Genomic DNA, 72,089 nt, shown 5'->3' on the forward strand with positions numbered 1-72,089 from the left:
TGAGCCTTGGAAGCAAGGAAGACAACAATATAAACAGTGCTTTATCTTTGAGCACCTGTGCCAATGTTTCTTTAAGATAAATTCTTAGAAAATTTTCTCAGCTGGAGGGAGTATTTAAATTTAATAAATATTGCCAAATCACCTTCTAATAACATACAATTTGTACCAACTAACAATATAAATGAGTATCTGCTTCCCCTCACACTAACAAACACAATTTTCAACTATTTTCTATGTGAATGATAAAAATTTCAGGTTTATTTTGCATTTTACTTAATTCAGAATGAAGGGTGAACATGTCAGGTAAGTTGGCCATTAAAATGTTTCTTAGTGGACTGTTCATGTCCTTTGTCTATTTCTACTGGTTTTCAAAAATTTTTAAAGAGTTTCTTTGTACATTAGGGTTAAGTAGTGCTTTGTCATATTTTATTCATTCAGGCATTGGGGTTAAAACAGGAAACAAGTAAATCCTTGCCCTTAAGAAAGTTAAATTCTAGTAGCGGGATATAGAAAAAAAATTTACACACACACACACACACACACACACACGCGCGCGCGTGCAGAGTTGTGATACATGCTTTGGAGAAAACAAAGCAGGGCAAAGAGGGACAGAAAGTAGCAGCAGTGTGTGTGGAAGGATGTGTGTGTATAGAATGGCCAGGGAAGACCTTTGTGGTAAGGTGGAGATTTGAGAGGACACCTAAAGGGAAGTAAGGGAATAATCCATGTGAAGATACAGGCAGAAGAAATGGTAAGCAAAAAGGCCATAAAGAGATAAACTAGCTGGAGTGTTTAGGGAGAAGCAAGGAGGTGGACAGGCTAGAGAGGAGTGAGTGAGGAAAAGCAGAGTCAGGGAAGAGGTCAGGGAATAGTGGGCTCAAACTGGTAGGGTCTCATAGGCTGTGATACGTGTTCTGTTATAAATGGAGGTGGGTGGGGAAGCATAGAGATCAGTTATGAGACCTTGAGGTAATGCAAGTGAAAGATGATGCAAATACATGTTGCAAGTAATTTTTCCTAGTTTCAGTTTATGGGTTTTTTTTTTTTTTTTGAGGCGAGAGATAGGTAGTCATATTAGATTTAGGTTTTTATCTACTATAGTAATAAATAGGAATCTTCTTGCTTTTATCTTAGCTTTATGCCACAAAGACAAAGGTTACAAAGCCATCTAGTATTTCATATTTTCATTTTCTTACATTAACATTTTGATCTATCTAAAATTGTTTTGCAGCTAAGCAGTGAAACAGGTAGGACCACTGCACGTGGCTGTGCAACTTTTTCACTGCACAAGGGCACACGGCTGACAGGGTAAGTGCAGACTGAAATCTGGGAAAGCTACAGTGCACTGGGAGGTACAGAATCCACTAGAGGATTAGAGTTCAAACTCTGATCCATTGTTTCAACACTAGTTATTGAATACCCCACCTTTTCCCATACTGATTTGAAATGTCACCTTTATCCTATTAAATTTGGCGGAATGAAGGACCTCATTAAGGTCAAAGTTGACCATATTAAGAGAAAAAATTTTAGGGGCACCTGGGTGGCTCAGTCAGTTAAGTGTCTGACTCTTGATTTCGGCTCAGGTTATGATCTCATGAGTTTGTGGGATCGAGCCCCACCTTGGTCTCTGTGCTGATGGCACAGAACCTGCTTGGGATTCTCTCTCTTCCTCTCTCTCTGCCCTTTCCCTGCTCTCTCTCAAAATAAATAAACTTAAAAACAATTTTTTAAAATACATCCTCCTCACTAGGGAAGTCTATTTTAGGAGCCAGACTGGAAGCAAATTTTGGCATGTTAGAAAGGGCTGGTACAGGGGTGCCTGGGAGGCTCAGTCAGTTGAGCCTCTGACTCTTGATTTTGGTTCAGGTCATGATTTCACGGTTCCTTAGATCAAGCCCTGTGTCCAGCTCAGTGCTGGCAGCAGGGAGCTTGCTGGAGATTTTCCCCGCCTCTCTCTGCCCCTTTCCCACACGTGCATGTTTGCTCTCTCTCTCTCTCTCTCTCTCTCTATCTCTCTCTCTCAAAATGAGTATATAAACTAAAAAAAAATTGTAATCTCCTTAATGGGATCATCGCTACTTAAGTTAATAAAGTCATCTAAAAAAAAAAAAAGAGCTGGTGCAGTTGGGAGGAAGAACTCCACCTTTCCAATGCAATGGAAAAGAAGCCTTTCTTTGGTGTCTGCTTAAAAACTTTAAACACATCAACAATAGTCATTTCAAAGAGGCTTGCGCGAACCATCTGGAAGGCTTTCTTATCTACCTTGAGGTAACAGCTCAACCAACAGTCTAAAGTCCTACTGCTATAGGAAACCTTTTAATTTCCAGATTCAGGTTTGGCATCAGTTAGAGCACTTTGACTTGGGTGGAAAGTTTCTTACTCAACTGGCACTGGAAGATGAGGGCTCTAACAGTGGTAGAAGATGAGTGGATGCACCCTTTGTGAATGGTGAGGCACTATACATTCCATGGTCTCTTTCAAAAGTAAAAACCCTATCTTTTCAGCTATTTCCCCTACCAGGTCCATTGTTAGGCTACTTCTGCCTTAGTAAGACAAGAAATAAGAACCATTTGAAGCTTCTGCCAAAACACAGGCTTCCTTCTCCAAAGACGAAAACAAGCATAAAACACAAGGGAAATGGAAATATGCCCACTTGGTGGTTGTATGCTCAGGCAAAGAAAAAACTAAGACATCACAGGTCCTAGGGCGCCTGGGTGGCTCTGTCAGTTAACCGTCCGACTTCAGCTCAGGTCATGATCTCACAGTCCGTGAGTTCAAGCCCCAAGTCAGGCTCTGCGCTGATAGCTCAGAGCCTGGAGCCTGCTTCAGATTCTTTGTCTCCCTCTCTCCCTGCCCTTGCTCCACTCATGCTCTGTCTCTCTCTTTCTCAAAAATAAATAAACATTTAAAAAAAAAAAAAAAAAGGGACATCACAGGTCCTAACTGTCTTCTTCCTTCTACAACGAAGGGTTGGGGTTGGAGGGGCTGGGGAAAGGAGGGAGAGCTGGCAAAACAGTTGCAGGTTCTCTAACAATGGAACTTCCTCAGATTCTCCTCTTTCTTCTCAGAGTGGAATTTGAAAGACAAAGCTTTATCTATAGACCAGTGGTTTTTCAGGCTTTCTGTTAAAGTTCTTAAAGAATTCACTAGATGGTAGCTATGCCTATGTTAAGAAAGAATCTAAATTTACTGTCCAGCCTCAGACTAATGATTTTAATGTGTCAAAGGGGTGGATTGAGAAATGAGGAGAGCAGAGGTGTAGAAGGGTCCAATTACACAAAAGATAAAGATACATAATTTTACATCATCAGTTGTACAAAAAGCGACCATAAAAATGAAAAGTTGTATTTTGGTTAAAAGCAAAAATTTCTAAGTTGACTATCTTTCAGATTCAAGTCATATTTCAGCGCTTTAACTATATACGCTTAAATATTTTTAGTTGAGATATACTTAGAATTTTCTGCTTTCCAGCAATCTTAGAGCAGTAACAGTGACAACTAGAGTCAAAACACACACACACACACACACACACACACACACACACACACACACAGAGAAATAATCAGGCACCATCATGGAGGGAGGCACATATGAGAATTTTGATATTCAGAAATGAAGCAGATCATTTTCATTGCCCCATTCTTCCAATTTTCCTCCCTATGCCTAAGGCCAGGTATAATTCGTGCTTCTGTTTGGGGGTCCAATACTTCATCTAGAGCTACTCTCTCCCCAATTAGTGCATGCTTCAAAGTTATCTTTTCATTCTGCCCTTCTATCTCTTCAAATCTTCCAAACGACAAAACTTGCTTCCATTCTTTCATTGAGCCCCAAGTCATTCTGCATGTCACAGAATGATTATTCCATTTCTAAAAGGCTGCTACACCCTGTTCAAAACCTTCTCTCTTCCTTTCTAACAGCCGTAATCCTAATCAAGAGACCCAAGAGCTGCAGCACCACTGGATTATATAAAACACACAAAAGGGTCTTGTGGATAAAAAATGAAAACATTAAAATAGGATCAAAACGAACAATTTTGCTGCTTGAAATTTAAGAAATTTGGCCTTACAGAAATAATTTTATCTACTTTTAAATCTAGGCCACTTAGTGGAAGGTGAGGAGCACCCGAAGGAATGGTTGGCTATTCTGTTTTATTATGATTCTATCAGCAGTTCCATGTCTAGGATATATATAAATTCCCATGGTAAAACAGCTCCTGTCTGCAAAATCAAGCCATTTGTTATCTTAGTTGGCAAAAAGTAGATGAGATGTTAGAAGCACAAATTCAACAAATACTATTTTATTACTTAAAAATACATAGCGACCATTAGGGTACATGTCACAAATTACACAAGAAAAATGTACAGGGAAAAGTAGAGACAGATGTGTTAAATGACAATAAGGTACCCATTCCTATGGAGCCCATTAAGAATAAAACAGTTCTTTGTTAGTTAGACAAGGCCAAGAATAGTGGCCTTGTAAAAAATGCGAGTTACCTAGAAATATACCTCTACTAAAAAGTAGAAATGTGTTGGTAGTGTACCTAAATGTGTTCTAAATTAAATTATAGCATACCCAGGCCCAGTGTTCCATAATACAACCATTGGTTTTAGGCAGGAATCTGTGAGAGACTTGACTGCCTATCTTGCTGAAAGAGCAAAGCCCCAGGACTGATTAACTTCCCTACCTTCCATAAAGCTTTGTTCAGGTGATTTTGGAATGCGGTGTCAAACACCCCATTCATTGCTGCTGCAAGTTCCCTCAGAACAGACACTGTGGACTCATCACTGGCATTCAGAATCCGCACAAAGAATTTATTCCACAATTCACCATCTTTTAGCCTAAAAATATATAAAACCATTTCCATCAAGATTAGGCACATAAAAGAACTCTGGATTTAAATCAGTGGTACATTTATGCACTAAATAATTTAAGGTAATAGCTACAACTCTAGGATTAGAGCGCATTCAAGTAGTCCTGTCAAAGCACAAGGTGGAAAAAAAAAAAAAGACTACTCTGGTGGGGAAAGCCAATAATACAATGCATGTAAAGAGAAAGTCTCTGATCTGAATCTATAAATTTCCTCTGTGCACTAAGATGCAGCACTGTTCTACAATAGAAGAAATTTGAGTTTTGCTTCTCTTCTCTAACTTTCCTAAAGTCTAGGTAGGTCTTACAGAGACAGCAGTTCTCCCTCTCCTCCAGCCCAGTGTTTTATTATCTTCACAATCTTCTGAGAATACTAAGCTTGACTGAAGTAACTATTGCTTAAGTCTGTGATGTTTGTAACTTTTTTAAATCAGAGAAGCTTCTATTATTGTGTAAGGCAGGGTTATTAGGAAACCCCAGCTGATGCCACCTGTTTGTATTAGACCCACCTAGGACCATAACCAACTAGAGATACCTGAATTTATCCTACAGGTCTTACATTATATTTAAAGCCTGTTTTTAAAGCATGTTTAAGAGACAAGACTGGCCAAATTCTGAATTAAATAAGAAAAAAATACATAATTCAATTTGTTGGGGGCAGGGAGAATGGAGAAGGGGTGTTAAATTCTCAACATTGTCTTTTTTTTTTTTTTTTTTAAGCCAAAGAACATACCAATAAGTGATAGATTGGGAAGCTTATTCTGGGAAATTATTAGCTATGATAAGCTAAAGTGGAACATGGGATATTTAATAAGTTTTATGAGTAGGTTTAAGGGAATACTAAGGTTCTAAGACCAAGCAGCTCTTATTAAGGGAGCATTTACTTCTCTAAGGAGATTCAGTTCTCTGCTTTGGTTCTGACCATTCATTAAATAAATAGCCTAAAATTAGTATATAATTTAGAAATTTAATTCTCTTCAAGAAATGCTTATTAACTTTGATAACAATAGCTACTGAAAAGGAGTATAAGACTAATATCAATTGGTTAGAAAACTATTCTCATGAAATGTTTCTATTAACACTTTTAGATTGAGAGGCTTCCTTATCATAGTCACAGTCTCTATGATACATCTAGGTACAGAATGATGTCCTGAAGTCTGAATAGTTTGATTCTTATTTTTAATTAGCAATTCCTTTGTCCTGCACTAGATCCTCCACTGATATTCTAATGGAAACCGGTTGAAATTAATGGAATTATGGCATTTGGAATAAGAAAACTAAGGCTGCCCAAGCAGAGGGCATCCAAGAGCAAGAGAAAATTATGTGGACAGGCAAAGACCCTGAAATCACCAATACTTACTCAGAAATATTTTGGCTAAGTTTCCAGAGGGACCCATCCCAGAAGACCTGTAGGTGTTCCTTGAACAATAGTAAATGTGCTAAATCTGCTATACCAAACAGATCTACCTGAAATCACAAAAAGCACCATCAGCTAAAATAATTCTCTGCTACGATCATGGCAACTTATTTATGTAGAAAGTTGAAAGTTATTATAATGCTTATCTTATGACATACATTTTAGTAGACTGTTCCCTACCCTTACCATAAAGGGAGAAGCTCCCCCAAAGAAGTGATCAACAGAGCTAACTCTAGGATTTAGCCTTAAGAATAAAAGATGAGAACAAAATTGTCCTGAAGAACAAAAATATCCGACTGTCCAATTCAAATTTGTAGACCTACTGAATTTGCATGGCCTCTGTGATCTAAACGTGGTTCGCATGATAGTTCAAGTTCATGCTACATATTCAATCAGCGAATGCCAAATGTTCAGAGACAAGTCAGAGGAATTTTTGTATACAATGCTAGCATATAAAACACTTTACACTTTAATACTCTTTTTATACACACTATTCCATTTAATCCTCACAACAATTTTGACATACACAGAGCAGACTGTTCTCCTTATTTCACAAAGATTACAGAAAATGTCTAATAAAAGACCACACAACAGATAAGCTTATAGAAATGGCCCTGCCATTTAGGTTACTGAGTTAGTCATGTGTCTGCACGTGTATGTGTACAGTCTTCAATGTTGTGATAGAAAAATGGTACATTTTGCTTGACTTGGTGCTATTTGAAAACTAGGTCATCTATTCCAGGCGAGACAATATCAGTAAACACTAGCTTTCATGGCTTATGTAGATAAGAAAGAGATTAAGAAACCCTTTCCATATTTGCTCAGGCTTCTTTTACACTTACCTGGTAGGGAGAAGAGCAGTTAGCCAGGATCTTTTGTCCTTCCAGGATTTGTACAGTCCGAAAGCCGCTGAGGACAAAAACATCTAGCTGCGCCCTAAGGTCAACACTGTAGGAAAAGTCCACTATCTTCAAAGCTTGATTGTTCTTATTACAATCATAAGGATCGTGGATTCTAAGCCCAGATTTAAGAGAAAGAGATAATAAAAATAGGCCATGAAAGAAGCTGCAGAGCCGGTCTTAAAAAAAAAAAAAAAAAAAAAAAAAGGAAAAGAAAAAAAATAGGTACTGCAGGTGACTCTTAGCTATGCCAACAGCTCCCTCCAGTGGTTAGCTATGAAAATGCACCTGTAAGAGCAGCAGATGTGTCCACCTTAAGTGGGGAATGTTGAGATTAGTCCAGTGACAAAAGTACATCTAAACCATAATGCATACCCACCACAGAACATTTATCATACTATGTTTATTACATAACATAAATACTGAAAGTAGAGTGCAATCCTCTGTCTTACTAGACACAGTAATACATACAAGAGCAATGTTTTACACACTGATAAGAATTATGATGGAAGAAATAAGCTTTTATAGATGTCATAGGCCTTCTTGTTCATTATATAGATTAGGTTTTCCAAGTGTTATTCAGATTCCTCTTTGTCAGAATTTAACTGAAACAACAATATAAGGCAGTTTTTTTTTGTAAAATGCCACCTCTACTGTAAACTATCCTGTTTTTATTAAACGAACACCATATTCTCTCTTACTCTTATCTGTAATTCCAACTGTTATTTACTTTTTAAAAAAAACAAAAAAGAAATAAAAAAAGACAATTTTAAACACTAAGTTCACTATTAATTATGTTTTCTTTGTTAGCCATTCCATGCAATAAAGCTACTCTCCGAATAAACAGAAGAACTATACATGTGACAGAGAAGAATGAATTATTTTCATGTGTTCCTTTTGTCTCTGCTTTTCTCAGTTCCTTCAAATCCCTGATTACTATCAGTGATAGGTGCTATATTCTTAAATATAGGCTTTGACTAATCCCATCACAGAATGATAGATTTTACTTTAAAATTTACATTCGCTCCCAATTTTCCTTGGTTCAAGATACAACATTTTTTGGCCATCATAAAACTATATATTTCTTGCTCTGTGCTCACTCCTTGAACGTGATGTCTAAACTTGGTTTTAATTTGAACACCAAGCCCTTTTTCTTGGCATAGTTTGCATTTGCACTCTGGTTTTACCCACTTCTCTTGACAATTACCTCAGTCTGGTTTGACTTAATTAAGCTTTGGTTTTGAAACCAAGAAGTGCCTCAGTTTTGCTAAAATCTTCACTAGATCTGCACTGGCCCCACTCAAAGAAAGACTATACAATCTACTTCACGTTCCTCCAAATATTCATATTTTATATCTCTTCTAGACAGTAATCATCACAATACTGAGAGGTTAATTCTTTTTTATGAATTAATATGTTTCCTCAATGTATTTTTTCTTTGAATTCTTTTAAAGTATTCCAAATGATTATTGACTTTTAGATAGCAAATAACTCTCTTAACATACTGTGTTCCTCCGTATGGCATTTATCAAAAGGCAAAAGGAATTGGAAACTAGTCATATATTTTTTTTAAACATTTATTTATGAGAGAGAGACAGAGAAAATGCGCGGATGTACGTGGGGATGGGGCTAGGGAGGGGCAGAGAGGGGGGGGATGGAGGATTTGAAGTGGGCTCTGCACTGACAGCAGAGAGCCTGATGCTGGGCTGGAACTCACAAATCATGAGATCATGACTCTAGCCAAAGCTGGCCGCTTAATCAACTGAGCCACCCAGGCGCCCCAGAAACTATCATATTTAAGAGAAAGTTGACAGAATTATAAGGGAATGAAAAGGACCAACCTGTTTCTAAGAATCAGACTCCTTGGACTCAAGTCACCATGGACTATTTCTGCTCTGTGTAGTTTCTCCACTATTGTCAAAAGGTTATAAATAACCAACACTATTATTTCATGGGTAATAAGTTCACTGTGTTGAAGAAGATCCTGGAAACAAAAGGACAGAAAATTCACATACTTCTTAAGTTGGGATGACTGTACTTAAACTTAATACCTTGCTACCTGCTGCTTTGTACTCTTCCTTGTCGTTCTCTACTAGAATTTGGACTCCTTTGTAGTTGGGTCTTTGTCCCAGTGTTAACAACATTGCTCTCCTGTGAGACTGTAAGGGTTTGATGAAATAATGGATGAAGAACATCAAGGATTAGCCGGGCCCATAATAGGTGCTCTATAAATGGTAGTTTCATTCCAACCATTTTAGAAAATTCATATTACCATCAAAATATGCAACAAAACCTTCTTAAGAACATTCCAAAGAATAGAATGATATATTGTATTTGGGTTCTAAATATAATCTAGTGGGGGATAGCATAGACAAAACAAGAGTAGCAAAAATAGACCATTCCTTATGTAAGGAGTTTGGAAGTTGCCACTCTGTCCTAACAAGTAAAAAGCTTAACAGACTGAAAAACCAACTCTTCTAGGATCTATAAGCATGGGAGGGGGTGGGGAAGGTCCCTCACACTTCTGTGAGTTTTATGTCTAGGAACTAGATCCGGTTCTCACACTAAACATTGGAGAAAAATTCTCTGTGCTTCTAGAGGGGGAGTGGAAAAGGAACCATTTTGAAACAGGCCAGAGCCCTCTGTTCTTAAAAAGCTCTGTCTCAGGAGAAACTAGTTGACCAGAGCCTAACCTGCTAGAGTATTCTCAGAGCCTACTTGACCTATGGAAGGGAAATACCCAACTGCAGCCCACTCTAGCCATCCTGTCCCACCTAAGGGAGGAGAAATATTTGTGAAGTACACAGTCCAGAGGCAAAGGCTCACTATAAAAGAACATAAATCATAGAACTATACAATGCTTTCCTTCCCCTCACACCTTATCACCACATTATTAAAGGCCTATTTATAGCAGTTCTTTTTACCCAGTACATCATGTCTGGCTATCAAGAAAAATTATAAGACATACTAAAAGGCAAAAAACACAATTTAAAGAGACAAAGCAAGCATCAAAACCAGACATGGAAAGAATATTGGAATTATCACACCAGGAATTTAAAATAAGAGTGGTCATGAGCTGATGATGATCATAGTTAGATGACTAGGTCGTTGCACAATGCTATTTTTGTCTATGTTTGAAAATTGACATAATAAAAAGTTAAAAAAATACCAAAGAAGTTCTTGGTCAAGAGAACTTGGGAAAGGAAAATGATCAATGCTTTTAATTTATAATTTTGTTGTTGTTGTTGTTGTTGTTCTGAGAGAGAGAGCACACACAAGCAGGGGTGGGGCAGAGAGAGAGGGGGGCAGAGAGAATCCTAAGCAGGCTTCACAGCCAGCATGAGCCTGACACAGGGCTCAATCTCAGGACTGTGGGCCCTTGACCTGAGCTGAAATTAAAGAGTCCAAAGCTTAACCAACCGAGGCACCCAGGCACTCTTTAATTTATAATTTAACTGATCTATTTCTAGAAGATTAACAGGAATCTTGCACTAAATTCATTTGCTAAATGGAACACAAATATGTTTATATATTACTCAAACCTGAAGAGTGAAGCAGTTTATATATTGGTGCCAAACAATACAACCATCTTGGTATTGGTAACAGCTGCACAAATGATCATACTCCTCATTCAAACGTTCCTTTAACTTGAGGTTGATATAAAAGTCCCATGGGACAGGTTGAGAGGACACCTGTAAGAAATTTTAAAAATAAGAGCTATCAGAATCTATGGTTATGGTTGGCAGATTGAAAACATTCCCTCCAGCCCTTATGATACTACAACAGAAATAACAATAAAAGAATGTTTTAAAAGTCATAAATCTATAATAAAAAAACACAGCAGCAACAAATTCTGGAAGCTGGAAGGAGAACAGTATGAGGCAATCCACTTAGCAGACCCAAGGAGAGCTGATTCTAGCAGTGGAGAAAGCTGAGAGCAACCAAATTTATGCTACAAGACCATCTCCCCACAGTGTAAAACTGATGGCACCAATCACCTACAGAAGTAAGGGTGGAGGTGGAGCCAATACAGGAGTGGATGAACTCCATTAACGTGGAAGTTAGGAGTAACTTCACGTGGAGGTTAGAAGTACAGGAGTAACTCCTGTAGCCCAGACTAACTGCCTCTCCTCCATTCTAGAAGACCAAAAGTTAACCCCTAAAGAGTATAAAACAGAAGGGCTCTGGACTAGAGGACACCAGGCATTGTTAAGAGTTGGGGGGAAGAGGAAAAAGTTTATATATCAAATGTTAAGATGCACCTTTCCACCCCTCCACTCTCCAGACTAATTTTCCCACTTAGTTTTCAGGAAGCCAGCAGCCAGGATTATATGATCAAGGCAGGATATTAGAAGTTTCCTCTGAAGGGTCTGATCAGCTTAAAAGAAAAGACCTCAAGGACTGAGGCATTTATTGAATGGCCATGTGAACTCTTCTTACAGTGAGGCCCAACAGTGTCAAGGTTCTATATCAAAGAGCTTTAAATGAGCTTTTAGAGTCCCATGCTTATATATGAATAGAAAGTCAAAGACTTGAAGAAAGCCTCTAATATGAAAGACTGAATTCAAAACAGACAAAAGGAAACAGATGATGCAGGGAGAAAAAAAATTTAAAGCATCATAAATATACTCAGAGAGAAAAGATATGTTCCACCTTTGAAATGAAGAATGTTACAAAGAAGAAAAACTCGAGAATAAAAAAGAGCTCTTACAAATCAAATGCATGACAAAAGAAAAATCCAATAAAAGTTCTGAAAATAAAGTTGACAAAACATTCCAGAAAGAAAAAAAAAAAGAGAAAAAGAGAAAAAAGATAAGATTTTTAAAGGATCTCTAAGAGACTCCATGTCCTAATAAAAAGAATTCTAGAATGAGAGAACAGAGAAGACTTAAAAGAAGAAATAATTTATTCTTTGAAGATAAATTTCTCAAAACTGAAGGAGTTTCGGGATTAAAATGGCCATCCAGTGTCTAGTGTACGGGAGAGAATAGGTTTTTAACAAAACATAATATACTTGTGGAATTTCAGGACACTGGGGACAAACATAAGATCCTACAAGGATTCCCAGAGAGGGAAAAACAGTCTCACACAAAGAATGGCAAAAGACTTTAGAAAGCAAGGCCCCAAGCCAAAAGATAATAAAGCTTATCTTCAAAATTCTAAGGAAAAAAAGTTTTGAACCTAGAATTGTAATATCCAGTCAAACTACCAATCAAGTAAAGATGTGGATTAAAGAATTTTCTGACATGAAAGATTTCAAAAAAATGTATATCACATGCATCCTTTCTCAGGAAGCTACTAAAATATGAGGCCTTAAACCAAGAAAGAAAGAAAAATGGGAGCCAGTATTACTGGGCATCCAATGTAAGAAAGAGGTAACATGAATCCCTAGGATAATGGTGAATGGAAATGTCAAGGTAATACTGTGTGAGTGTGAGCGAGTGTGAGTGAGTGAGTGAGTGAGTGTGTGTGTGTGTCAAACACAGAATGTAACTTATCCAGATTGGAGCAGGCCAGAAAATTTCAGGATATTTCCTAAAAAAGATAACATTGATAGAATACTTAGTATGTTTAGACATATTAAGAGATTTACACAATAGCCTCTCATTTTTGATATCTCATCCTGACATATAATGGTGAGTGATTTCTTGGTGTCTCACTGACTTTTCTATCAGGAAGCTGATAGACTATTCAAAGGATTTGATGGTACCATGGGGCCACAATCACTGCCTCAACCCACAGTTGTTTTGTTTTTTTTTTTTTACAAGATAATTGAAATGACAAAGAACCAGTCCCACCTTTATTATGGTTAACTCTGCAGAGTTTCTTGGTGTCACCCAGAATAATTTATAATCTTCACATATTAGGTATTCTTGTTTAATGCAATAATCCTCATGACCTGTTGAGAAGGTATGATTCCATTTAAAAATCAGTGTGAATGTATATAGCTCCTTAACTTTTACTTCCTGGTTTAAGGGCTAAAGGCACTTTGTATTTGCCAGTTAGCAGCATCGAGAATACTTTTCAAAATCATTTGTTAAAAGTTGAAAGAGGGGAAGACAGAATCTCTATTGTTACTGGGACATGAACTTATCAGTGTGTCAACTCTATAATGCTGTTTCATTTTGCTACAATGCTGTTTGTTTTTTTAAAGGATGAGTAATTTTTTTTAATTAAGTAAACTCTACCCCCAGTGTGGGGCTTGAACTCATTACCTGAGATCAAGAGTCACACGCTCTACTGACTGAGCAGGCCAGGAGCCCCTATAATGCTGTTTCTTATAATCCAAAAATATTTATTGTGCTCAAACATCAAGCTCAAGTACAAATAATCACTTACTTGTATACTGTCATACAAAAAAACCCACTTACCAATGATACTTACCTAATTCAATTTCCTTTCCTATTTCCAACCTGGGCATTGGTCTATCTTCTACAAAAAATTCTGCTGAGGCCCTCAGCTCTGATAGAGATTTTAGTAGTTGTCTGCGATACTGTGGACACCAGGGTGACTGAGTAGGGTTGTCTGGGAGAAAAAAAAGTTGACAAAGGGATCACCCCAAAACCTCAATGTGTATTATAAACAGAGGCGGAAGGGGGGGTGGGGGGGGGAGGACCCAAAACCAAGATTGCACAGTCAACACTGCTAACCTAACAGCACTCATATTTCAGGTCTTTATGCTGTTCAGGTGGTACTGATTCATTCTAGAAGTTTCATAATTTATGGTAACTTTTCTAGAGAACAAAACATAAAGATCAGTTTGCTGAGATAAATAAGTTTTCACTAGACATGAATGCAGATGTATGTTTGTTTACAAGTGGTACATATGAAGCTACCTGCAGTCTCATTAGTAAGCTCCAGTTTCTCAGGAATTTGAAGACATTTGATGGAGGAGGAACTTGTAACTGAGGCAGAAGACCCAGAGTACCCAGAGGAGTGTGTTGCTTCTCGGCTGTCTTCGATAATTGGGCTGAAAGAACCACAAATGAGTCAGTCCTCACAGGGATAATATATATTAACTCATCTTTGTTATTTTATTTAATATTCATTTTAATTCAATTTAATTTTCAAAGTCCATTATTTTCCTGAAACAGATATAGATTCATAATCAGAATCTAGGTGACTTTATCTACCTTGGCTGACAAGCAACACTCAGCATTAGATTTTCTAAATTTATGCTTTATTCACCTAATCCATACTAAATGCCTACTCTACATCTATTCTACACTACTGGGAAACATTGACTAAGATACCAACTTTCTTCTTGGTTATCCTATCTGTGGACTTTTTATTCTTCAATAAGAAAAGGTCAAGAAAGAGAAAGTGAAACCCAAATCACTCAAGATAATGCTAGCAAATGTGATAAAAAGTTTGTTAGGAAAAAAAATCTGAAAATGCAGTTTTAAAAGCATAAATTGGCAAATTAAAGAATATTCCTAAAACTAAAATTTGTTTACATTTGCCAACTTTTAAATATAGTTAGCCCACGGCTCTTTATGCCATTCCCTCAATACGATTCTTTATTCATTGCCACCTCTCCATTAAAAGATACTTTAAAAAAGTACATTTCTACTTGCTTATCTGAAGTCAGTGTATCCAGCTATTCCACTACTATTTTTTTTTAATTTTTAAATGTTTATTAATTTTTTTGAGAGAGAGACAGAGCACGAGTGGGGGAGGGGCAGAGAGAGAGGGAGACACAGAATCTGAAGCAGGCTCCAGACTCTGAGCTGTTAGCACAGAGCCTGGCATGGGGCTTGAACTCGTGAAACAGGAGAGATCATGACCTGAGCCAAAGACGGCTGCTTAACCGACTGAGCCACCCAGGTGTACCATATTCTACCATTATTTAAAACTCGATTTTAAAGGCAAAACAAAATCTCTCCCCAACAGGTACACTTTGCCAAGTTCCCCCAAAGACACCATAATCCTCCTGGGCCTCTCAGTCTCATAACCACCACAATTTACTTCTTCTGACCCTCATATTCAAATCAGTTATTAAATCCCATGGACCCTTTCTCATGGGGAGTCCTACTGTTGTGTAAAGCAAGCACTCAGCACAGTACCTGGCAGGTAGTAAGAGCTTGATAAATGATCACTATCACTGACAAACACACACAGAATAAAAGATCTACAATCACCTGAGCTTCTTGATGCTGAGACTTGGATTATAGGTGATGCCGCAAGCGGTCTGCTGGTCCTCAGAGATCTTCACATCTAGATCCTCCTCCTGCAGCAGTCTCTCAGGATCAGAAGGGAGATCTTTCAAGGACATTATCTCATGAAAAGGAGTAGACACAAATCGAGCTGCTCTGGCAAAGTCGCAAGTGTCTTCTGGGTTAGGGCATATAGTTACATTCCTGAAACCCGTGATAATAGCATCCTCACTCAAGGGCTCAATTCCTGTAAATTCATCCTGAAATAAAAACCACATAAAGTTTAGCTGAAATATTTCAATCAGCATATGGAGCACTCATTGTTTTTACTTAGCGAGACACACGTTAGATAAGTGATTTTCAACATAGGGTACAGAAGTAGCATATCACAATCTCTAGGAAAGACGATTTTAAAAACCACATCATAACATCCGAGGAAAAAGGTTTTGTATCATGAAAACAGCAAACTACGTATTACCAAAAAAATACACTGAGGATTCTCCACACAAAGCAAAAATATTGGACAATGTTTTTTCCCCAACCAATTTCACCTAAGAACTAGAGGAATAATACTTTTCTCCTGACTTTGGCCTAGAAAATGTTCTGATAATCCACTATCCTCCTACCTTTTAAGTCTTCTATGCCAAATGTTGAATTTTAATTTATTTCCTCAGGATAGTTCACGGTCATAGTAGAAAATATGGAAAACAAAGCATAAGGTATAAAAAATGGAAAATATTTAAAATATTCCTTTGCCTTTAAAAGTAATACATGTAGGGGCGCCTGGGTGGCTCAGTCGGTTAAGCGGCCGACTTCGGCTCAGGTCATGATCTCGCGGTCCGTGAGTTCGAGCCCCGCGTCGGGCTCTGTGCTGACAGCTCAGAGCCTGGAGCCTGTTTCGGATTCTGTGTCTCCCTCTCTCTGACCCTCCCCCGTTCATGCTTTGTCTCTCTGTGTCTCAAAAATAAAAACGTTAAAAAAAAAAAAAAAAAGTAATACATGTAGTGGCACCTGGATGACTCAGTCAGTTAAGCCTCCGACTCTTGGTTTGGGTTCAGGTCATGATCTCACAGTTCGTGGGGTCAAGCCCTGAGTCAGGCTTTGCGCTGTTAGTGCAGAGCCTACTTGGGATTCTCTCTCTCTCTCCCTCTGCCCCTCCCGCACTTGCTAGCTCTCAAAATAAATAAACTTTATGAATAAAAGTAATACATGTATATGGTTTAAAAAATCAACTAGTTTAAAAGGATGTATAGTGAAAAGGTCACCCTCCCTCACTTGACCCCCACACCTCCACTCCAATTACTACTCCCCAGATGCAACTGTTGTTACCATATACATCTGGTAGGTTACGTGCATAAGCATATTCTATACATTTAAAAAAGGAGTTTTACATAAGAGACTCTCAAATACAGAGAACAAACTGAGGGCTGATGGGGACAGGGGTGTGGGGGGGGGGCAGGGAAAATGGGTGATGGGGATCGAGGAGGGCACTTGTTGGGATGAGCACCGGGTGTTGTATGTAAGTGATGTTTAACGGGACTCTATTCCCAAAGCCAAAAGCACACTGTATACACTGTATGTTAGCTAACTTGACAATAAATTATATAAAACAAACAAACAAAAATAAATAAATAAATAAGGGGTTTTAGGGGCACCTGGCTGGCTCAGTTCATGGAGCATGAAACTCCTGGTCTCAGGGTCATGAGTTTGAACCCCACATTGGGCATGGAGCCTACTTAAATAAATTAAAAAGGGGTTCCATAGCAAGTGAAATTACAGCATCTATGCTAGTATATACTATTATTTCTCATTATACTTTTAGCCTATTTTCTTGCTATTAAAAAGTCTTTAAGGGGTGCCTGGGTGGCTCAGTCGGTTGAGCGTCCGACTTCGGCTCAGGTCATGATCTCGCGGTCCGTGAGTTCGAGCCCTGCGTAGGGCTCTGTGCTGACAGCTCAGAGCCTGGAGCCTGCTTCGGATTCTGTGTCTCCCTCTCTCTCTGACCCTCCCCCGTTCATGCTCTGTCTCTGTCTCAAAAATAAATAAACATTAAAAAAAAAAGTCTTTAAAAACATGAGAGTCACACTGTGGGTCTATCAGAAGTTAACTAACTTTTTTAGATTATTCCCATTTTTTACTATTATAAAAAAACTACTTTAAATATCCCTATACATTTAAATCTTTAGGAACATCTTAGTTTTCTGAGGAGTAATTCCTAAAAGTAGAATTATCAGGTCAAAAAGGCTGTAAGTAGTAAGATTCTTTACACATATTGCCAAGCTGCCTTCAGGGACACTGTATCACTTTATATAACATTTACCTGCAGTATATAAGAGTGCCTATTTCATTTAACTATGAATACTAGATATTAATTTTCTAGATCGTTATGAATTTGACATATACTTTGAATTTCTGACTCAATGTTAGTAAACAGAGGTGAGAGGTACATCTAGACGAAACAATAAATGTAGCTAAAAAATCTTAAGATCAAAGCAAGATAGAGGTCTATGGTCTAGGACTATATTTTATGCAAATACTACTTATATGCCCTATTAGTTTAGATATTTTAAATAGAAGTGTTTTCTTAGGGGAGAAATTCTGGTAGGCATCTATTTTTTTTTTCTCTAATTTAAATTTAAGTTAGTGAACATACAGTGTAGTCTAGTCTTGTTTTCAGCAGTAGAACCCAATGATTCATCTCTTACATACGACACCCAGTGCTCATCCCCAAAAGCGCCCTCCTTAACGCCCATCTCCCCTTTAGCCCATCCCCCCCCCACCTCCCGTTGGTAGGCACCTATTAACAAAATTCAAGGAAAAGGCTTAAGACAAAATAATATTAAAATTGACTCCTTTAATAATTCAGTCCATCCCTGAGCACCTGAACCTAGAACCACTGTCTCCAAATCCAGCCGACCTATTCACTGTGTTGTCTGGTGTGTTTCCAGGACACAGTACGTGATGCATCGATCTCCTACATCATTTTCTTTCCATAGCAGTCAGCAGACTAACAGAACTGTTCGGGAAAGTATTTAAAATAAACAAAAATCCCTGCTTGGGCTTTATCCCCGGAAACTCCAATTCAGTACAGATGGAAAGGGGTCTCACCACCTTTAGCCATAAGCAACTGCCTAGGCTTTTCTGGGTTGCTGGACATGTTCTGTATCTTAATCCGGGTAGAGACTGCATGGATATTCACACATGTAAAAATTCATCTAGCTGTATAATTAATATTTGTGCAGTTTATTGGATATAAAATGTACCTCAATAAGTAAGTAAATAAAAAGAAAAACATGTTTAAAAAAGAAAAACATGTTTACCCTGAGGGATTCATTCTTTAGGATATAGCGAATAATTGCTTTAAATCAGAGCTACTGAACACATCTCCCCTTAAAAGTCTTCAGAGAAAACAATCAGTTCTCTTCAACCTCAAGACAAGTTTCCAGATGCTGATTTGAAGAGAGGGATGATTTGCTTCCCTAGAACTTTAATGAAAATGTCAATGACAAAGGTTCTTTGACTTGAATTCTAAGCAGGGTCTTTGTACCCTAAGGATTATCATGTCACTAGTCCATAGTACTTAAAATAAAACATTACTAAAGAAAAATGGTCCACATAACTTCAAATGTCACAAAAAGCATCTTATATAAAAAGAACAAAGATCCTTTGCTATGTTGGTTTAAAAAAATGCTAAAGGCTTTTCAAAGACAGTGATTTTTCTCCCCACTTGAAAAAACTGAGATCTAATTTACATACCCAAAAATTCATACCCTTTAAAGTATGTATTCCATGGTATTTAATGTGTTCGCAAGGTTGTGCAACCATCACCACTATCTAACTCCAGAACACTTTCAGCACCCCAAAGAGAAGCCCCGTACCCACTGGCAGTCACTCTCCAGCCCCCTCTTTCTAACTCTCTGGAAATTCCTAACCTATTTTCTGTCTTTATGGATTTGCCCATTCTGGACATTTCATACAAATGGAATCATATAATATGTGGTCTTTGTGTTTGACTTCATTCACTGAGCAAAGTGCTTTCTTTCCTTTTTTTTTTTTTAAGTTTATTTATTTTGAGAGAGAGTGTGTGTGTGCAGGCACAGATGTGAGCAGGGAAGGGGCAGAGAGGGAAGGAGAGACAGAGAATCCCAAGCAGATTGCACACTGTCAGCCCAACTTGGGGCTTATTCCTATGAACTGTGAGATCATGACCCACAAACCATGAAGTCAAGAGTCAGATGCTTAACCAACTGAGCCATCCAGGTGACCCAGCAAAGTGTTTTCAAGGTTCATCTATATCATAAGATTTATCCATATGGCATTTCTTTTTATGGTTGAATAGTACTCCATTGTATGGATGTACATTTTGTTTATGCATTAGTTGATGGACACTGCACTGTTTGTACTTTTTGGCTACTATAAATAATGTTGCTATGAACATTCATGTACAAGTTTTTTTAATGTAAATGTGTTTTTAATTCTCTTAGATATATACCTAGGAGAGAATTGCTGGGTCATACATACGGTAACTGTTTAACATTTTGAGGAACTGCCAAGCTGTTTTCCAAAGTGGCTGTACCATTTTATATTCCTACCAGCATTGTAAGAGGGTTCTCATTCCTCCGCATCCTCACCAACACTTATTATTTTCTGTCTTTGATTATAGCCTGCATTGCTACAGATCACAGCATGTGATATAGTATCTCACTGTGGTTTTGATTTGCATTCTCCAATGACTAATGATGTTAAGTGTCTGTTCATATGCTTACATTTTAAGCCAGTGATTTTAATTTTAACCCTAGCTTTGTGAGAATTGAATGAAACAATTCACTAGTCGGTTTATATTAACTTAGGAATATTGCTCCTTACACAAACATCTGGAGGCACATCTTCATTCGAGTTGATGCTTTCTGAAGTTTTGAGAATTGCAAGGGGCCTTCGTTGGGCTAAAACCCGTGGGGGATCTGCAGGAGGACTAGAAAAAGACATTTAACAATTTAATTTACCCCATTTAACAATTAATTTTTCTGTTAAAATAGGAAGAATAACCCTCATTTGTAATAACAGAAGACTTTTAAGTGTCAAACAAAAAGCTTCAAACCTGTTATTTTTTTTTTCTGAAAGAAGAAACTCATCAAAAATGGAGAAAGGTAGACTGGGACCTAAAGAGAAAGAGAATAGATTTATACTCTTAAGAGTAAACACCTATTCTTCAAGACAACTAGGTCAATTAATATTTCGTGCTATTTGGAAGCAGAAAGGTAATCTTTTATAATGAACAATTTCAAACATATAAAAGTTGAGATCATTTAAAAACAATTATCTAAACATGGCTGATTGTGTTTCATCTTTATTCACTACCACTACCTCCTACTACTACCTCCTAAACCCAACCTCACTCTGGATTATTTTATTTTATTTAAAAAAAAAATTTTTTTTTTTAATTTTTGTTCATTTTTGAGAGAGAGAGAGAGAGAACAAGCATAAGCAGGGGAGGGGCAGAGAGAGAGAGGGAGACAAAGAGAATCTGAAGCAGCTCCAGGCTCCAAGATGTCAGCACAGAGCCCAACGTGGAGCTTGAACCCATGGACCGTGAGATCATGACCTGAGTCGAAGCCGGCCGCTCAACCGACTGAGTCACCCAGGTGCCCCTGCTCTGGATTATTTTATTTTATTATTTATTATTATTTTTTTAAACACTAGGGCTAATTAATTTATTTTTTAAAATTTTCTTAATGTTTATTTTTGAGAGAGAGTATGAGTGTCGGGGTGGGGGGGCAGAGAGCAAGGGAGACAGAGAATCCGAAGTGGGATTTGCGCTGACAGCAGAAAGCCCGATGTGGGGCTTGAACCCACGAACTGTGAGATCATGACCTGAGCTGAAGTCGGACACTTAACCGACTGAGCCACCAAGGCGCCCCTGCTCTGTATTATTTTAAAGCAAATCCAAGATATCACATCATTTCATCTGTAAATATTTCAATATATATTTCTAAAAGAGAGAGGATCTTTCAAAAGGGAATAATCTCAAAACATACCTATAGGATTAAATATTTCTGAGTGTCATATATCCAGTCAGAAGATTCACATTTTACCAAAATTGTTTAGAAAGTTGGGACTGGGAATGCAAAGTGAGATTTATATACTATGGTTGAAATGCCTGTTTTAAAATTTTTTATTTTATTTTAGAGAGAGAGGGAGAGTACTCATGAGTGGGGAGAGGGGCAAAGGGGGAGAGAGAGAATCCCAAGCAAGCAGGCTCTGCACTGTCAGTGTGGAACCCAAGGCGGGGCTCGAACTCATCAACTTTGAGATCATGACCTGAGCTGAAATCGAGTTGGATGCTCAATGAACCGAGCCACCCAGGTGCCCCTTAAATGCCTCTTAAAACACTTTGATTCTATAGGGTTTGTTGGTTGTTTTAGTAATTTTTTGTTCAACTACAATGTTTGCTCTATAATGCTCTATATATTTCGTCAATTACATCCCCTTAAGTTGTTTAACATGTTCCTCCAGGTTTTGTATTTCCTACAAACTGGTGGTTAAAATTAGGGGTTCAATCTGATTCTTTTTTTTTTTTAAACTACTCATAGGTGGATATTTATCTTTTACAACTTTTAAACTATTTTTAAGTGAAAAGAGAACAAATGTGAATATAAAATAGCTTTAGTTTTAAACTTTTTTTTCCTTTCTTCCAAAAAACTACTTTCTTGGCTGCTGGATCCTACTGATAGCTCAGTATACACTAGCTAAGGTGGAATATTATTTGGTAGTTAATACAAATTTAAATTTACATTTAAGCATTTCAAAGCATTGAGGAATCTTACCAAAACAAAAACCACTCTCTTAAATGTCTATCCTATCCTAAATCATATGCTTATAACTGAATTCCATGGTTCCCTCTGTTTTATTACAATTCCCTTTACCATAATTAAGAAAAATATATACTACATATTACATAATGTGTTTGTTATCACCAAGTTTTTCATGAGATTATCAAATACAACTCACCTTTAGAATGAGGTTGCTCTTGCCAAATGTTTTCTGCAAGTGAAGTCTCCCTGGAAAGAAACTTGTTTTAAAACATGTGCTAAGTACCCACAGAAAGAATTATCTTAAAAGTCCAAGAGGGGTTTTCATCAAATATAATCCTCACTCTACGATAGAGAAAATATTCTGATACTGTCTAGCCAAATTCTTTAAGAAGATAAAACCTTCAGTCATTAAAAATGTTATACAAGTATATTTGATAATGGATATCATAACATTAACAGTGTAAATCGATTACAAAATAGTAAACTCTTATTTTCATCAAACAAAACAAAAACAGAACACAGAAGGATATACTTATGTTAATAGCAGTAATCTCTTGGTGGTAGAAATGGGTGGTTTTATCTTTTAAAAATTATATTTGATTGTTTAAGAAACATACTATTTTTTTAATGGAAAAAAGTCTGTACCCTGTCTTCCTTCATCAGCATCAGAGCTTATGTTGTGACAAAGACTTGCAAAAGTTACGTCTTGATAGTATGAAAGACTTCAAGTCACTAGAGTCAAAGATTGGTTCTAAATGGCCTCCTATAAGCATTATCCCATCCGCCAATGCGGTCCTACCTGGCACAAGAGTTTACTGGACAAACAGAATTGGATAGAGCCATTCCTGGTATTTCCTGAGACTCTGATGCAATTTGCAGTTCAGCTGTTTCCTTCGTAGGCATCTTCTCTTCTTGCTATTTGCATTAAACACACAAAATCAATGTGTCTCTCCTACCTACAAAATTCTACCTATTTTCAAGCGTTAGCTCCGAAATTAGGTTTACCATACTCTTCCCCTAGATATCCACTAACCATATACAATATCTATACTATAAAACTTCTTTCTAATAATTTATGTTCCTAGTATAAACTGGTTCTGTTTTACTCAACTGGGCAGCGTCAAGATTTACTAAATTTCTTTGGGTAACCCCATTCAGGGGAACATGACTAGAACAAAAAGCTAAAGGTCAGAAACTACAAAATAATAGTTTAGAGTGTAACTAAGAAGTCAATAAACTGTCACTTCTAGTGACACAATTTCCATTTGCAGTCTTCATCTGTTAAATTACTTTCCTGATGGACTTAATTGCTACTAATAGCTATGAAACTACCAGAAACTGAATGGATTTGGGAGGACTTTTACCTTCTGTGCTTTTATATTGTTTAAATTTGTTTCAATAAGCATAGTTTTCTATATTAAAAAAAAAAAAAGAGAAATGACCTGATCACCCGTTCTTTCTTGCTGAGTAGTTTGAATTTCTTTTAGCTTCTTTTCCATCTCTTCAATCTGTTTCTGCATTTCTGCTCTCTTCTCTGCACTGGTCAGTAGCTCAGCTAGAAAGGGTAAGGTTGGCTGATGCATTATTCCTCATAGCAATTTATTGTCAAAAACTGTCTTCGGAGCTCATGGCCTCAACAAACATACTAATATTACAGATAATAATATAGATGGAACAAAGTCCTCTAATTGAGGTCTAGGTCTCTGTTCATTCATTTACTTAGTCAATAAAAACCAGAATATTTGTGATGTGCCAAGCACAACTCTGAGCATTTATATTTCAGTGGTGCATAATACAAAGTCCTTGGTCATGTGACACTAACATCCAACCTAAGGGGACACACACACACACACACACACACACACAAATTAACAAGAAAATCAGTGTTAAAAATAAAATGAAATAGGTGATGTGAGAATGTGTGACTGAGTAGGGGGATGGAGGTCAGGAGCTACTTAAGACCGGTAAGCAGGGAAGGGACACCTGGGTGGCTCAGTCGGTTAAGCATCAGACTTTGGCTCAGGTCCTGATCTCGCAGTTCACGAGTTCAAGCTCCATGTAGGGCTCTGTGCGGACAGCTCAGAGCCTAGAGCCTGCTTCGGATTTTGTGTCTCCCCCTCTCTCTGCTCCTCCCCGGCTTGTGCTCTCTCTTTCTCTCTCTCAAAAATAAATAAACATTAGAAAAAAAAAAAAAAAACAGTAAGCAGGGAAGATCATTTTAATATTATAAAATGCTCATCTGCTGTGAGCAAAATGGACTATGGTAAGGCCAGAATGAGCGCAGAAAGTCTAGTTGCAGTAGTCTACCCAAAAGATGGTGGTTTGGATTAATAATGAGAATGGTAAAAAAAATAAAAAAAAAATAATGAGAATGGTGATAAAGATGTGGGAATATTTTGGTGGTAAAGTTGATAGGCTTACCCATTAGATGTCGGGGAATGGTATGGAAAGAGGGATCAGAGATGACTTCTGGTTTTTTTTGGCTTTAACCATCTGGGTGCATGGTGTTGCCTTTTACTGAAATGGGGATGCCTATGGTATGTGTACACACATACTGTGTGTACACATGCTGGGATGTTGTTTGTGGCAGAAATCAATAATTCTGTTCTGGCTATGTTGAGATTAAAATGTCTATTAGAATAGCCAATAGATACAAGCAACTAAATAGGAGTCTGGAGTTCAGGTGAAATGTCAGGGATGGAGATATAAATTTGAGAGTCCATGGCTTGTAAATAGTATTTAATACATTACTTACTGATACCTGTAGAAAGAAAGGATAACTGGAATATTCCAAGACTCTATCCTGGGCCTCAAGAAGAGGTCTCTGATGAGAATAATAGCAGTAAAGGAAACTGAGAGGGAATACACACCAAGGAAAAAGCCAAGAGAAGCATTTCATAAAGAAGTAGTTCATCAACTGTGTCAAATGAAGGCAAAAGGTCAATAAATAAAGACCAAGACTGAGAAATGGCCACTGGACTTAGCAAAAAAAAAAAAAAAAAGGTTTCTGGTTACCATGATCAGAGCTGCTTCACTCGAATAGAGGGAATGCTTGAGAAAATAATGGGCAGTTAAGAAGAAATTCTTCTGTGAACTAGATTAATACACATACCTTCCCTTCGCTCTTTTAATTTCTTCCGGAAAACTTCAGCCCGGATCTCTTCAAAGGAGAACTCCCCTACTCCTGCATAAATCTTCTCCTTACAATACATCATCTTCTCTTTCTTCTCCTGAGACTCTTGCTGATGGCTTTGAACTCTTTGCAGAAGATCTCCTTCTTCCTTTCCAGGTTTTCTTGTGCTTAGAATGTGGTTTATACTGGGTTCAATTTTACATGGTGTCCTAAGGAAGCAAAATAATTATTATTCACCATACAGATCAAATGAATTATTTCTTTTATGTCTTGACAGAACATAGAAACGATGTCAGTGGCACGACTATGTATAATTGATTTCAAAAAATAAAAACAAAGAAGATTGAGGAAAAAGGCTAAAAAATAATTCACACAGGTCATCAACAATTATGTTCTGAGTAGTACAATGTTATGATGAGGCAGGAAATTAACCATAAGGGTAATCAAATAGGTTATATACCTTATAGGTGAAAATAAATGTGAATATCATATCTTAATCAAACCCAATGAATGAGGGATATCTGGGTGACTCAGTCAGTTGAGCGTCTAACTCTTGATTTCAGTTCAGGTCATGATCTCATGGTTCATGGGGCTGAGCCCCGCATCTGGCTCTGTGCACTGTGAGTGCAGAGTCTGCTTGGGATTCTCTCTCCCCCTCTCTCTCTGCCCCTTTGCTGCTAGCAGGCATGCACTCTCTCTCTCACAAAATAACTTAAAAAAAAAAAAACAAAAAAAAAAAACTTAAAATAAACTTAAAAAAAAACCCAAATGAAAGAAAGTTAACCTCTACATTACAGCCCATTTTCTACTGTTTCACACCAAAAACAGTTAGTTAGGAATACAGCATTTAGGGAATTAATAATGTGAAGTTCAAGGTTCTCAGCTGAGGGGGAGAAAATGAGAGTACTAATATAGGTTTGAAAAGAATGAAGCATAAAGTACTTCACACAAAATGGGGCAGACGTTCTCAATTCTGGCTATGGATCAGAATCACTTATATACCTTTTATTTCCTTATATGCCTTTTTACAACTAAAGATATCTGATCCCTACACCAGATCCACTAAATCAGAACCTTTAATGCTAGGGTCCAAGCATCTACATACTTAAAAGGCTTCCTCAACTTGTTCAATCTGATAAAGGACATCTACAAAAACCCCACACAAACATCATACTTAATAATGAAAGACTGAATGCTTCTCCCCTAAGATCAGGAACAAGATAAGAAGGTCCATTCTTGCCACTTCTATTCAAAACTGTACTGGAAGTTCTAGCCAGGGCAATTAGGTTAAAAAAAAAAAAAAAAAAGAAAGAAAGAAAGCAGAGAGAAAGAAAGAGAGAAAGAAAGAAAGAAAGAAAAAAGAAAGAAAGAAGGCATCCAAATGGGATAAGAAGTAAAATGGTCTCTACTTGCAGATAACATGATCTTACATATAGAAAATCCTAAGAATCTATCATAAAAATTATTAGAGCTAATAATGAGTTCACCAAAGAAGCAGAATATAAAATTAATATATAAAAATCAATTGTATTTTATACAATGAACAATCTGAAAATGAAACTAAGAGAACATTTGTATTTACAATAGCACCAAAAGAATGAAGTATTTCAGAATAATTTTTAAAAAAGAAATGTGACTAGACACCAAAAAAATATACAGATGGCAAGCAAGCACATAAAAGATGCTCAATCATATATTATCAGGGAATTACAAATTAAAACAATAACGAGATACCACAACATATCTATTAGAATGGTTAAAATCTAAAATACTGACAACACCAAATGCTGACAAGGATGTGGAGGATTAGGAACTATCATACCACTGCTGGTATGAATGAATGCAAAATGGTACAGCCACTTTGGAAGATAGTTTGGCACTTTCTTACAAAGATAAACTTAGTCTTAAAATCGAATCCAGCTATATGAGTTGAAAATTTATGTCTATATAAAACTCTGCACTCAAGTATTTATAGTAACTTTATTCATAATTGCCAAAATTGGAAGCAAGCAAGATGTCTTCCCACAAATGGATAAATATCCATACAATGGAATATCATTCAGCACTAAAAATAAATGAGCTATTATGCCACAAAAAGACATGAAGAAACCTTAAATTCTTATTACTGAGAAAAGCCAGTCTGGAAAGCTTACATACTGTTTTTTTTTTTCCAACTATAGGACTTCTGGGAAAAGGCGGAACTATAAAGACAATTTATTTTTTTAATTTTTTTTTTTAATTTTATTTTTTTAACGTTTATTTATTTTTGAGACAGAGAGAGACAGAGCATGAACGGGGGAGGGGCAGAGAGAGAGGGAGACACAGAATCTGAAGCAGGCTCCAGGCTCTGAGCCGTCAGCCCAGAGCCTGACTCGGAGCTCGAACTCAACGGACCGTGAGATCGTGACCTGAGTTGAAGTCGGATGCTTAACCTACTGAGCCACCCAGGCGCCCCTATAAAGACAATTTAAAGATCAGTGGTTGCCAGGGAGTTGAGGGAGGGATAAATGAACTACTGGAATGCAGGGACGTTTTAGGGCAGTGAAACTACTCATGTGACACTGTAATGATGGACACATGAAAAACCCATAGAACTGTAGAACACACTGGAGTGAGTACTAATAAACTATAAACTTTAGTTAATAATGTATCAATATTGGTGCGTCAATTACAACAAATGAATCACACTGATGCAAGATGTTAATAGGTAGAATTGTGTGCAGGGTTGAGGAGGAAGTACATGGGAATGCTGTACAATTTTTCTATAAACCTAAGACAGCTCAAAAAATAACACCTACTTATTTTTTTAAAAAGTGTAAAACTTTGGGGCACGTGGGTGGCTCAGTCAGTTTAGAGTCCAATTTCAGCTCAGGTCATGATCTCGCAGTTTGTGAGTTCAAGCCCCACAATTGGGCTTGCTGCTGTCAGCACAGAGCCTACTTTGGATCCTCTGTCCCCTCTCTCTGCCCCTCTCCCACGTGTGCTGTCTCAAAAATAAATAAACATTTAAAAAATAAAAAAAAATAATAAATAAAAAGTGTAAAATTTTATTCTGAAAACTATGAAACACTGTTGAAAGAAATGAAAGAAGATATAAATAAGAGATATACCATGTCCATGGGGCTGAAGATTTAATATTATTAAGATGGCAATATTCATTAAATTGATCTACAGATTCAGAGCACAATCTGTATCACAATCCCAGCTGGCTATTTTGCAGAAATTACCAAGATGATCCTAAAATTCAAATGGAATTGCAAGGGGACCAGAATGGTCAAAACAATCTTTAAAAAAAAAAAAAGAATAAGGGGGAGCCTGGGTGGCTCACTCAGTCGGTTAAGTGCTGGACTTCGGCTCAGGTCATGATCTCACAGTTCGTGGGTTTTGAGCCCCACGTCGGGCTCTGGGATGCCAGCTCAGAGCCTGGAGCCTGTTTTGGATTCTGTATCTCCCTCTCTCTCTGTCCCTCCCCCACTTGCTCTCTTATCTCTCTCTCTCTCTCTCTCTCAAAAATAAATAAATAAACATTAAAAAAAAAAAAAAAAAAAGAAGAAAGAAAACAAAATGTGTCTGGTTACTTTCATCTCCACAAAGAAGGAAATGCTCTTGGGAACCAAGATAGGTGTCCCTGCTCACTGTTAATAATTTCCACCTCAAAATGTCTGGAAATCAAACTCACATAACTGGCTGTTGTGCAGTTTCTTCAACATATGGAGTAAAACTGGGAAGCAGAGAAGGTACTGCTGTCACAGAAGCCGTACTGCCACGAGTCTGGCGATGCAGAAGAAAATGAAAATTACCATAGTGTTCCATTCTAACACAATATATACAGACCATGCCTAATTATTCAAGAGGAATTAAAAGAGATGCTGAAACTACTTCTCTACTCAAAATGTGAGGTCTGTGTTATGTGTGCAAATACACTGGATCCAAAAGTCCTTACCCTGTATTCCAAAGGCCTGCCTGTGTTCCATGGGCCTGCTTGCAGCTCGTTCTCCTTGGCCCTGGACACAGGGCGTGCTATCCACGGCTGAGCTGTAGGCTTAGACAACTCTGCTCTAGAGGCTTCATCAGCATTTTCATCAAAAATAGTAACTCTGGAATTACTTTGCATCTGTTGAGGAACTGGATTTTGGAGTCCTCTGTTCTGGTTTGCAGCTAGGAGAAAAACATTAAAACTTTAAGTAAAATCTTTAATTATCAATCTAGATGCCAGATAAAGTATACCCAATCATTCCTCAAATCAAGGCGATTACTTCTACTACCATAGAAACAAAGAGATTTTTTAAAATAATATTTTAAAACCTTAAATGAATCGAATTACTGACTTTTGAATCCATTCTGTTTGTTACTTATACTGTCCCTCCTTTCCCTCACTTCCAATCTTTTATTTATAGATATTTTAAAAAGTTCTACCTCTTCCTTCAGTCACCATTCTAACATTGTCTAGTTTTCTCAGAGATTAACCTAACCTAAATTGTCATTTTTCAATTTAAAATTTTTCTCTCAATGCAAATAAGCTGCAATGTGCTGAATCTAGAGAAGATAAATTAGCCCATTTATTAGTGGTGCTGTCTGTTATGGGGTTCTTTATTACAACCAAGCTTCAGTATGATCTGGATGAAGTATTCTTTAGGTCTATATACTCCCTATACACTAATTCTAGGATACATTTTGAATAATGGTAAGTTAATACCAGGAAAGGAGTTAGAGATTTTTCAAAATTCTGGTCTATAGGTCTAACTGCTATAAATGTAGTAAAAGCTTATTGCTCTCTATACTTTCTGCCCAATTTTGCTGTAAATCTAAAACTTCCCTAAACGTAGTGAATTTAAAAAAAAAAAAAAAAAAAAAGCCCATGGTTAATCATCTTTATGTGCACAAAGGAGAGTCTAATTTCTGGCCCCCAAAAAGCTTGAAGACCATATTAACACATTCTCTGAGGCTTTGGTTTTATGTAAGTTTAATTTGACAATACTAGCTATATTATTGAATATCTTCTTTCAACTAACAACTCAAGTTCAGAAACTCTTGATGCTTCCTATATATTAGGTCTTTCTTAATTAAGACACAAAATTGCTGACATGTTTTGGTTTTACTGCATACTGTAATCTCAGCTCTCTGAAGACTTCCTTCTTTTTGCTACCTAGTATTCAGAAAACTAGGACAGTATCCACATATATATTTATACGTTATCTCTTTACATAATTTGCCCACCACCCGAGACTAAGAGCTTCCCATAATAACACTTAACAAACTTACCCTTGAGAGCACCTCCTACACGGCTGATTGGAGCTCTAGCTGTCTTTTTCCCTTTGCTTTTTAGTTCAGCCAGTGTGCTTCGTTGTGGTACAGAAGATCCAAATACTTCCTCTTCCTCTTCTTTCTCAAGTGCCAACACAGTTTGCCGAGACACTCGAGCTTGAAATTGTCTAAAGTAAGAGAATGGACAATTAACCCTTGGGGAGATGAACACTACTCACAGAATCAAATATCTAACTTGTTAAAACAAGGGAGAAGAAATATAGAGGAATAGCCCACAGAAAATGTTTATTATGTCAGAAATAAAGAAAGCTACCTTGAAATCAGAGAGAAGGTTTGGAATAGAATGGTTTAGCCTCCCCTTTAAATGTCCAAGTTTGACCAATTAGCATACTCTGAAGCGCACCATTAGGTTGATCTGAGGATCAGAGCAGGGTGACTAAGATTAAAGAATTTATTAAAATCAGAGTTCCCCATCAACATTTTATTACAAAGCTTACACTTACAAATTATTGCAAGTGTAAATGAACACCCATATACTCCTCACCTAGATTCACCAACTGTTAACATCTTGCCACATCTATTTTGTCACTGTCTATGTCTCTTTCTCTCTCTATGCACACTCTCCCCTCTATACCATTTTTTCCTAAACCATATCAAATGAAGATGTATCCCACATGACATTTTACTTTAGCAAAGCTGGCAGAAGTTTGAAGATTAAACTTCCTGTCCTGCTGCCAAAGCCTTAAGTATTATCAAGAGTTTAAAAAGAAAAAATAAAAAAACAAAAAATATAGAATAAACTGAGGGTACTGGCCAAAATGGAGTAAGGCCATGGTAGCCTCTCTCTCACTGGGTAGAATTTAAAACTCTAAACAAACTACAAAAAAAGCAACTGAGGCTTCTGCAAAGTAAACAAAAGCAAGTGGACTGTAGAGAGGAGTCAAACTTGAAGAAACAACCCACACAGGGTTGTTTCCTGTTTTTTTTTTTTTCTTCTTCTTTTTTCTCTTGTGGTTTAAAATTGTTGCCATGATGGTGTGGGAAGCTAAAACCTCATCTTTCTGGCCAGAATACTTGGAAAAGGGGACTCTGCGGGCCAATGAATGTGGGAGAGATATTAGAGAGGATGAACTTAAGAAGGGGATCTCCTAATTCTCTACATGAATTGGCACAAGCCCTGGACTCAGTTCTGAGCTATGTATGCACAGGGCAGGCCCCAAGCAGCACAGAAAAGGCTTTGAGGACTGAACTCTGATATAAACCATGACCCAAGACCTAGACTAACTCCTGAGCAGCCTACATATGGGATAGACCCAAAGGTCTTGAAAACTGAACTAACAATGGAACCACTATCTACATAAGAAAGAACTTAGGATATCTGAAGGTTGGTTGCCTTCTAAGACAAAAGTATCAACGTTCTCCAGAGAATATCAATCAACAGAACTCAGAGTCTAATAACATAGTATCGGGATCAATGTCCAGGATATAATCCAAAATTACCTGACAGACCAAGAACCAGTAAAATGTGATCAATTCTCAAAGGAAAAGGCAAGCAACACATATCAATATCAAGATAACCTAGGTGCTGGGAATTTTCACATAGAGATTTAAAAGCAGTTATTATAACAATGCTCCATGAGATAAAGGTAAAAATATTTGAAAGGAATAAAAAAACAGAAGTTCTCAGCAGAGACACAGAAACTATAAAAAAGAATCAAAAGGAGAATTTAGACCTGAAAAACACATTATGTGAAATAAAAAAATTACTGGATGGACTCAATATCAGACTGGAGATGGCTGAGGAAAGAGTAAATGAACCTGAAGACAAATCAATAAAAACTAGCCACTCTGAAGAACAGAAAGAAAAAAGGTTAAAAAATTAAAAACTAAAACAACAAAAAAGACAGCTTCAGGGACCTATGGAACAATATCAAAAGGTCTAATATATGTGTAATTGAAGTCCCAGAAAAAGAGATATAGTAAGTACAGAAAAAACATTTTTAAAGAAGGGCTAAAAATTTTTTAAATTTTGTAAAAGGCATACATTTATAAATTCAAAAACTCAGTAAACCCCAAATGGATTAAATGCAAGGGTAATCACACCTAGACACACCATAATCAAATTTCTGAATAATAATGTTAAAAGCAAAAATCTTAAATGCACCCAGAGAAAATCAACACAATACATATAGAGAAGGAACCAATCAAATGACCACAGATTTCTCATCAGAAATCATGCAGTCCAGAAGACAGTGCAACAACATCTTTAAAATACCAAAAGAAAAGAACTGTTGACCCAGAATTCTACATCCATTGAAAATATCCTTTAAGGGGCGCCTGGGTGGCTTGGTCGGTTAAGCGTCCGACTTCGGTTCAGGTCATGATCTCACAGCCTGTGAGTTTGAGCCCCGCGTCGGGCTCTGTGCTGACAGCTCAGAGCCTGCAGCCTGTTTCAGATTCCGTGTCTCCCTCTCTCTCCGCCCCTCTCCTGTTCATGCTCTGTCTCCTCTGTCTCAAAAATAAATAAACGTTGAAAAAAAATTAAAAAAAAAAAAAAAAAAAGGAAAATATCCTTTAGGAATTAAAACGAAATGAAGACATTCTTAGATGAAGAAAAACTAAGGGAATTTATTGGCCATAGGCTCACTCTAAATGAATGGCCAAACATCTTTAGGCTAAAGAGAAATTATACTAGAGGAGAACTTGGGACTTCAGGAATGAAGAAAGAGAAATGATACATACAAAAGACCATTTTCCTCCAAAGTTCTTTAAAATATGTAAGGCTGTTGAAAGCAAAAATTATAACATTGTCTAGTGGGGTTTTCAGTGTATTTAGATGTAATAATACACATGACGAGTGTATCAAAAAAGTAGGGAAGATAAAGGGACCTATATGGTTATAAAGCTTCTATATTTTACTTGAAGTGGTAATATATTACCTCTGAGTAGACTATTAGAGGTTACGCATGTTTATAATATACCCTGGAGCAACCACTAAAAAAATAGTAACAGACAAAAAAGCCAATAAAATAAATTAAAATGAAATATTAAAAAATATTCAGACAGGGGCGCCTGGGTGGCTCAGTCGGTTGAGTGTCCGACTTCGGCTCAGGTCACAATCTAGCGGTCCATGAGTTCGAGCCCCGCGTCAGGCTCTGGGCTGATGGCTCAGAGCCTGGAGCCTGCTTCCGATTCTGTGTCTCCCTCTCTCTCTGCCCCTCCCCCGTTCATGCTCTGTCTCTCTCTGTCCCAAAAATAGACAAACGTTAAAAAAAAAATTAAAAAAAAAAATATTCAGACAATCCAAAAGAAGGCAGGAAATGGGCAATAGAGGAAGGAATAAAAGAGAACAAATTGGAAACAAATAATAAAATAATAGATCTAAATCCAAAAAAATTAATAATTAAAGTAAATGTTCTAAACACACCATTTAAAAACAGACACTGTGAGAGCTGAGAAGCAAGACTCAACTATTTGCTGTGTGTAAGAAACCCACTTTAAATAAAAAGACATAGATAAGATAAAAATTAAAGAAAATCCATACAAAAGCCTGTATCATGAATGTTTGCAGGAGTATTTCACAAAAGACAAAAAATGGAAACTATCTAAATGCTCATTAATGAATGAATGGATAAACAAAATCTGGTCTTTCCACAGAATGACATATTACTGAGCAATAAAAAGGAATAAAATAAAAAAAAAAAAAAAAAAAAAAAAAAAAAGGAATAAAATATTAATATATAATACAACTATGTTCATCAATGATGAATATACTGGGATGAACCTTCAAAAGATTAGGCCAAGTGAAAGAAGCCAGTCACAAAAGACTACATAATGCAGGATTCCATTTATGTGCAATGCCTACAATAGGCAAACCTAGAGACAGAAAGCAGGTAAGTGGTTGCCTGGAAGTGGGTGAGAGGGAATAGGGAGTGACTACAAATGAGTATGGGGTTCATGCTGGGGTGTTAAAAATGTTCTAAAATTAGATTGTGGTGATGGTCACACAACTCTAAAACTGTTAAAAAAAAAAAAAAAAAAGAAAAGAAAGAGAAATGATATATCATATAAACAAAAGAAAGCCAGAGTAGCTATATTAATATCAGACCAAGAAGACTTCAAAGTGTATATAACCAAGGATAAAGATACTGTAGTTATTATATCATGATAAAGGGATCAATTCTAAATATGTATCCTTCAGAACTTCGAAATATATAAAGCAAAAAAATGGGACTTAAAGAAGAGACAAATTCACAATAAAAGGGAATTCAAAATTCTTCTCTGAGTAACAGATAGAATAAGTAGAAAATCAGCAAGGACACAGAAGACCACAACAGACCTAAATAACATTTAAAAAACATTACATTGCCAAACAGCACAAAACACATATTTTTCAAGTGTCCATGGAATATTCACCAATGACAGACCATATTCTGGGCCATACGACAAAACTTAATAAATTTTAAAAAACTGAAAACATACAAATTATGTTCTCTAACCATAATGGAATTAAACTAGAAATCAATAACAGAGAGACATCTGAAAAATCTCTGAATATTTCTTAATTAAATTTATATACTTTTAAATAACCCACAGGTCAAAGGGACAACATAAGGGAAATCAGAAATTTTTGAGCTGAGTGAAAATAAAAATATAGTATTGTATCAAAATTTGTAGGGGATAGCTAAAGCAGTGCTTGAAAAGAAATTTTTTATATTAGAAAAGAAAGATCTATATCAGTTGATCTAACTTGTCACCTTATACTAGAAAAAGAGCAAGTTAAACTCAAAGAAAGCACAAAGAAGGAAATAATAAAGAGGAGAAATTAATAAAAATAAGAAGAGAAAGCTAATTGAGAAAAAGCAATAAAACCAAAGCTGGTTCTCTAAAAAGATCAATAAAATCGATAAACTTCTAGCCAGACTAGGAGAAAAAGGAGAAGACACAATTACCAATATCAGGAATGAAAGAGGGGAGGTCACTACATAACCTAAAGGCATTAAAAGGAAAATAAAGGAATACTATAAACAACTCTATGCTCATAAACTCATAGATGAAACGAATCAATTCCTCAAACACAAATACTACCATGGGGTGCCTGGGTGGCTCAGTCGGTTAAGCATGCCACTTCGGCTCAGGTCACAATCTCACCATTTGAGAGTTTGAGCCCCCCACATCAGGCTCTGCACTGCTCTCTGCCCCTCCCCCCCCAAAACACTTTCAAAGCTTACTCAAAGAAATCAAAGATCTAAATAAAAGGAGAACTATACCAAATTCATGCTCAATACTAATCAAAATCCCAGAAAGCGGATTCTAAAATTTGTACAGAAAGTCAAAGGAACTCTAGTTATTTATTTAAAAAAATTTTTTTTTAATGTTTGTTTATTTTTGAGAGAGAGAGAGACAGAGCATAAGCAGGGGAGGGGCAGAGAGAGAGGGAGACACAGAATCCAAAGCAGGCTCCAGGCCCTGAGCTGTCTGCACAGAGCCCGACCCAGGGCTCGAATTCACAAACCATGAGATCATGACCTGAGCCAAAGTCCTATGCTCAACCGACTGCGCCACCCAGGCGCCCCTAGGAACTCCAGCTAAAAAGAAGCTAAAAGAAGAACAAAGTTGGAGGTCTCCTGTTTTTTGATTTCTAGACTTACAAATAAAGCTACAGTAATCTAGATACTGTGATATACACTAATGAATACATAGATCAAAAGAACAAAATAGAGAAACGGAAATAACTGCACAAACATAATTTTTTGATGTCAAACATAAGTTTTTTAAATGTTTACTTATTTGAGAGAGAGCGTGCACATGCATGCACACTGGAGCACAAGCAGGGAAGGGGCAGAGGGAAAGAGAGAATCGCAAGCAGGCTCTGCACTGCCAGCGCAGAGTGCTATGTAGGGCTCCATCCCACAAACAGTGAAATCATGACCCTACCCAAAGTGGAACATTTAACCGGCTGAGCCACCCTGGCACCCCTCAAATATGATTACGACACAGGTGCAAAGTCAATTCAATGGAGAAAGTCTTTTCAACAAGGGGCACAAGAACAAATGGAGGTTCATATGCAAAAAAAGAATCTTGATCAATACCTTATACAAAAATTAACTCAAAATGGATCAGAGATCTGTATGTAAAAAGTAAAACTATAAGAATTTCAAGATGAAAATAAACTATGGGACTACATCAAAATAAAAAGCTTTTGCACAGCAAAGGAAACCATCAAAAAACAAAAAGGCAACCTATTGAATGGGAGAAGATATTTGCAAATGACATCTCCAATAAAGGGTTAATATCCAAAATATATACAAAAATTTATAGAACTCAATACCAAAAAAACAAACATTCTGATTTTAAAATGGGCATAGGACCTGAATAGACATTTTTCCAAAGATATATAGATGGCCAACAGACACATGGAAAGACGGTCAACATCACTCAGCATCAGAAAAAATGCAAATCAGGGGCGCCTGGGTGGTTCAGTTGGTTAAGCGTCTGACTTCGGCTGAGGGCATGATCTCACGGTTCGTGAGTTCGAGCCACGAGCCTGCTCTGTGCTGACAGCTCAGAGCCTGAAGCCTGCTTCAGACTCTGTCTATGTCTCTGTCTCTCTCTCTGCCCTTCCTCCGCTCACGCTGTCTCTCAAAAATAAATAGACAAAAAAAAAAAAAAAAAGAAAAATGCAAATCAAAACCACAATGAGATATCACCTGACACTTGTCAGAATGGCTAAATTCAAAAAGACAAGAAATAAAAGTGTTGATGACAATGTGGAGAAAAAGGAACCCTCCCACACTGTTGGTGGGAATGTAAATAAGTATAGCCACTGTGGAAAACAGTATGGAAGTTCCTCAAAAAATTAACCACAAAAATGCCATACAGTCCAATAATTTCACTTCTGGGTGTTTATTTACCCAAAGGAAATGAAAATATTAATTCGAAAGGATATATGCACACCTATGTTTATTGCAGCATTATTTACAATAGCCAAGATATAGAAGGCAACCTAAATGTCTATTGATAGACAAATAGATAAGGAAGATAAGGTGTATATATATATATATATATATATATATATATATATGCATAATGGATTGCACAGCCATAAAAAAGCATGATGGTGCCACTGATACAACATGGATGGACCTACAGCCTATTATGCTAAGTGATCTAAGTCAGACTGAGAAAGAGAAATACTGTATGATTCCACTCATGTGGAATCTAAAAGAAAAAAAAAAGAACAATTAAACAAATAGAATCAGGCCTATAAATACAGAGAACAAACTGAGGACTGCCAGAGGAGGGAGTTGGGGGAAAGGGGGAAATGGGCAAATGGGTGAGAGGGAGACACAGGCTTCCAGTTATGTAATGAATAAGTCATGGGAATAAAAGGTACAGCATAAGAAATACAGTCAATACTATTATAATGGCTTTGTATGGAGAGCTACGGTAACTACTTGCAGTGAGCACAGCATAAGGTATAAATCTGTCCTATGTTATACACCTGAAACTAATGTAACATTGTGTATCAACTATATTCAAATAAAAAAAAATTTTTTTTAAACTTCAAGATGAGAACTTAGGAGAAAATCTTTGCAACTTTTTGCTAAACAGAGCTCTCAGACATACCAAGAGCATGATCCATACAAAAAAAAATTTTATTTTATTTTATTTTATTTTATTTTAAATAATTGATTTTAGAATTCTCCGAAATTAAAAACTTTTGTTCTATAAAACACCGTTAAGAAAAAACATAGTCAACAGTTAATCTGGGAGAAAAGATTTACAAGTCACATATCTAACAAAAGACTGGTATTCAGACTATACATATAAAATCCATCTTTAAAGTAGAACCAATTTAATAACTGAAATGCATTATATGCTAAATGAAAGCAGACACACTCAAAAGGCCACACATACTATATGATGCAATGTATATGATATCATGGAAAAGGCAAAACTACTGGGCTGGAAAACACATCAGTGGTTACCAGGGATTGGGAGTGAGCCTAAGTGTTGAACTACAAAGGGAGAGCATAAAGAAATTCTATGGAGCAATGGAACTATCGGATATTTTGGTCACAGTAATGGTTACATGTCCCTATTCGATTGTGAAAACTATACACCAAACAAATTTTACTATATGTTAAATAAAAAATATTTAAATAGATCTTTTAAAAAATTAAATAGTAACTAAGTAAACTTGCCATGGGGAGCATTTTATTCAGATGCAAAAACAACTATTTATATTTATTAGTTTTAAAGAGTAAAGACAAGCTCCAGAGAAGTTTACCGGTGCTGTGACTGCAGTCGTTCCAGTGGCTCAGCCTTCTGTTGAATCCCTTCCTGAAATATCTTATCTGCTTTCTTAAAGTTTTCTCTAGCTTCATATTCTTCAGCCCATGAGATATAGAACTGAGCAAGTGAAACACCAATCCCTTGGTTGTGTAAGTAACTGTACATATCCAGAGGCTCATTGCATAAATGCCCCTGTAACAAATTAAAAGCATTAAGAGTTAACCAATTTCTATTCATTTACTGTCTATTATGTGCTAAAAAAATCACTGGCATTACTATATGTAGTTTCCGCATTGAAAAAATATGTATTTATTATAATATAACGTTATAAGGGCCATACTGGTAAGACCTAAAAAGTAGACAGAAGAGATTAAGTTGTAAGAAAAAGGGATGAGAAGACTTCAAGAAGGTATGACATTTGAGTGTGGCCCTCAAGGAGGAATAGACTTATATCTGGTAGAAAATGGCAATGGAAAGGCATTCCAGACAGAGAAAATAGTATAAGCAAAGACAGAGAAGACTAAAAGTTTGTGGGGATCAGACAAGACAGGAGTTTGGGAAAAAAAGGTGTGACAGGTCTTAAATGTCAAGCTAATCGATTTTAAATTTACCTGATACCCAATGCATGTGTGTTCCCGTGGGAGAACTCTAAGCAAAGGAATGATATGGTCAAATCTGCATTTTACAAGCGATCTTTTAAGACCAGCTATAATGCAGACAATTCTAGTAGTAAGAAGGTGGGGGAACATGTCAATAAAAATCCTGTACCATTAACAGTTTGACATATTTTCTTCAGTCTTTTTTTCCCTTAAGGAAAAAAAAGGAACATATATCATTTTAAATAGCATAAAAGGATTTTTATCATTTATAAAATTTTAATCATAAGGAAATTTTAATTCCACTTAGCAGTTCAGGGTTCATTTTTCCATGCTTCTGCTTACTCTTTATCACTTTCAGATGGATGAATAATGTTCTATCTAGTAATCTTCCATCATTTAACCATTCCCCTATTTTTTGGATATACAGCTTCTACTTTACCCAGATAGAAAATAATTCTATGACAAATATCTTTTTTTTAAATATTTTCTTTTAAGTCTATTTGAGAGACAGAGAGAGTGAGAGAGAGAGTGAGAGAGAGAGTGAGAGAGAGAGAGAGAGAGAGAGAGAGAGCATATGCAATTGGGAGACGGGCAGAGAGAAAGAGGGAGAGAGAGAATCCCAAGCAGGCTCTGCACTGCCAGCACAGAGCCTGATGTGGGGCCTGAACCAACAAACCATGAGACCATGACCTGAGCTGAAATTAAGAGTCAGAGGCTTAACTGACTGAGCCCCCATACCCACTGGGTACCCCTGTAACAAATATCTTCATGCACACCACCTTTCATGTTTTATATTATTCCCTTAAGATAAATATCTAGAAGTAGAACTATGTTAAAAAGTAACAAATTGCTTTCTAAAAGGGTTATACAAATTCAAAATGCTAGTAATTATTCCCAAATACTAATTTCACAGAAAATACCTATTTTAAGTTTCTAATTTCATATAAAAATGGCATTTCAGTGTTCTAATTAGGAGTTCTTACACTACTAAGGAGGCTAACATTTTCTCCTGTTTATTTACTAAATATAGTTTCTCTCATCTCTCCTGATTGTCTGGCCTAGGTTAAGTCCTCATTCTATGTATTCCCTTCTACACAACTCGATACTTCTCTCTTTCTCTTTTGTGACAATTAAATGCTTAACATCTGTCTTTCCCAATAAAGTAGGCTCCACAAAGGCACAAAACATTGCTATCCACTATATCTCCAGTTCCTAACCAGGGTCTGGTAGAAAAAGGTTGAATAAATGAAATGCTCCACTTATATCTTTGACAAAAACAATTAATATTTCATAGTTTAATTTTGTAGTAAGTCAGTAAATGGAGTTCTCTGCTTATCCCAATTAGTGATGTTTTCCCATATGTGATGGTGATTCAAAGTTATAATTCTGAATATGTTATCAGTATCAGATCTGGTCTTTGATATCTGTTACTACATAAATAAGGTTAACATTGACTGCACTTGTTAATGGCTTTCTGAATAGCTCTGGTTCAGCATAAAACAGCCAATAAAGATCAGGTTATTCCAGAGTGCTGAATGAGATCACTTAAGAAATAACATAAATAAAAGGACCACATAGTTAGATTAATATATCCAAAAGTTAAATAAATCTTTTTGGTAACCCCTAACAAGCCAACTAAAACAATTTTATACTTTAACTCAAAATCCTGGATATTTTCTAAGAACAAATTTTTCCTTAGCTAGATTGTAGTCATTCCTTATAAAAATAACTCTTGGAGTGGAGAAAGTTTTCTGCAAAGCAAAAGAAAGGAGTAGAGTGAAGAACCCAACTGTTACTCCTCTTGACCATAAGGGAAAAAATAAAAACAGCAAAATAGATTAATATGCTTGCTAACTATCTACTATGTTCCAATTATTGCTGATCATTTGAATATGAGGGGTGTCTAGACCAGTACTTCTCAAACTAGACTGCCTGTGGTAAAGGGGCCAGTTTCGGTGTGTGTGTGTTTAAAGTTTCCATTCCATTGTTGACTGGTATTTTTAAAAATTACAATAGAAATAGAAGTCACTAGAAAAATGATGATGTGTTTGGATGTTGTGGTAATGTCAAATTTGTTAACCAAACCTCTAAATGCTTATTCGGAACTTTTATCTTGAACACTCCACGGACCATTCTTTCAGTAGCACTAGTCTAGACTATGCTGTTTATGTTATGACAATGTCATTACTCTTTAGTGCCAGCACCAGGTTAGCATTTATGAACATAAAAATTATTCCAATTGTTACTTTTAATAGTTCCAAGTAAATATAATCATAGAATCCTAGGATTAAGAGTTACTTTAGAGGTTTATCTAGTCCAAACCTTTAATAAATCACACATAAGAACATTATATAAGTTAAGAGTATTATATAGGATAGAATGAAAAACAAAATCCATCAGCATGCTACCAGGGACCATAGTCCCCATGCTAACAAATCTGTTTAGCATTCTTTGGATATCATCCTTTGTCATAAATTCCTATCACTGATATTTCTAAGATAATTTCTCCAACTTGTCAATAATGATGCCAAAATATGTCAAATGTCCTACGGAAACCAAGATAGGTATGCCTTCAGGATTTACCTAATTTCCTTTATTAGTAATATTTGAAGGTTTTTTTTTTTTTTTTTTTTTCGTTTTTTTTATTTATTTTTGAGACAGAGAGAGACAGAGCATGAACGGGGGAAGGGCAGAGAGAGAGGGAGACACAGAATCGGAAGCAGGCTCCAGGCTCCAAGCCATCAGCCCAGAGCCCGATGCGGGGCTCGAACTCACGGACCGCGAGATCATGACCTGAGCTGAAGTCGGCCACTCAACCGACTGAGCCACCCAGGCGCCCCTTGAAGGTTTTTTTAAAATTTCTTTTTAGTGTTTATTTTTGAGAGGAAGAGAGAGCGCGCAAGTGGGGAGTGGCAGAGAGGGAGAGAGGAAGACACAGAATCTGAAACAGGCTTCAGGCTCTGAGCTGTCAGCACAGAGCCCAATGCAGGGCTTGAACTTGGGAAGAGCAGGTCATGACCTGAGCTGAAGTCGGATGCTTAACCAACTGAGACACCCAGGTACCCCTGAACGTTTTTTTTTTTTTTTTTTTTTTTAATGTTTATTTATTTTTGAGAGAGAGAGAGAGAGAGAGATAGAGCACAAGTGGAGGATGCTTAACCTACTGAGCCACCTAGGAGTCCCTATTTGAAGTTTAAGATAAGCTCTCAAGAGATATGTTTTAGCCAGAAATTTTATCAATTTTAAATGTCAGTATTTTATATTATAACGCTTGTTGTAAATATTCTATTATTTTGAATTATTTAGTGTTATAGAATTATCTATTTTTATAGATTTTTATTATTATTATTTTTTGTAGAGAGAATGCACAAGTGGGAGAGGGGAACAGTGAGAGAGAAAGAGAGAGAGAGGGGGAGAGAGAGAGAGAGAGAGAGAGAGAGAGAGAGAGAGAGAGAGAATCTTAAGAAGACTTCATGCTCAGCATGAAGCCTGACGTGAGGCTCGTTCCCATGACCCTAGGATCATGACCTGAGCTGAAATCAAGAGTCAGATGCTCAACTGACTGAGCCACGCCTATTTTTTATTTTTATTTATTTAAGTTTATTTATTTATTTTGAGAGAGTCCATGCACAAGAAGAGGAGGGGCAGAGAGACAGGGAGAGAGAGAATCTCAAGCAGGCCCCATGCTATCAATGCAGAGCCCCATGTGGGGCTCGAACCCACAAACCACAAGATCATGACTGAGCCAAAATCAAGAGCCAGATGCTCAACTGACTGAGCCACCCAGGTGGCCCCCTATTTTTTTATTTTTATTTTTATTTATTTATTTATTTTAATTTTTCCCTATTTTTAATTTTTAATAATTTATTTTTATAAGTATCTAATTATCCATTATCTAGTTATCTATTATCTAACATTCTAGACTAAATATTTATCACTTATTCTAATCTCTTTTAGGATAAAATCAATGAAGTAAATACCTAGGAAACCCATATCATTATTTTATTTGAAGATGTTTTCATAAAAAAATTTTCTAGATAAAAGAACTACATGTCAAATGAGACAGTACAAAGTGGTCAGGCAGATATTTTTGGATGTAGCAATATACTACATAAAAAACATTTACCTTTTTATGGTAATGATTCTCAAAAAGGAGACAAAGGAATACCAGAATCACCTACCAAAACTTGTTCCCAAACAATCATGCTACTGCCATGTGTTGGCTCCTACACACCCTCCCCGCCAGCACAGTTGCATAGCCCAATGATCACTTTTAAAGGGGTAAAAAACCCTTACATTAAAATCTATCTTTAAATAGAGCCAATTTAACAAACATTGAGTATTTACTAAATGTTTAGTATCTATTAAATGGCTTGAGTGTTGCCATTTTCTGGTGTGTACCAGACAGCTCTAGAAAAAAATCTCTTCGTTTAATATTTTATTTTTTAAAATTTCTTTTAATATTTATTCATTTTTGAGAGACAGAGAGAGACAGAGTGTGAATGGGGGCGGGGCAGAGAGAGAGAGGGAGGCACAGAATCTGAAGCAGGCTCCAGGCTCCAAGCTGTCAGCACAGAGCCTGACGCGGGGCTCGAACCCACAAACTGCGGGATCATGACCTGAGCTGAAGTAGGCTGCTTAACCGACTAAGCCACCCAGGAGCCCCTCTTGGTTTAATATTTTAAACTCAGATGGCACTTGAGGAACGACTTACCAATTTGAGCCAGAGACTAAGAAATCGAGGATCATTATAGTATCGTTTTTCTCCTTGCAGCGCTTCAACAGCTCTTTCTAATAATGTTGACATATTACTCTCTTTCCCCCCCTGAGGATAGTTCTGCTCTGTCCAATTAATATACCTGAATGGAAAGGAAAAAAATAATTTTAAAGTTTAATGTGTACTTTTGTTCTTGCACCAAGACCCATTCTTGACTTTCTTAGGCAGAAATATCTAATATATTGGAAGTATGTTTATTTAGAGGTCCTCAATGTCATGTCCTAAGTCTATATCCCTCGAGCTTTACCAAATATTGCCAACATATACCTCTGGGAAATAAAGAGGATGGGGATAAAAAGGGTGTAGCTCTCAGCTGCCTGCCACAAAGTTGAAATTTCTTCAGTCCTGAACACCTCAAGAAGAAACACTATGGTTATTCTGTCTCTCCATGTCCCCAAGACACCACTTTGTACTCTGACATACTTCTGGATACCCTAATTTGAGAAGTATGGTCATAAGGACTCATTTGTTAAGTTTCTATTGCCCTTGTTAAATAAAAAAGACCCACCTATCCCAAACATCCAGAGGATCATTTCCAGTGTAAAATCGAATTTCAGATTCAAATGCCCTGAAATTTAAACAGAAAATGTTAGCATAAGCAATAGCGATGACAGCCAAATAAATATGTCACACCTCCATTTTTATTAATTTTTTTAAGTATTTAACATCAATTCAAATAACTGCACTGGAGTTTGAGGCTTTGTTAAATAGGAAGAAAAATAGAAATCATCAAGTTTCTTCCAGATAACAAAACAGGAGGGACAAAACATGTAGAAATTAAATAAACAAATTCTAAGACAACATATCAAAAAACAGAATTACACAGCAGTTTAAAGCTCGGGAACAAGACTCCCCAGGTTCAAATGCAGCTCCACTCATCGCTAGCAGAGTGACATTAAACAAGCTGTTTAAATTCTATTTTCAGTCTCTTCATCTGTAAAATGGGGATAATAATACAGAAACCCCCCCCTTTCTGTGTAGGGGGATACTTTCCAAGACACCCAATGGATGCCTGAAATCCAGGATACTTTCAAAACCTATATATATTTTGTTTCATTCCTGTACATACATACCTATGAACAAGTTCAATTTATAAATTAGGCATCGTAAGGGATTAACAACAACAATAACAAAATAGAACAATTACAACAATATACTATAATAAGAGTTATGTGAATGTGGTTTCTCTCTCAAAATACCTTATTGTTACTATGCTCATCTTTCATCTTCTTCTTGTGAGGATGTGAGATGATAAAATGCCAACATCATGAGATGAAGTGAGGGTAATGATGTAGGCACCGTAATGTAGCATTAGACTACTACTGACTTCTGACAATACGTCAGAAGGAGGGTCATCGGATTCTGGACTGCAGTTGATAGTGAGTAAGTGAAACTGAGGAAAGTGCAACCACAGAAAAGGCAGGACTACTGTAGCAACTATCTATCTTATTAAGTTGATTACTCTTAGTATAAAGTGCTTAAACAGAATGTACTCAATAAATGAGAGCTATTATTTTATATGTATATAGTAGTATTGAACTAAACATACACAAACACACAAACACAGAAGTAAGAATTTTAAAGTAAAATTCCATGGGTAACATCAGTCAGAGAAGAATAATACCAATATGTACTTTGGGGAGTGCTTCAAAGAAAGCGTAAAATTTTACTTTGTAAAGAGCTGGGAAAGGCAGGGCTATGATTAAGTTAAGACTGACCAGTTAGAACAGAGGGAAGTACTAGGTAATAAACCACACTTTAGATAAATGTTTCATCAATAATAGCTGTATAAAGGGTTATGTCAGAATTACAAAATAGTTCCTGACACAAAGGAATTTATACTCCAATAAGAAAGACAAAGTATAGGGGCGACTGGGTGGCTCGGTTGGTTGAGCATCCGACTCTGGCTCAGGTCATGATCTCAAGGTTCGTGGGTCCACGTTGGGCTTTGCACTAGCGGCGTGGAGCCTGCTTCGGATTCTCTGTCTCCCTCTCTCTCTCTGCCCTTCCCCTACTCGCTCTCTCTCTCTCTCAAAAATAAACAAACATTGGGGCGCCTGGGTGGCTCAGCTGGTTAAGCCTCTGACTTCAGCTCAGGTCATGATCTCACGGTTTGTGAGTTCGAGCCCCGTGTCGGGCTCTGTGCTGACAGCGTGGAGCCTGGAGCCTGCTTCGGATTCTGTGCCTACCTCTATCCCTGACCCTCCCCAGCTTGCGCTCTGTCTCTCAAAAATAAATAAACATTAAAAAAATAAATAAATAAAAATAAACAAACATCAAAAATAAAAGACAAAGTATACAAATGAAAAATTAACCCACAATACAAAGTGGTATAGTATATTACAGTTGCCAAGAATGGAAAGTAAAGCCTTTGAGAAGCAAAAGGAGGTATCACAGAAGCAGCATCAGAAGGTGGGACTCTGAAGGAACCAGAAAATTTCAAAGAAAAGTGGAGTTTTCCAAGAAATCAGCATTGAATAAAGTTGTAAAAGTGGGAGAGTTTATCAAGAGGAAATTGAGCTATAAGACAGTTAGTATTGGGAATAGGTGGAGATATCTGGAGAAGTAAGAAGGGCATGCTTTAAATGTAAATTTAAAGACTTTGGGTGCCTGGCTGGCTCAGTTGAAAGAGCATGCAACACTTTATCTCAAGGTTGTGAGTTCAAGCCCCTTGTTAGGCATACAGATTACCTTAAAAAAAAAAAAAAATTAAAAATAAAGACTTTGGGTTCTATCTGCTCAAGCTACTACTGACTCTTTAATTGGAGAATATCTTGGGGTGCCTGGGTGGCTCAGTCAGTTAAGTATCTAACCTCAGTTCAGGTCATGATCTTGTGGTTTGTGGGTTCAAGCTCCATGTCCAGCTCTGTGCTGACAGCTCGAAGCCTGGAACCTCCTTCGGATTCTGTGTCTCCCTCTCTCCCTGCCTCTCCCACACTCGCACTCTCTCTTTCTCAAAAATAAAAATAAACATTAAAAAAAAAATTGGAGAATATCTTAAATATGATAAGTAAAGACTTCAAAAAGATCAATTAAGTAACATTTTAGGAATAAAAGAATTTATATAAGGAACTACAATTATGAAACTAATATGGTGATTTAAGTATGACATGATGATGGGATTACCTGCCAAAATGGTGAAAAAATAAAATCTAAGACACTACTGATAAATATCACCAACCCTCCAAATTTCTCTGTAGATGCAATGCAATCCAACCAAAACCTCACAAGGCTCTGTTCTTAAAACTGACAAGATTTTAAAATTTGTTTGGAAAAGCAAAGGACCTAAAATAGCCAAAACAAATTTAAAAAAGAACAACAAAAGGTGGAGAACTCACTCTACCCTAAGTCAAGATTTACTATATAAAGCTAATCAAGACAATATGTAATATGTAATTGGTGAAAGGATAAGCAATTGGATCAATGGAAGAGAATACAGTCCAGAAATATCCACACACATAGTCAAATGATTTCTTTTTCACAAGGGCCCCAAACCAGTTCAGTGGGGAAAAAGAAAAAAAATCTCTTCAACAAATGGAGGCAGAACAACTAGAAATCCATATTGGGGGGTGGGGGGTGGGCAGAAAGAACTTTTCCAGTCTTACAGTGTACACAAGGATAAATTTAAGATGAATCATAGACTGAAACATAAAAAGTGAAACAATAAAGCTACTAGAAGAAAACACAGGAGAGTATCTTTGCAACTTTGGATCTTTGCAAAGATCTAAAGACACAAAAAAAGCACTAACCATAAAAGAAAAACAGTAATTCATTAAGCTTAATCAAAATGAAAAATGTCTGCTCATCAAAAAACACCACTGAGAAAACAGGCAACCATGAACTGGAAGAAAATGTTTGCAACACATTATTTGATAGAAGTCTTGTACACAGACTAGGTAAAGGTCTCCTGCAATCCAATTTTAAAACTGGGCAGAATGTCTAAACAAATACACCACAAAAGAGATTTAAAAGGCCAATAACTGGGTGCCTGGGTGGCTCAGTTGGTTGAGCATCAGACTCTTAATTTTGATTCAGGTCAGGATCCCAGTGTTGTGGGACAGAGCCCCTGTGTCAGGCTCCATGCTCAGTGTAGAGCTTAAGCATCTCTCTCTCTTTCCCTCTGCCCCTCTCCCCCAGTCATGCATGCGTTCTCTAGAAAGAAAGAAAAAAAGAGTAAAATCTATGATCTATTAATAAAAAAAAAAAAAAAAGGCCAGTAACCATGAGAAAAAGTGCTCACCATCATTAATCACCAGGGAAATCACAAGTAAAACCATAATATTATTACATACCCACCAAAATGGCTAAAATGAAAGACTGGCACCACCAAAATACTGAAGTAGATTTGGAGAAGGCAAACTCTCATACATAGCTGACAGAAGTGTAAGATGTTATAATCTCTTTGGAAAACTGCCAGTTTCTTAAAAAGTTATACATTCATTTTATTTTTTTAAGCTTATTTTTGAGAGTGAGAGTGCAGGCATATGGGGGAGGGACAGAGAGAGAGAGACTCCCAAGCAGGCTCCATGCTGTCAGCGCAGAGCCTGATGTGGGGCTCAAACCTATGAACCTCCAGATCATGACCTGAGCCGAAGTCCAATGCTTAACCAGCTGAGGAACCCAGGTGCCCCAAAAAGTTAAACATATTTATATGACCCATCAGTTTCAGTTCTATTCTTTTTTTTTAATGTCTATTTATTTATTATTTTTTTTAATTTTTTTTTAAATTTTATTTTTGAGAGAGAGAGAGAGAGAGAGAGAGAGACAGAGCACAAGTGGGGGAGGGGCAGAGAGAAAGGGAGACAGAATCTGAAGCAGGCTCCAGGCTCTGAGCTGTCAGCACAGAGCCCGATGTGGGGCTCGAACCCACGAACCGTGAGATCATGACCTGAGCTGAAGTCAGTTGCTTAACTGACTGAGCCACCCAGGCGCCCCTTTAATGTTTATTTTTGAGAGAGAGCTGCATGCAGAGAAGGGGCAGGGGGGCAGGGGGGAGAGGGACAGAGGATCCGAAGCAGGCTCTGTGCTGACAGTAGCAAGCCTGATGAGGGGCTCGAACTCACAAACTGCGAGATCATGACCTGAGCCAAAGTCAGACTCTTAAACAACTGAGCCACCCAAGCATCCCCCAACAGTTCTAAGAGAAATGAAAATCTATGTCCACAAAAATCCTTGTACAAGAATGTCCCCAATAGCTTTATTCATGAAGCACAAAACAGTAAAGAATCGAATGTCCATCAATTAATAAATGGATAAACAAATGAAATACTGCTCAGTAATAAAAAGGAACAATCTGATACATGCAACATGGAAAAGCCTAATAAAACATGCTGAGTGAAAGAAATGCATGACCTCATTTACATAAGCTTCTAGAATAAGCATCAAATGATGCTTATTCTATCATCTATGATGACAGAAATCTGATCATTGGTTTCTTCATGGGGGAGAGGAAGAACACTGATTGGGAATGGGCATGAGAGAACTTTCAGAGGTAATAATGTTCTGTGGGTTGAAGTGCATGTCAAAACTGATTAAATGGTACACTTAAAAATCTGAGCATTCACAGCATGTAAGTTATACTTTAAGAAAAAAAAAATCCCAGACCTGAGAAACTGACTAAATATAATTTGGATGAGAGGGCAATGAGTAAGATCATTCAAGTGAGTTTTGGTACCATTAACCAAAATGGAGTAGAAGAAGGAAGATCATTTATAAGAGAAGTGATTCAGTATTTAATACATTAGTGATTATATGTTACGAGTAGATAAAAAGACATTTAGAAGGCAAATAAGAGATGTAAATAGCTGTTAAACAATCCCAGAAAATGTGAATATGTAAGGACACACAGGGCAATGAACAAAAGACTTAGATAAAATGCAATAAGAAGCCAATAAGAAAAAAGGAAGGTTCGAGAAGTGGAAACACTAGTACAGTATCACAGAAACCAGGAAGAAGAGTTAACAATACAACACCACAATCTTTTGATACTTTTAAAGATCCAAAGAGATGAACGAGGACGTTCATTACATTATAACCCCAAATTTATGATAACTTGACTATGATGGCGAAATTTTTTTGTCAGAGATTCAAGGTAGGAAAGGATATTTTAGTTCACTTTTTTGAAAAAAGCTTATTTAGGAAAGTAAGTTCTATAGGTCCATTTGAATAATGCAGTACAGTTGACCCTTGAACCACATGGGTTTGAACTATGTGGGTTTATTTATATGGAGATGTTTTCCAAGTAAATAGTATATAGTTCTATAAATATATTTTCTCTTCTTTCTGATTTTCTTAACAACATATTCTTTTCTGTAGTTTACTTTATTGTAGTATAGTATATAATACATATACAAAATAAGTGTTAACTGTTTATGTTATGTATCAGTAAAGCTTCCAGTCAACAGGAGGCTTTTATTTATTTATTTTTAAATTTACTTATTTATTTTGGGGGTGGGGAGGGGGAAGGGCAGAGAGTGAGAGAGAGAGAGAATCCCAAGCAGGCTCTGCACTGATAGTGAAGAGCCTGATGTGGGGCTCAATTCCACCAACAGTGAGATCATGACCTGAGCCAAAATCAAGAGTCAGAGGCTCGGGGCGCCTGGGTGGCGCAGTCGGTTAAGCGTCCGACTTCAGCCAGGTCATGATCTCACGGTCCGTGAGTTCGAGCCCCGCGCCAGGCTCTGGGCTGATGGCTCGGAGCCTGGAGCCTGTTTCCGATTCTGTGTCTCCCTCTCTCTCTGCCCCTCCCCCGTTCATGCTCTGCCCGTTCATGCTCTGTCTCTCTCTGTCCCAAAAATAAATAAAAAACGTTGAAAAAAAAAAAAAAAGAGTCAGAGGCTTAACCGACTGAACCACCCAGATGCCCCAACAGTAGGCTTTTAATAAATTTTGGGGGAGTTGAAAGTTATAAATGGATTTTCTACCGCTTGGGGAGTCGGTGCCCCTAGCCCCTGTGCTGTCCAACTGTAGTATTTTTTGGCTTTTCTTTTTTCAGAGTTTATTAAATCATCAATGAGACACTTTCAGGTATAAATTTAATTTCTCTCAGGTTTATATTTTTCTTTGGAGGTCACTATTTCTTTTTTGGCACATTCTCAAAAATACTTTCCTAGAAAGTTAAAAATTGAGTATACATACAAGATAGCAGATCCCCTCTCTCTGAGTACTCAAAATCCAAGGAAGCGATTTCTCTAACTGGTTATTATTAAAGAGTTAATTCTATTTAGGGATCCAGAATGACATGATACTTTTGGTAAATACTGTAATATGATACTTGCTTTACTTTGCTTCTCATTGTCCCCTGTATAAGATGTATCATTTTATTTAAAAAAAAATCTTTTTTAATTTATTTTTTGAGAGAGACAGAGACAGCAAGCAGGGGAGAGGCAGAGAGAGAGAGAGGGAGATAGAGAATCCCAAGCAGGCTCCCCACTATCAGCATGAAGCCCGATGCGGGACTCAAACTCACGAACTGTGAGATCATGACCTGAGCCGCAACCAAGAGTTGACACTTAACCGACTGAGCCACCCAGGTGCCTCAAGATGTATTTTTTTTTTAAGTTAATTTGTTTATTTTGAGAGAGAGAGAGAACAGGGGAGAGACAGAGACAGGGAGGGAGAGAGAGAATCCCAAGCAGGCTCCACACTGTCAGCACAGAGCCCAAAGTGAGTGGGGCACAATCTCATGAACCTCGAGATCATGACCTTAGCTAAAACCAAGAGTCAGAAGCTTAACCAACTGAGCCACCCAGACGCTCCAAGATGTACTTCTATTGATACAAAAGTTTGGCTGCTCCATAACATAATGAAATGAAATCCTATACTCTTGTTCGTAATCGCACTCAGGGAGATCTTTAGATAGCTGTTGTGTGATGAAAAAGCAGGTGGAGAACAGATTCTCACACTATCAACTTTGAAAAGTACTCCTTATGCCAACCTGCATGGATCCACACCTACATTACTAACCACAGTTAGGGATGAATGATGACAGGTTCACCCCAAACCGTTCTACACACCGTTTCTGTTGCTGAAGAGTAGTGTTACAGGCAGATTCTTGCTGTGCCAATGCTCCCTGAAGCGTAGACATGATCCGCCCCTGCCTTAAGGGTTGGACATTTTCTTTACTCAGCTCCCACTCATCTCCCTCCAAAGACATGGCTTCACTGTGAAGACAGAAACAAAAACAATACTAATAACGCATTATTTTATCACTAGATTATTATAAATGCTTTCAGATAAGTGATTATTCATGATCTTTGAGCTGAATATGGTGGGCTGGCACATTAGTAGTGTTCTTATACTCCTAAGCTTCTGAGCCTTTCTATGACCTGGTTTCCAAGTTTATGGCTGTAATATTGCCTAACGGAAAAGAGAATGTGACTAGGATACTGTGGACAGTTCTAAGAGTAAAGTTTAAGCCAGGAAGAAAAGAAGGGGAAAAAATTATAAATTTGGCAAGGTAGATAAAAAGCAGTTCTATGCTTACCACTAATGCATCATCCCATTTAAAGTTAGCAAATAGTTTGTTGGACTAACACCCCATGTTTCAACTGATGGCTTAAAACTGAAACTGGAATGAATACGTATTTCCCAGAGAGGGGACAAAGATACAATTTAGTGATCACAACTGGTCCCCACCACTCCAATTCTGTTAAGCCTGTTGATGGGGAAATTCCCACAAGTTTTTTGAAGGCAATCACCATAGGGGGTATGTGCTCTGAACTTCAGAGTTATGCAATTGTCAGATAGAAGCCCACTTCTGGCTCTGGGACATCATCTCTGAGTTTAAAACTGAGAAACAGGAACTAATCCTCAAAATAAAGTGAAAGTTATGTGTGACCTCAATCTAGATGAGAACTAAAGAAAGTAAACTCTGAGTGATTAATAATTTAGGTTGTAACTACTCACAACTTTTTAACTATATTGTGTGACTCCTACAAATGTAAGGGCTGTGCCATTTTGTTGATTTGTTGTTGTTTGTTTGTTTATTTATTTTGAGACAGAGAGAAAGAGTGCAAGCAGGGGAGGGAGAGGGGGACAGAGGATCTGAAGCAGGCTCTGTGCTGAGAGCAGAAAGCTGGATGTGGGGCTCAAACTCACGAACCTGAGATTGTGACCTGAGCTGAGGTTGGACCCTTAATTGACTGAGCCATCCAAGCACCCCAGCACGTCATTTAGTTTTCTATCCCCATGGTCTAATATAGGATCTGACGCCAGTAAGCACTGAATAAATGTTTGCTGAGTTCATCTGAAATTCTTCTCTTGATCGTGAAATAGCAATTAAACTATCTCAACTAATGTCCCAAACTGAGCTGGGACTGCATCCATCCCTTCCTGCTCTTGTCTCTTCCCAGACCTGCTCCTCCCACAGTCTTCCTTCATCTCAAATAAATGGCACTTTCATTTTTCCAGTTACACAAGCCAAAAATCTCAGTGCCACCCTTAACACCCCTCTCACTACCACCCTACCTCCAGTCAGGGAGCAAATCCTGTTGGCTCTACCTTCAAAACAGATCCAGGAACCAACCTCTCGTCTCCACTGTCTCTAGTCTGGCTCAAGTTACCATCTTCTCTTGCCTGGATTATTTCAATAACCTCTTAACTGGTCTCCCTGCTTTCATCCTTTTCTGCCTTAAGTCTTTTCAACACTGTAGCCCACAATCCTATTTAAATCCATAACAGATCATGACTTTCCTCTGCTCAAAACCTTCCAGTGACTTTCAAACCTGAGTAAAAGCCAAGTCCTTAGAATGCCTGCATCGTCACCTTCACCTTTTACTCTCCTGGCTCACTTGGCTCCAGCTACACTTGCCAGGTGCTGCTCCCTCCCCCAACCCTCACCCTCCAAATCTCTGTACTTCCCCCCAGATACACGCATGACTAGCTCTTGAGTTCCCTTCAAGTCTTGACCCAAATGAGACTTTCTTAGTGAGACTCCTGTTCAAAACTATCTACAACTGGGGCGCCTGGGTGGCTCAGTCGGTTAAGCGTCTGACTTCGGCTCAGGTCATGATCTCACGGTCCTTGAGTTCAAGCCCCACGTCGGGCTCTGTGCTGATGGCTCAGAGCCTGGAGCCTGTTTCAGATTCAGTGTCTCCCTCTCTCTCTGACCCTCCCCCATTCATGCTCTGTCTCTCTCTGTCTCAAAAATAAATAAACATTAAAAAATTAAAAAAAAAAAAAACAAAAAAAAACCAAAACTATCTACAACTGCACCAACCCCCCTACTCCCCACCATTTTAGTTCTTCTAGGACTGACCACCAATCTTTTTAGTTTATTGATCTTGGTTATTGTCTGTTGCTCCCACCTCAGAACTTAAATTTCACAAGGGCAGGGGTTTTTGTGTTTTTTGCTTATTTGCCATACTAGCGCTTAGTAGGTGGTCAATAAGTATTTGTTGCATGAGTTAAAGAACCCTCCATATGGCATTTATCTAAGTATTGTGGACCCCATAACGAAAACGCATACAGAATTCCAACCTGGAAGAACTGATATATATTTAAATAAGGAAAAGCAGCAAGCATGCAAAGAAGGGCTTTTTAGATTTCTGACCATGCCATTGACATGGAAGCACCTACCACTTGTTGGGCACTTATTTGGAGGCAGTTAATTTCACAGATACTTTGAATTCACCAGCATTTTCCATATTAAGACAAGTCCAAGGTCAAAGAGCTAGCAAACGTCTGAGCTGAGAGACACAGACCACACTACAAATTCCAAGTTCCTTGTACCACTGGGGTCGCACAGCCACCTTAGCTTTGAAGCTGGGTGCAGCGGGGTTCTCACGTGCCCTCACCCCACTGAGGTTTTACCGGGGCTTCACATCCACCCCTCGCGACTCCAGCAGGAGGGAGGCTCCAGTCGGGCCCACTCTTCTCCCGACCGTGTTCCCCTTGACTGCTCTTGATCCGAGCCTCTGACACCGACTAGGCACCCTCGGGTCTCGCAGGCCCAGCTCCCGGCAGCCCTTCTCGCGTACCTACCTCAGAGCACCCCCTTCCTTCTTCATCGCCGCCATCCTGCATTCCGGGTTCAGGCCCTCGTCCTGCCGCAAGCCTTTCCTCGGGGCCGCAGAACGCCTGGGCTTCCTTCTGCAACCTGCGCTTAGAGATAATGAAGAGACAAGAAGGACAAAAGCGTGCCCTTGACTCCTTCGCAAAGCAGCCACCTCAAACCCTCCAAGTTTCAAATTTAACGGTCCCGCGCGGACGACGTGAATACGCCCCTCCGTCCCTTCGTACTCGCGTCTTTCTCCCAAGGAATTCTGGGGCTTGTAGTTTAGCCCGGGTTTAGTCCACGCAGTCGCCATGCACAATGGGAGTTGTAGTTTCCGGGGAGTCTGTGGCTGCTCAGTCCGCGCAGGTAGTGGCGGTATAAATCGTCTGCGAGCGCTCTAAAGCCAGTTTCTGAACCGAGCGAGGGACACTTTAAGCACCAGAATTTCTTTGATGTTTTGAGCAGAGAGATATCTTTGAGTGCTTGCACTTGGCTGGACTCTTCTTAGGTGGCTGGCCAGGCTGTGATCACCCTTGCTGTCCGACTCAAGTTGCTCATATGTCCACAGCTTAGGGAGCTCTGACCCAGCTGTTTCGTGCCTAACCTTTGAATTCAGAAAAGCTGAACTCTAGTTCTGTAAAAATTGTACCAAGTGTGCAGCCTTAGGCAAAGTCACATACTCTCTCTGACCTTCAAATTTCCTCATCTGTAATGTGATGCATTGCCTTTATTGCATAGTCCGCACACAGAAAATACAGCTATGCCTTGGCTGCCAAGGTTTGGCCTCTTTTCCTCTTCAAGACACCAGCCTCCACTGGCATTGGACTCTTAGGGCCAGTTCCAGTTTCCTGAGGAAGAAAATATGGTGGGCTCAGTTGTGGCCAGGGGAGCGACCTTTTGAACAAACCCAGTACAGAGGAGTCCTCTTCCTGTGAACTTAGGGGTGGTGAGAGGTGGCCCTTCCTAGAGTGGGGAACTGGGAGTAGGTGTTCACTACTCCTTGCTTCTTGGTTCTCAGGTTTCTCCAACATTTTTTTTAAGATTTTATTTTTAAGTAATCTCTACACCTAACATGGGGCTTGAACTTAGAACCCTGACATCAAGAGTCACAGCCTTTACCCACTGAGCCAGCCTGTCGCCTCTCCACCTTTTTTTCACACTATGTAAGTTCTTCTTTCTTCTGCATCATCAGGACTCTTGATTGCATTGGAATGGAAATCTGACTCAAACTGACTTACTCAGAAAAAGAAGTTTATTGGCTCATATATAAAAGACTTCAGATGACACTTAATCCAGGACTCATGTCCTGTGGCGTCATCAGGCCTGGGACCTTCTCCATTTCTCACCTCTATTTATATTAGTTTATTGTCATTCTCCATTGAGTAACAGCTACAGGACTTTGTCCTTCCAGGTTCAAGTTCAGACTTAGAAGTCACTCTCTTTAGCCACTTCCCCGCAGTCACTGGAACTAGTAGATTCAGGATTCTGATTGTTCAGGCCCAAATCATGTGTTTCATCTTGGGAGATGAGAGGCGAAGGGGTGATTCCCCACAGGAAATTTTGGTTTCTCTTTATTTCTAAGTCCTCTAAATCCAAGAAGACTTTCTGGATTATGGGAGAGGTGATATATGGGATTCCTTCTCTGTGTCATTTTATCTCTCATCTCACACCAGTACTAACCTAGTCTCTCATTTCCTTTCCCCAGGGTGTCCTGTTCGCATCTACAACTCCTTATTTTCTGTTGCTTCCTATAAACCATCTTGGAAGTGTAGCATTTGTTCTTTTGATCTCAGTCTTGCTTGTAGCCCCACAAACTGTGGTACAACATGGAACACATTCAAGCTAAACTCTGTTTGTTTCACCAGAGAAGAAGGGAGATAGATTTTTTTAAAAAAGTATGACAGGGGCGCCTGGGTGGCTCTGTCGGTTAAGCGTCCGATTCTTGGTTTCAACTCAGGACATGATCTCATGGTTTGTGGGTTCTGTTATGGCCAGAATTCATGATCCCCAAATACCGCCAGGGAGCCGAGTCCGATGTAAAAGCAAAAGAGCCTTTATTTGAGCTAGCTCGAGCTCAATCCCCTACCAGCACCGACCCAGTGGTGAGATACCGGGGAGAGAGAGCGAGTTTCAAAAGGACAAAGGTTTTATTGGGGCCTAGGGGCAGTTGGTGAGGTAATGGCTGTGGCCTCAGCCGATTGGCTGGGGAAGGGTCCGAGTCCTGTTAGGCAGGTGAGCGGGAGGTTACTCAAGGGGAGGAGGCGTGGTCAAGGTGAAGGACACAGAACAAGATGGAGTTGGGCGGGGTAGGCCCACCCTTTCAGGTTCGAGCCCCAAATTGGGCTCTGTGCTGACAGCTTGGAGCGTGGAGCCTGCTTCAGATCCTGTGTCTCCCTCTCTCTTTGCCCTTCCCCCAGTTGCACTCTGCCCCTGTCTCTCTCTCTCTCTCTTCTCTCTCTCAAAAATGAACATTAAAAAAAATAATAAATAAAATGAGATCTATCAGTCTGGCTCACAATCTGCCATTAAAAAAATAATAAAAAGGTATGACAGAGGTACTGTATGGATTTATTGGGAACATGAGTTTTTGTTGGACTGGACTGTGGCTGAGTGGTGATTTGGGTCTCAACAGCACCCACCAGTCAGGAAGGAAGTCAGGATTAAGCTCATATACATTTCTGGTCCAAAGAGGGTAAGACAGAGGCTCACATATTTCAGTGTGCTGAGCATGAGTGGGATACAAACAATCTGAACAATGAACCAGACACAGCTCTTGTCTTCTGGCAACTTCAGGTTAGCTGGAGAGACAAATAAACGGGCAATTTCAGTACATTGCTGCCATAACCAGAGGTAAATAAACACAGGGGGGCATGGAGACACATACGAAGACCTTCCAGCCCGGGGCTGAGGGAAAGGAGGAAGTCAAGGCAAATTTTGTAGAGAAGATGGTAAACGTGATAGGCAAGATTTGACACAAACTATTGAGAATAACAACACAAGCTGTGTAGCAGCTGAAGTTTTTCTTCAGTATGTGTCCACTTCCTCTCCATTCCCCTGCTCTTTCCACTGACTTCCTGTACCCAGGTCTCACTTCTTTAGACCTCCGTGCTGGCCCATCAAAAACTGCTTATCCTGTGTCCTGTTCTCTCTCACATAGCTATCACATTGAAAACTTACGAACCGGGGTGCCTGGGTGACTCAGTTGGTTAAGCCTTCGACTCTTGATTTCGGCTCAGGTCATGATCTCCTGTGCTGAGATCCAGCCCTGTGCGGGGCTCTAGACTGGGCCTGGAGCCTGCTTAAGATTCTCTCCCTCCCTCTCCCGCAGCCCCTCCTGAGCATGTGCCCTGTGCATGTGCACACACTCTCTCTCAAAAAAAAAAAAAAAAAAAAAAAAAGAAAGAAAGAAAAAGAAAACACGAACTAAGTCACACTAAGATGTTAATAATAGTTCAGGCTTGAATGCGGTATTTTGTACCTAATATTCTTTTTTTAATTTTTTTTAATGTTTTATTTATTTTTGAGAGAGAGAGACAGAGTACTAGTGGGGGAGGGAGAGGCAGAGAGAGGAGACACAGAATCCAAAGCAGGCTCCAGGTTCTGAGCTGTCAGCACAGGGCCTGACGCAGGACTCAAACTCATGAACCGTGAGATCATGACCTGAGCTGAAGTCGGACACTTAACTGGCTGAGCCACCAGGCACCCCTTTCACATCCTGTTCTAAGATGCTAGTAGATTTTATAGGGGAATAAAGGTTGGATTTTCAAATAAACTTCTGAAATGCTTACTTAAATGGGTATCTTTACTGAACGGCTCCCTAGAGCCCTTAATAGGCCAAAGTGCACTATGAATCTCTAAGGGAAAGGGTGTTTTTGTTTTCAATTGCTGCTGTAACAAAATACCATAAACTTGGTAGCTTAAAACAATACAGATTTATCATCTTACAGTTTGGTTGGTCAGAAGTTTGACTCAAGCCTCACTGGGTTAAACAAGGTGTTGGCAGGACTGTGTTTCTGGAAGCCCTTTGGGAGAATTTGTTTCCTCTTTTCCAGTTTTTAGAGGCATTCACTTGTATTCCTTCACTTCCTTCACTTGTGGGCCCCTTCCTACAGCTTCAAAGCCAGCAACACAACATCTGTCTGATCTGGCTTCTGTCACCACATCTCTAACCACAGTCAGGAAACTCTCATTGCTTTTAAGGGCTCATGTAATTATATTGGACCCATCCAGATGATCCATGATAACCTGTCTATCTCAAGGTTCTGAATGTTAATCACATCTGCCAAGTCCCTTTTGCCACAGGTTCCATGGATTAGGACACGGACATCTTTGGCTGTGATGATTCTGCCTATCACAGGGGGTGTAAAATATGTTGGTGTCTCTGAACACATTCGACCATGAAGAAACCTTTCCACACATCTTTCAGAACAGATTTTGGGCTCTTTGTATTTTAACAGTCGGTCTCAGGAGAAGAAAATTCATAAAGGAATAAATCTTAATGGTGGAATTTCAGGCCCAGTGGTGACTGATAACAGTTGGGGACTAGCAACCCGCTCATTTTTATACATTTGCTTTATATGCAAAGCCATACATATCAGCATCAGTGGCTTTTAGAGGATTTAGCTGTTAGAAAATTTATGATCTCTTTCTGGGTCTTGTGGAGATGTGTGTGTTCTTGATTATCAAAGGCTGATTTCCCCCAACTTTGCCTTCATGGATTATATGAAAGCCTACTTTAACAGGCTAAGCACTGCAAAGATGAAAACCTCTGGGTCTCCAGGGAACCCTTGGATGGACTGATTGTTTACTGTGCAACCACAAGAGGAAGGAGGGACTATCTGGGGGTGGGAGGAAGGTCAAGAGACACTGAATGGGGGGTGTGTAGCTTCGGGGCCTGAAGGAGACCACATCTGGGAAAGCAGTATCACCATGCTGGCTTTCACCCCAGCAACAGATCAGCCAATCAGGGCAGCAGCTGCATCTTGGATTTACCAGTGATGAGGTGCCTTGAGGTAGAAGAACCAATGAGAAGGAGGCATAATACTCCAAACCGTCTTGTGTTTGCAGGAGGAAGGGAGGTGAAGGGTGAAAAGATGCCAGAGCCTAGGGCTGGGGACTACTGGCTGCTACCCAGTTGCATCTCACAGTAGCTGTTGCTAACAGGGTATTAGAGAACTCTCCAAGGAGCTGGGTTTCTCTCTCTTCAATTCCACAGAACACCTCTTCTGGACTAGGTTTCTGCTTTTCTGCAGAACTACCTTACTCTTCACGGGTCTTCTCAAGCCACTGGAAATTGACCCAGAAATTCCACACTGATATACGCAAAAAATATATGCGCTGAATGAGGCAATCAATACCAGTTATCAACTTTTCTGCATCTGGCAGAAAAAAAAAAAAAGGTTGGAGTGGACCACAAGCTGAGAACAGAAGCGATCATATGGCAGGGCTGTTACGAAACAAGGTAAGATATGGAGCTAAATACACTATAAAGTAATAAGAAGTACAAATTTGGGCTCTTTTGCCCTGGCATTATCCCGACCAGAGTTTTGTGCTCCAGGAAGGTCTTAGAAAATCTAGAGAGTGCCCAAATATTCATCATTGTGCTCAGTTTACACATTAGGTGATCTAAACTCAAGGAAGTAAAGTGATAATGAGCATCATCCATGAAAGTAGATCTGAATTTCACCAGCTTCTCACTTCAAGTCCACGGCTCTGGGTGCCACAAACCTCAGCTCTACATTAAGCAATTTAACTAATTCTAATGTTTAATAAACTTCAGCTTCAGCGTGGCACATTCTGGGGGAGGAGCAAATTCAGGGTCACCCAGCATCATATGGGAGCCTCCACTCACTCCAATGTGTTAGGTATTTCCCCAAAACTGTTGGATGGGGCCCCTGGCAGGCATTTGTTTGTCCTCAAATAAGAGGAATGGTGGAAGCAGGAGGGTTTCCCCATGGGCTCAGAGGGAAATGGAATGGGGAGGACCACTTGCTATTTACCCTGAATAGTGACCCTTGTTTGGCCTGGCCCCAGGGACTCTTGGCCTTATAGAAAGAGGGCCTGTAGGCAGCGGATTCTGTGTGATGCTAGCCTCCAGCAACACTGCCTTCATTCCCGGGTGCTGAGGACACAGCCAAGCTCCAGCCTCTCAAAGACTGGCAGTTCTGAGGGCCCTGGGGCCTGCGGGGCAGGGGGGGGGGGGGGGTGCAGGGAGTACTCCCGGTCTAGACATCAGCACCCTCCCAGCAGTCTCCAGCACCTTCCAGCACCCTGTCCAGTGGCCTCAGAGGTAGAGCCATCAAACAGGCAACTGAAGCAGGAAAGGAAGACCATGGCAGAAGACTGGTTGGTGAGCACAAGGGCTCTGGAAAATCCCCAGAGCACCTAGGGGAGGCTTTGAAAGGGGGGCTGACTCAGGATCACATATGTGATTGTACAAATTACGCCCTGCCCAAGAGTGACAGTCCGGAGGCACAAATGGGAACACTTTTTCCTGCTTTGCTCATTCAGAGGAGACACTTCTGAAAGTTCTTCTGCCCGGAGGGGCCTCTTTTTTGTAATTCACAGAAAGCACTGTGTGTGCTCGCTGTGGCCCTGGGCCTAGAGATTTTATGCAAGAACCGGTGGAGTCTTTGGCACTTGCGTTCGAGTGACTCCACAGCAGGGAGGCCTGTCTCTCCTTATTTGAGGAGGCAGTGATCCCCTGATAGGTGAACAACAGTTGGGTTGGTTCTCGGCAGAGATGCGCAATGTGGGAAAGCTGCCGGGAGGATCGAGTGGCTGGGGGTGGGTATGTGGGTGCTCTCCTCATTTCTTTGCCAGGCGGGCTTCCTTGCTCTGTCTCCCAGATGTTGCCTCCTGGGGCCTGGTGCAGCCTGTAGAAAGTTTGCTTCTGTCGTTCTGAGGGGCCCAGCCATGGGAGGCATTCCTGAAGATCTGGCCTCTGAGGTGTACTTCCAAGGAAAGGCCGGAGGACAGGGGCCCCCAGGCTGGGAGAGAATGAGATGTTTGGAAACAACTTAGTTTGGCTGAATGTGGGAGCCAACAGAGAGATGTTTGGATCATGCTGTGGAGAGGCTGACCATGGCTAGAGGCGAGATGATTCAGAGAAGAATACTAAGTGAGGTGACAAGCTATTGGGCCTCTGTTCCCACCTCTACCCTCCTCCCTGCCAGCTTTTCTTTTTTGACCTTGTCTGGAAGTGTGGGTCCTCCCCAGGATTGGCCCACACTCTTCCTTTCTTAAAACGATTCTGAGACTGAGGGCCAGTGGGAAACCTGAATTTGGGACCCTTGTAGAGCAACATTAGAGGAATTCTTCACATTTCACAATCCGAGGCTCACCCCTGGGCTTGAACTTGCCAGTGATGAGAACCCCAGTCCCTTGAGCCAGGACAGAACCACACAAGCTTCCCTTCTCCACAGCGGTCTTCAAGACACATGAAGTTTCGATGCCTTGCTTCTACCACAGGCTCCCAAACTGGAGCAGGGAGAAGAGAATCCAGAGGACAGGCAAAGTTAGAAAAAACATCATCCCCTAAGAGCCAAAGACAGAAGTGGATCAATCTGATCCTGTTTCTGATTTTCCATCCAGGCCCTCCTGTGAGGACTTAGGAAAGGTGGTGGGCATTCTGAGAGCATGGGCTGGGGCATTTGCCAGATGGGGTCCCTGTGTTTTCACCAGGGGAGCTTTGGTATTTGAGAGGTTGGCGTCTGTCCCCGGGAAGATGTCTGCCAGGAACAGGCAAATAGTGGACAGCACTCATCATTGGGCTGTCACCAGGAAGACCCTGCCGCACAGGCAGGTCTGGGAGGTGTATTCCTCCCAACTATGGGCTGCAGTTTCCTCAAGTGCAAACAAAGAGATTAGATCTGCAGGCTGCTCACAGCAGCCATGGGCTGTGCTGGCCACAGCTCCACCGAGTCCCTCCCGGGATTATAAGAACCAGGAGGCAGGACGTGTTAGTTCTTGCTTCTCATCAGCTTCTCAGGACCTGGCCCAAGGCTGGGACTCCATAAACACTGGTTAACTGCCTGGCAGAAATGAACCAAAGAGAATGGCTATAGTGCATGACCTTGTCAGATCAGGCACTCTAGGATGTCCTACATTCATTCGACAAACACTTACTGACTATTTCGTGTCAGGTGCCGTGCCAGGGGCCAGGGATACAAATACGAAAAAGAGCACAAGTCCTATGCCCAACAAAAACAGTCTGTAACATGGCAGTTTTTGAGTTATAACTCAGTGTGTGCCTGGAGTCAGGGGAGCTGAAAAGAGATTTCAGCCCCTCCTCCACCCGAGCCTGGGCGCTGAGAGAAGCAGAGGTCAGAACGTGCTTCCAAGAGGGGTCTTGGAAAATGACTAGGAGTTATTAGAAGGAAAAGAAAGGCTTTCCAGTCAGAAGGAACGGGATGTCCAGCGCAGGTTGGCAAGAGGGTGAATGTTCTGGGTATCTGTGGGGCGGTGGGGAGTCAGAATGGTAGGCGCTCGGAGGAGGTGTGGGGATCTGGCTGGGGAGGCCCCTGACTCGCTGTGCCTGGCAAACAGCAAGGTGGGAGGGCAAGCCCAGCTCCTTCTGCTCCCAGGGTAAGGCAGTGTCCGGCTGCAGCCTGGAAGCTGGGTCTTAAGTTTCCCAGCTAGGCATGGAGCCTCCTATCACCCCGGCTCTGGGAAAGCCTGAAGATTCTTCTCCCACAAGACCCAGGTGAGAAGGGGGCAGGGCAGGGCAGGGCACAGAATGGGTACCTCTCCGACCTGGGTGCATTCCCTTCGGCATCTCAGACTCACTCAGGTGCCAAGCTGTTTTCACTCATTTGCTTGATCCTGAAGAGGCCAGGGGGATCCAGGACCAGGGGGAACTGCCACAGCTGGTCTAACTGGTTGGGCTGTAGGCTGTGGCTCCTGTCTCTCCCGGAGGGTTCCTGGGTCTCCCTTCTCCCCTCTTTGCTGTGACCAGCTCTGACATGTTCCCGTTGGCCGTGGTGGCCAGTGCTCATCCCTTGACACCATAGCCCTCGCACCTTGAGGATGTGATGGAGAGCCCTGTGCTGTTTTCACTTCTGCATCGTTCTGTGCCTTCCGGACACCTCTGCAGAAGTAGCCCTACTGTCAGACAAAGTGCTCCTCTCCAGAGGTTTGCACGCCCAAGGTGGTTCTGCTCCCCAGAGAGTGTCTGGAGGATGAAGGTATTTTTGATTGTCTTGGGGACTGGGGATCCCTGTGGGCATTCAATGGGGATGAGGCAGGATGCCCTGCAAATCCCCAACAGTGGATTGTCCCACCCAAAACGACAGTAACTTCCGCCACTGAGAAACACAGCATCGGGGTCCACTTTATTCAGAGAAGCAGAGTCTGTGTAACCTCTGAAGCAGATCTTCTCAAACTTCACGAAGCACCTGGGGAGCTTGTTAAAACGCAGACCCCGATTCAGCAGGACTGGGGCCCGAGATGCCGCACGTCTAAGGAGCTCCCAGGTGTTCAGGCTGCTGCTTCCTCAGGACCACATGTTGTGTAGTGAGGCTCATAGCACAAACGCGCATGTATTTTTCTTTTAGGGCTTTCGATCCACTGAATGTGTTGAATCAGATATTGCCAAGTATTTGCTTAGGTTGATCGTTTTCAACCAGGAGTGATTTTGTCTCCTCTCCCAGGAGACATTTTTGGCTGTCACAACTAGGGTGGCAGGGGCAGAGGTGCTCCTGGCATCCAGTGGGTAGAGGTACACTGCTAAACATCCCACGACAGACAGGACAGCCCCTCACAACAAAAAATGATGCAGCCCAAAATGTCAGTAGTGACGACATTGAGAAACCCAGGCTTAGATAAAACTTTTGAACGATGTGAAATCTATTTGTGTGCGATGTGACTCCATGGCAAGCTGGTGACTCCAGCCATAGTGCTGCTAACACATATCACTGACTGAGGCTCAGGCCTCTCTGAGCATGAGCACATGCAGCCAGTTAGAAATCAGAAGCGGGGCACCTGGGACACTCGGTGGGTTAAGCGTCGAACTTCGGCTCAGGTCATGGTCTCATGGACTCTGATGGTTCCTGAGTTTGAGCCCCATGTCAAGCTCTGTGCTGACAGGGCAGAGCCTGCTTGGGATTCTCTCTCTCTCTCTCCCTCTCTCTCTGCCCCTCCTCTACTCGCACTCTCTCTCTCAAATAAACAAATAAACTTAAAAAAAAAAAATCAGAACTGGGTGTGCTCCCAAGGCCCTGGTAGTAGTTGTGATACTTCATAAGCCTTGGCAATCAAATTTAAAAAAAATCAGTGGTGGCGGGGGGTGGTGGTGGGTGGCAGGGAAACCGATACGATGAAGGAGGAGCTCATAGGTAGATGTGGGTATGTCCATGTTTTAGTTCTGGTCCTGGGCGTTCATGGGTGCTCCTTATGTTATTTTGAAATAAAGAATTAACTAAACACAAATAACCACAAAGGTGAGCCAGGCCTGGATCAAAGAAGACAAAGGGCTATAGACCGGGGTCGTGACTAATCCAATGTACTTGGAGTTTAAAAAAAAAAAAAAAAAGTGAATTACTTAAGGTGAGTGACTAATAATAAAGTAATACCATTATACTCAAGGCAAAAATATCTGTGAGGGGGAGAGAACATGACAGGTTATGCAAAAAGACAAAAGTAGGCACCCTGGGAAGAATGCCACTTGCCTCAGATCTGACTCTTTGAGCACGCATAGCGGAGGGGAGATCTGGAAGTCAAGGAAGACAGTTTCTTACCTCTTCTGTTCAGCTTCAGCCCTGCAAGGACCCTGAGGACTGTCCCAGTGGACAGTCCCTGAGGGTGTCACAGTGGAAGGCCAATGGCTCCAGGAAGCATCCTGCCGTCCTGCTGCCCAATGGGGCCGCCCATCAGGCTGCTAGCCAGGGTACCCGCCCCATCCCTGCCCACTCTCCCCTCTGTGATCCACAGCCTGGCTCCTCGTGTTCAGTTATGCTGCTAGACAGACAGGGGCAATTGATGTTTTCTCTGGCGACTTTCTGTGTCCCCACAATTCCCCATTGTTCTTATGTCCCATATGTTCCAGTCATCCAGGCTCCTTGTCCCCTCCGTATTTCTTGCAGCATTTCAACTAGTCCCAGAATACCTGGACAGTACAACTTGTTTCAGACTCTTTCTTTCCTATCCAGATCAACACTTACCTCTCCTATGCCCCCGCTCTCTCCAGACGCTTTTCTCTGAGAGTGGCCAATTGTAAACACCACAGAATTTTCCTCAGTAATGCCAGTGGTCTTTTTTATTATCCTAACCCTCCCCGACATGGTGAATGTGTATTTTAACAGGAGATATCTGGATACCTAATGTGTCAGTCTAAAGAAATCAGTACTGGGACACCTGAGTGGCTCAGTGGGTTAAACAACCTAGTCTTGATTTCGGCTCAGGTTATGATCTCAATGTTTGAGCCCCATGACCGGCTCTGCGCTGGCAATGCAGAGCCTGCTTGGGATTCTCTCTCTCTCTGCCCCTTCTGCCCTACCCCCCACCCCACCCCCCCACACACGCTGGCACGCTCTCTCTGTAAATAAACATGAATACATTTTTTAAAAAACAACCACAAAGAAATAAGTCTGGAGGTGTTCCTTCATCTATGGTGGGAAGTAAAAATCCTCAAATGTCTGAAGGAGAAGAGGTCTTGGAGATCTTCCAGGGCCGCTCTCTCAGTTGATAGGCAAGGAACCAAGGTGCTGAGAGGCTATTTGCCCAAGGTCACACAGGGAACCGCAGGCAAGACTAAGAGAGCACAACCCAACTCCGGAGCCTCTACTTAGTCACTTAGTCACTCAGCCAGTAAATCTTTATTGAGTGTTTGCCATTACATGACAGGCATTAACTGGGCAGCGGGGTCACAAATAAGATGAGATTCTTGTCGGGAGCCACCTGCCCCCCCATCCCCCCCCCGCCCCGTTGAGTGGGTGAAGACAGCCTAGTGGGAAAGAAAACTGCAATACAGCGGGGGTCAGTGATTGGGCGGAAGTCCCCTGTGCAGCTTTACCCCACAGAGGAGGGAGGAGCTCTGAGGCGGCTGTGGAGGACTTTCCTGAGCAGCTGTCTGATTGGGTCCTCCAGGGTTTCTCTCCTTGACCTTCACCAAAATGGGAGACGGGGCATCAGACTGCTTTAGGGACAGGATTTTAACTACTTTCCACCCCCATCCTCACCTTTTCAATTTTTTTTAACGTTTTATTTATTTTTGAGAGACAGACCATGAGCAGGGGAGGGGCAGAGAGAGAGGGAGACACAGAATCCGAAGCAGGCTACAGGCTCTGAGCTGTCAGCACAGAGCGTGGACACAGGGCTTGAACTCACAAACCGTGAGATCATGACCCAAGCTGAAGTTGGATGCTTAACCCACAGCCATGCAGGTGCCCTGTCACATGTTTTTTTTTTTTTATGTTTATTTGTTTTCTACAGAGAGGGAGAGAGAGAAGGGAGGGGCAGAAAGAGGGAGACAGAGGATCCGAAGCAGAGCTCGATCTGGGGCTCAAATTCACAAAACGTGAGATCATGACATGAACCAAAGTCGGACGCTTAACCAACTGAGCCACCCAGGCGCCGCCCAATCCTCACCTTTAACTGCAGACCAGCTTGTTTCAGTTACCTGTTCACCATCACCTTGGGCCCAGGAGCTCCCCACAGCCGAGTTAACTTCACTGCAGCCATCAGTAGTCATTGGCCAACCTAACACCAGTTCCCCCTGCTCTCCTTTGCTAGTAAGGTGATTTCCTGCGATGATGATGGGCTCTGCCCCAAGCAGCAGCTCATGATTTTCCCAACCCAGTCATGACAGTTCTTTTCCCCAGTCTCTCAGCTTCCCTCGCGTCCGAGAATGGCCATATGATCTAGTTGTGACCCATATAGAAGTATGGAGAGGACGGAGATAGTGGAGACACAGTTGGCATGGCCCTATTGCCCACCTTCCTAACTTGGAGTATGTGATGTCTGGATCTGGGCAGCCTCTTATAACCATGACGTGAAATTAGGAAGATAAGAGCCAGTATGCTAAAAAAAAAAAAGCAGAATAGAAAACCATGAAGAGCCTGGCTTTATGACAGCATCATACACAGTTTGTCCTGGGAGGGAGAACAGTTCCAAGGAAAAGCAGCCATCATGGGGAAGCTGATGAATATGCCATTCCAAAATTCCACGGTATTATCACATTTCACGATCACCAACCAGCTCCCAACAATTCTAACCTTACTATGGTTGCCAGGAAGCTGAAGGTGAGTGAAGAGCTGATCTTTGAGTTTCACCAGTTATTTGTTCTCAAGAATGGGAATCACAAATGGATTTGCTCTAATGATACTTTTAGAGTGGCTTCATATACTTTGATTAAATACTTTGTATATTGACTCTTCGCCCTGTTAACAGCTTGGTTTGACTTAAGAAAAATGTAAAGATGGGCATCTGGGTGGCTCAGTCAGTTGGGCGTCCAACTCTTGGCTTTGGCTCAGGTCATGATCTCGGGGTTGTGTCGAGCCCCACATCCAACTCTTCACTGAACATGGAGCCTGCTTAGGATTCTCTCTCTCTCTCTCTCTCTCTCTCTCTTTCTCTCTCTCTCTCTCCCTCTGACCCTCTCCACTGCTTATACTCTCTCTCTCTCTCAAAATAAATAAAATTTAAAAAGAAAAATGTAAAGAGCACAGTGTTTTGTTTTATTTTTGTTTGGGAGAGTTTAAATAAAGGAAAATGCATGGTTTCATTAAAAAAAAAAAAAGCTATCTCACCAATCTGGAACTGCTACCCCCAGACTTTTCATTATGTGGGGAAAAATACCCTATATTATTTAAGTCACTGTTTGTCAGACTTTCTGTTACTTGAAGCAAAATTCGTTCTTAGTGGAGATATTATTTGTTAATCAGCTGAGCTCCTAGCAGGAAACCAGTGTCATACTGTAAGTGAGACTGAATAGAGGGATAATTTACAATGGCAGAGACAGGGTTAAAGGGACCAATAAAGAATGAAGTAATCAAGGACTAGCAGTAGTGGGAAGCTGTTACCCCTACTTCCGATGGGATAATGGTTGGACTGGTTCCTGGAACCCATCAAGAATTATAGCAATGAGAAAGCCTGACAGGAGATGTGGTTGAAGATAGAAGATCACAACCACCGACAGGCGTGACACCACTGAAGAACAAATATCCCAGCGTCTCTCTCTTCCCATCTTTTGATCTCCTGACTAGAGCCTCCCCAAAGCCAAACCACCTGAAAGCTGGAGGGCAAGAGCACTAGTTGATACAGTCCATCTAGGGCACTAATGGGAAAAGAGTAGAGAGTCAATTAAAAAATTTAAAAAAAGAAAGGAAGAAAGAAAGAAAGAAAGAAAAAGAAAGAAAAGAAAGAAAGAAAGAAAGAAAGAAAGAAAGAAAGAAAGAAAGAAAAAGAAAGAAAGGGCGCCTGAGTGGCTCAGTCGGTTAAGCGTCTCACTTCCTCTCAGGTCACGATCTCTCGTTTTGAAAGTCCAAGCCCCACGTCGGGGTCTATGCTGAGGGCTCAGAGCCTGGAGCCTGCTTCAGATTCTGTGTCTCCCTCTCTGTGTCTCTCTCAAAAATAAATAAACATTAAAAACTTAAAACAAAAAAAAGAGAGAGAGAGAGTGAATGAGTTGGGGCAAGTGGGTAATACATAGCACGCCATCCAATGCAGATTTTGAGGGTTTGTTTTTTTTTTTTAAGATTTTATTTTGAAGCAATCTCTACACCCAACGTGGGGCTCAAACTCACAACCCACAAATTCACAACTCGTGCTCTACTGATGGAGCCAGCCAGGCGCCCCTCCAATGCAGGTTTTTAATTCTCTTCCTCACTGTGGGATAAATCCATTGAAAACAAAGAGCTTGCTTTGTTACATGCCAGCCGTCGCCCTGGCAGAGCCTTATTCTCCCGACCACCCACACTGATAATGGGAGGTACATTAAGTCACCAGGTATCCCTTACTTGACTTGGCTGCCAGGAAGTTAGATGTGAAATGTTGCACGCAGTCACAGTAATTTCCTTCAATGCACCTTTTCTGGAAAAGCTGTCACCCCATTTTTATTACATGCCTCTTATTTCTTTATCCTTGCCTACAGGCTTCTATCATTTATTTGTCATTTACTGTGAGTTGTCTCAAATTATTTTTGGAAATAAGTGGAGTGTGAACAAGAAGTCGTCACATACTTAGATCAGTCAGGATTAGGTTTGGTTGTGGGTGAGGGATATTTAAAATAAGCATGTCTTGAAGGAGATAGAGGCTATTGCTCTCTTAAGTGACTGCCTGGGGGTAGGCAGGCCTTAGCCGGCTTGGTGGCCCTGCTCCACAAGGCTTATGGGAGTACAGGCCTCTGGGTGCTTGGCTGCCAGCTGCAACTCAGCCCCCTGGAGCCCTCCTGTTAATTATTTGCCAGGAGCTAAATGAAGGGCCCTTCAGCTGAGCAGAGGCACCAGGCCCAGGCCTCAGCTCCTTAGCTGACTCTAACTGCTTTAGCTCATGCTCCCTCACACCTGCCATAGGGAGGTCCCTCCCTGAGGCCCAGGAACCCTCTGGACACCTGGGCTCCAGGAACATTGGGGGCTTGGGTGGAGTTTGCCTCCTATCTTGGGGAGCAGCATGTCATAGCGGAGAAAGAGAGGAGAGAGTTGAGTCGGGGCCTCAATCAGTTGCTGTGGAAGGAGGCAAATATGGCTTCTTTAGAGGCAAAGGCCCAGACTGGGCCCCATAGGAAGACAAGTCTGGCATATAATTCCTTGGAATGTGACCTCCTCAGAGGCCTGTAGATGAATTCTGTTGGAGCCAGTCCCCACGTATAAGAAGTCAACCTGCAATGATACTAAGTAGTCAATGAATAGTGTGATTATAGTTTTAATTATCATTAATTAATTGCTTTGCCTTGGTGTAGTGTCCTAGCTTCCTGGTTTCTCCACCGTACATCCCTTGCTGTCTCGCTGGCCTACCTAGGAGAAGAAAGTCTAATATCATGGTGCAGCTATGTAGGAAGAGCGTGCCCCGTCCCAAGCCCTCCTCCTCTAGGCAAAGGGCTTCGAGTCTGTTTTAGGACAGCCCTGGCTGTCCAGCACCCTGGCTTGGTGCTGTCTTTTATCTTGGATCAGCCCCAGAGTGCTTTCTGGACCTTTCTGGAGTTGCCTGGAGGACAGGATGAGCCTCCCAGGCACCCCACAGAGTCCTGAGCCCAAACCTCTCCTCCTTCCAGTGCTAGGTGCTGAAGGTGTGTCCAGAAGGCTCAGGGTAGAGCAGGGACAGAGAAGGAAGGCCCCATGGGGCCAGGGCAGGGTCTTGGGATCCCCACCCCTCAGCCTTTGCCATCAGAGAAGGAGCTATACCAGGTGACCACAAAAATTACTGTCTAAAACAGCAGCAGTGATGGGTAGTGAAAAGGGGCACTTTTAGTAAGTTTGCTTGCATAGTAAATATATGTGATATGCTGGGATTGTCCTAGGCAAATCTGGATGCAGGCCTTTCTAACTGTGGGGGTGGTACCAATCGGACCTCCCCTCCCACTGGCCCTCCGTCCTGCTGTGTTAACAGTCAAGGTTAACCTCCACTGTTCTCAGCAGCCAAATGGTGGGCTTTCCTGCTTGTTCTGCCTCTTGGGGCTGAATCACTAAGCACATAGCTCTGCCAACTGGCCTCTGAGGATGGCCCCAAAGCTGACAAACCAGCCCTCCTCACCCCGGACCCTCGACCTCAGGCAGAGGATGGGCCTCTCCTGTCTTTGTCCCTCATGCTTTGCTGAGGGGTCCAAGGAGAATTCTACAGGAACTGTAGAGCCTCCTTCATGGCGAGGGGGTGGGGAAGATTGGGGGGCTGGGGAGGGGTGGTGTCTCAGCTCCAGGGAAAGGGAAGCACCATGGGCT

General features: G+C 40.1%; 1 protein-coding gene across 2 annotated transcripts; it reads right to left on the reverse strand.

Annotated features, from left to right (window-relative positions):
* Positions 1-4,281: 4,281 nt before the first annotated feature.
* On the reverse strand, positions 4,282-55,445 carry BUB1B (BUB1 mitotic checkpoint serine/threonine kinase B). 2 transcript variants are annotated; one of them, XM_060618964.3, is made up of 23 exons: positions 55,206-55,445; positions 52,238-52,384; positions 44,731-44,790; positions 44,160-44,304; positions 38,842-39,038; positions 30,546-30,715; positions 29,227-29,441; positions 28,963-29,054; positions 25,263-25,492; positions 23,593-23,705; positions 22,950-23,065; positions 22,347-22,396; positions 20,437-20,497; positions 20,205-20,307; positions 15,324-15,598; positions 14,019-14,152; positions 13,567-13,707; positions 12,981-13,081; positions 10,725-10,874; positions 9,024-9,166; positions 7,126-7,297; positions 6,227-6,333; positions 4,282-4,838 (listed from the first exon to the last, which is right to left on the reverse strand). In XM_060618964.3, the coding sequence occupies exons 1-23, from the start codon at positions 55,238-55,240 to the stop codon at positions 4,607-4,609; spliced, it is 3,189 nt and encodes a 1,062-aa protein (XP_060474947.3). In that variant the 5' UTR covers positions 55,241-55,445; the 3' UTR covers positions 4,282-4,606. The 2 variants fall into 2 exon arrangements, with proteins under 2 accessions (XP_060474947.3, XP_060474945.3); XM_060618962.3 differs by having other exon boundaries at positions 20,205-20,310; positions 55,206-55,444.
* Positions 55,446-72,089: the final 16,644 nt, after the last annotated feature.

The sequence above is a fragment of the Panthera onca genome, chromosome B3, assembly GCF_046562875.1.
Source record: "Panthera onca isolate mPanOnc1 chromosome B3, mPanOnc1 haplotype 2, whole genome shotgun sequence".
NCBI classification, from domain to species: Eukaryota; Metazoa; Chordata; class Mammalia; order Carnivora; family Felidae; genus Panthera; species Panthera onca.

Bases quoted from the DNA above. Each gene is read 5' to 3' on its own strand.
- BUB1B (XM_060618962.3), bottom strand. From the start codon at position 55,240: ATGGCGGCGATGAAGAAGGAAGGGGGTGCTCTGAG. The intron at 52,385-55,205 runs GTAGGTACGCGA...CTGTCTTCACAG, and splicing joins AAGGAAGGGGGTGCTCTGAG to TGAAGCCATGTCTTTGGAGG. The intron at 9,167-10,724 runs GTTTGAGTAATA...TTTTGTTTCCAG, and splicing joins TAAACTGCTTCACTCTTCAG to GATCTTCTTCAACACAGTGA.